We start from the raw sequence: 57,822 nt of genomic DNA on the forward strand, positions 1-57,822 counted from the left end.
CACAAACTCACACACTTATACGCACATACACACACACACACATATACACACACACTCTCTCTCTCAGACACAGACACAGACACATGCAGGCTGTTCAGAAATTTAAATTGTTGCCAAACATTTGCGCACTAAAATATATGCATGCATTGGGTTATATTTATATATGTTTATATTACATGCAATAAATACATTTAACTATTTAAACATTGCAGTTTAAATGTCTCCACACACCTGGGCAAGCACACACCACATGAGGATACGCTTACATGTCTGTGAATAAATAATGTCGTATTTTTTTAAAAAGTACATTCAACTTTAACATTAATAATTTAAATTTTTTTAATAAAAACTTTCAATGGTTTGTGTTTTTACTTTACTTGAGCTTTATTTACTTTTTTTTTTAAGAATTTTTTTGTGGAATAAAAAAAAGAAATTTAATAAATTCATTTGTAGTGTATATGCTAATCTTATTTCTGTGAAAGTCATTTTTAGAAATTTTAAATTTTCTTGTTTATGCTTCTTTTATGTATATATATACATATATATACACACACACACTTTTTCTCTAGAAAACATGAAAATAAAAATAATAAATCTATTTAAAGTTATATAGCATAAATGGCATTATACAAACATGGTAAAGGAAAGTGATCTTATGCTAGCAGTAAAAAATAGTGACAGTCAACGAGTTCGGAAATATTTACACAAGTTTCATAAAAGTGGCAGTAAGTACAATCAAATTAAGGTTTATTAGAAGGCAATGTGCATCATGATTTGAGATTGATAACATTAGAGGCACTGTCTTAAATTGAAGTAATTTCAATTTTCTTTAAGTTTATTTTTAAGTATTTTTAGTATAAATATTTTTTTATTGATTTTTATAAGAAAAATCATTGGACAAGAAGTGTGGTATCAACTGTACAGATTCTGATGGGTAATAAATTTTACTGCTTTTTTCTATATGTTTATGCTAATAATGAGATTAAGTTTTTTTTTGATATTTTAAAATTGCAGATTTACACCACTTCACCATGCAGCTTTACAAGGAAATGTTGATATACTTATGGCTATCATTGAAATGGGAGGAGATCCAAATGGAAAAGATAATAAAGGTTTGAGTATACTATAAATGCTTTAAGAAATTTCAACCTAAGAAACCTTTTCATACCTAAAAAATATTTCAACCAAAACGAAGGTAAAATTTTTTTAAAGTTATACCTTCAGTACTTTAAAGGTATTTCTCAAAAATAAGTGTCAAAACTTTTTATATTTTATCTCAATCTTATTTGTAGTATTTATCAGGGGGGGGGGGGGAGCCAGAAGAAAAAGATAAGGCTCCAGCTCCATGTTATCAGTTTCTTGGAAATAAAGCTGGAGTCACAAGTTCAAAAACCTGGAGCCAGAGTCTTATCTTTTTCTTCTGGCTCCCCACCATTGACATTTTTAATAAAATTAGCTTAATTCAAATTAGTTTCTTAAGTTGTCTTCTTCTTTTTTCTTTTTTTTTAATTTTATGCATGTATATATTATTATTATTATTATTATTATTATTATTATTATTATTATTATTATTATTATTATTATTATTATTATTATTATTATTACTATTATTAATAATAATATTATTATTGTTATTATTATTGTTGTTGTTGTTGTTGTTGTTGTTGTTGTTGTTGTTATTATTATTATTATTATTATTATTATTATTATTATTATTATTATTATTATTATTATTATTGTTATTATTATTATTATTGTTATTATTATTATTATTATTAATATTATTATTATTATTATTATTATTATTATTATTATTATTATTATTATTATTATTATTAATATTATTATTATTATTATTATTATTATTATTATTATTATTATTATTATTATTATTATTATTATTATTATTATTATTATTATTATTATTATTATTATTATTATTATTATTATTATCATTATTATCATTTGTGTAGTATGTAAATGTTTATTACTGCATACTTAAAGAATAAATTATTTGTTTCTATGTTTTAACCATTAAGCTTGGTTTTCTGAATGTTTTTAGGCATGACTCCACTACATATGGCAGCTTGGGCTGGGAAAGATGAAGCAGTAAAATTTCTGCTTGAAAATAAAGCTTTGCCAAATCTTGTTTCTTTTAGTGGAGATACTGCATTGCATCTAGCAGCTCAACATGGCTACTCAGGATGTGTGAGATTTTTTAATATAATTTTTTTCTGAGTTTCTCTTTTTTAATTAGTAATTATTTGTAGTTGAAATTTAAAAGCTATGTTATTGAAAAATCAAAGAGATTTTAGATATTTAGAATTATCAAAAGTTACTTTTATGATTTTATTAGTTCATGCTTTACATGTAATCACCTACTGATAATTGTTTAGGCCAAGCTCCTTCTTGGATTTAATGCAGATGGTACATTCCGTAATAGTTGTTTGGAAACTCCACTTGATCTTGCTTGTCAGTATGGTCATACTCAGGTGTATTTTTTTACCAAAACATATGAAGCATATATTTTGAAACTTTTGACTTGTTTATCAAGTTGATATCTATTCTGATGATGGTCCTTATTTTTAAGTCAAATTTAATTTGAAGACATCAATATTCAGTTGTTTTTTAAAGAATTGTAATTATATTATAATTATGTTAATTTATGTTAACAAATTTTCCATTCTCTTATGAGTTTTTTTTTTTTTTTTTTTTTTTTTGAAATATTAGGTTGTAAAACAGTTATTGACAAATGAAATGATAACATCAGTTCTGCTCTCTCCAACAAACACTTCTAAATCTCCACTTCATCTCTCTGCAAAATCAGGACATGATGATATTGTTTCTTTGCTACTTCTGCATGGAGCTCATGTTGATGAAGTAAGAGCTGAAGGAACTGCTCTGCATTTAGCTGCCCTTTATGGCAAAACAGAAGTTGCTCGCCTATTATTAAAAGTAGGTTTATTGTTATATTTTCTATATCAAAAATTCTATTCAACTTTAGTTTTATTATTATTATTATTGTTATTATTATTATTATTATTATTATTATTATTATTATTATTATTATTATTATTATTATTATTATTATTATTATTATTATTGTTATTATTATTATTATTATTATTATTATTATTATTATTATTATTATTATTATTATTACTATTATTATTATTATTATTATTATTATTATTATTATTATTATTATTATTATTATTATTATTATTATTATTATTATTATTATTATTATTTGATTATCAAAATGAGAAGTTGGAATTGATTAATGGAAAATTAGTTAATGAAAAAATTTTCTAAATTTTTTTTTTAACGTATAAGTAATCTTTGTGATTTGGCTTTCTGTTTTGAGGTAATATATGAATACTTTCTTCAGATATTTGTTTACTTTAGGCAGGTGCAAGTGTCTTTAAGACTAATGAAAAAGGCCTGATGCCATTAGACCTTGTAAATAAATTTACAACTTCCAGGGCAGCTTTAGAAATAAAGCAAATGCTGAGAGGTGATAAAAAGATTTTTTTCTTTTATTAATTTTTCTATTGTATAAAAATAAAAGGAAAAAAAGAGAAAAATGCAGTATTCACTATCCTTGTGTGAAAAGTTAAAATCATACTTCTGTTTTTTGTGATCAAATGTGAACTTTACTAGAGACTTCAATACAATCCATTAATATTGTTTACTATGCAGAAGCTGCTGGTGAACATATAGTCTATGCGCAAGCTGTTTCAGACTACAGTAATCAGTATGATGAAACAAGTATATCTTTTAAATGTGGAGAAACTATTGCAGTTAGTACCTTTTTTAGCATTTTTTTATTTTATTTTTCTTTACAAATAAATTGCAGATAAGTTCTAATTTATCTTTGCATCAAGCCAAAAGGATTCTACTGCATAATGTGCATGATCTAAGCTTTTTTGGTATTCTGTGTCATAATTAATCATGCGTTTATTTTCTTTTACCAGCTCAACAGGATAAAACTTCACAGTTATTTTGTGAAATTTCATCCTGTTGAGCTGTTTCAGGAAATTTTTCACAGTTATTCTGTAAAAATTTCACACTTATTCTGCAAGCTAATACATCAGCTATTTGCAATTAATAATAAAATTTGAAAATAAAACTAGAGTTTGAAGTATTTAACTTCCTTAAATAGTTTTTGTCTAAATCATAATAGAAAACTACATAAGCAAATTTCTTGAGCTGAAAGTCTTTTTACTTATCATCCTAGTAAATATCACAGCATATGTCAGTTGCCCATATTTATTTAATTTACTGAAAGATTTGTGGATTTTGATAAATCTGTACTATTTTTGTTTTTAAATGGTGTAATTGGTGTTTACTTAAGTTATTTTCTATGGCTTTTTAATTAATCTTTAATTAGATTACTTATTATGTAGGTCCTTCAGAGAAATCATGATGGACGTTGGAAAGGTTTTGTTGTTGGGTCAAAGGTTTATTTCTAGATTTTTTATTTAAAAAATTTTAAAATTTGTTTAGACTCTATAAAAAGTATAGTTGCAAAATGTTCTTGAAATATAGGAGGAAACAGTTGGCTTTTTCCCAGCAATGGCTGTTCAAGTTATCTCTCAGAAAGCAGTTTCTGGAAGCTCTCTGTCACCAAGCACACCAAGTAAATGTCTTGTTCCTCTCCATTTTCATCTGGTTTTTATATTTATTTTTTTAAACTGCTTTTAAAATAAGCTTTCCTTATTTTTATTTAGTATTTTTGCTTAACATTGTTTTTATATTTATTTATTTTTTAATTATCTTTTAAATCTTTTGTTTTTATATGTAAATTTTTTTAAAATTATGTTAATAGTGTAAAGGTCATAATATATAAAGCAGCCTCAGGATGATTTTATGAAAAGTTTTGTTAAGTTTTATGCAAAATGATTTATTAAAGCAAGTTTGGCATGTTCTTAATTCTTTAGATTTTTTATTTGGCTCATTCAGCTCATGATTAAACCGTCTTTTGTAAAACATTCTTTTGGGAATTAATTAACATTAAGTTTTGAAAAGGGAAAAAACATTTTGAAGTTCAACACGGTTTATAAATATGAGGCTAAAGAGTTTGTTTTCTGGTAAATATTAAATGAAATTTCAACTTATTTTCAACTTCATAAATATTTTATCATTTTTAATCTTACTTTTTTCCAATTTTTTCTGAACTTCAAAAACAATTTATTTAAAACGTTCTATAATAAGATTATAAGCTTTAATTATTACTAAATTTTGTCTATTACAAGCAATTTATGCTATATTACTTTTAAAAATCTTTTCATTTACTAGTTTACATTTATGTCAAGTAAGTTTTACTTTTTTATATTTTTTTTTCAGGTAAAAGTTCAAGGAATTCAAAAACTGACCCTAGTAATGTTTTTTTTTTTTTAGTTTGCAGCAATATGACTTTATTTTTGATTTTTTTTTAGAATGTAATGATAATGAGTGATTAATATTTTACATTTTTTCTAAATTTTATTTTTTAAAATAAGGTTCTCCTGCTACTCCTACGCAGAAGCCTATTGGAGTTGTTCCTATAGGAAGCTTTGAAGTGCTAACCTTAGCTAATGGTATTTTAGTTTCTCTTCAATAGGAATGAATAATTAAGTACTTTATATTTTATTTCAAGTTGACTTAATAGTCAGGGAATTTTGTTTTTGGTTTAGCAAATCCAGAATGCATTGCTCCTGTAATCAAACAAACTGCCGGTGGAAATGTACTCACTCACATGAACAGCTTTAAAAGCAACAAGTATATGTATGCAGAAAAACCAAATCACCATGATGAATTGCAACAACCTCCTTTATCGCCGAAGTTATACAAAATGAACGCTTCTCCTGAAAAACAGATTTCAACCCCACTGAAAAGAGGTCAGTCATTAAATGCACACTACACATCTTCACGAAATAGTTCTGATGAGAATAAAAAGTTTAGGCCACGAGTATCAAGCACTGGATCACCAAGGCGTGATGGTTTGAAGAAGCAAACTGTAATTATTTTCTTATTTCTGGTCTGTTAGAAATCTAATAACAATTTACAGAAAAACTTTATATGAGTTTCATTTTAGATTGCAGTCAGTGACAAACCCTGTTTTGGTATCATATTTATAAAAAGTTCCTTATATATTATCATATTATGGTTGTTTGTAAAGAGATTTATATTAGGCATTTTATACTTTAGTTTAGTAATTTAAAAAATTTTATTTACTTGCAGCACTTAAGTCCTAAAAGTCATTGTACATCTACTGAGATTCCAGAAAGCACTTCTCCTACTAAGCGTGACCCATCATCTGACACTTATACAGATGTTTGTCACTTAGTTTATGCAGAAAGTCCTAAGCAAGTTGCTAAAAATAGTAAAAACCTATCATCCCCACATCCTTCAATTAACAACGCAAACAAAGAGATCTGCAATGGCAGTACTGCTGCAAGCTCTACACCAAAATCCGCTCATATAAAACATTTTAAAAGTAAAGATCATAACCTTCCTTACAATTATGAAGACATGTCCGGTTGTTTTAATCCCCAATTACAACCTCCAGCACAAGATATGCATTTGAAACAATCTCGTTGTGTTCCTATGAGTGATTATGGTTCAATGTGTACTACCTCATCCAGTTCATTAGAAACAGCTGACCACCAAACTAGTCACCATGACGAGTTGATGGAAAAAATTCAACGTTCCTATAACTCTTCTAATAAGTTTTATGAACAGAACAACCATCACAGCACTGCAAGTAGTAATGAAAAATCACACAACTATGACAATTATGATGGTTATAATAATGAAATTAATAGAACTTCAAATCATCTTGAAGATATGAGTTTTTTTTCACCGCCTCTTCCTTTGCCAAAAAAAAGGGAAAGATCAAATTATGAAAACCATGATGAGGTTTGTCCGACAAGCAGCAATAGTGACAAAGGTATCTTTTTTCTCTTTTTTTTTTTTTTTTTTTCTTTTTCTTTTTCAATTGGTATTTTGGATAATACAATAATTGAAATCTATTTGTTTATTTTCAGAATTTGATTACCCTGAACCAAGTAACAATGTAAGTTGTGTAAAAAATTAAATTGATTAGCAATAAATCTAAAAAAAAAAAAAAGTTAAATATATCTATAAATATATATTGTTCTAAAAGATTTATTGTCCTGTTAGGCAGAGAAGCTGGTGTTGGATTGGTTGAATGAGCTTAAGCTTACTTTTTACTATGAGCATTTCATATCAAATGGTTTTGATATGACCAGCATACAAGCTATAACACCTGAGGTTAGCAGTTTTTTATTTAAAGTGAGAGTATGTTTAATTTTGTAATCAGCTTTTTAATGTTTCTTTTAGTATTTATCTTTTTGTTTTGAATGTTTCTTTTTAAGTGTCTATTTTTTTGTTGCACACATGCACACTTCTTCCATACACGCACACACACACACCTACACACACACTTCTTCCTTATAATTTTCAACCTTTCACCTTACACCTTTCAGTTTCATCTTTGAAGAATTTTTAATCTTCTTCTGAAGGCTCAGAAATTAGATAAGAGAAAACAGTTCCATTTAGTGAGTTTTATAGTCAGTCAGCAAATGTTTGATTAGTTGATTTATATGCAGTTAGCAAATAGTTTTTTTTTAATAATTGATTTAGTGAAATATTTTTCTTCTTGATTCATATTTTAGTCAGTGAAATAATTTTATTAATGATTTCATACCCAATGGTTTGGATAGTTTGTAAGTTAGTAGTCTGATGGAAAGTTAATGAAAAAAGTTAACTAATAATTTTTTTGGGGATATTTTCAGTCCATTGCATATTAAAAAAAATTATTTATATTAAAAAATTTATTTCATATTAAAAAAAAATTTATTTAGGATTTAAATTCCCTTGAAATTATGAAAACTGGTCATCGTAAAAAGTTGTTATCTGAAATAGCAAGACTTCCAGTCAGCAATTTGCTACCAAGTCAAAAACCAGTAAGTTTTTTTTACTGATTGAAGCTTTTAGTAAATCAGTAAGGGTTTTTTGTATGCCATTTTCTGTTAGATACAACATTAATTATAATAAATATTATTAACATACATCCTACATCAGTAATAATTTATAATATTTTGATAATTAATGTAATTTTTGGTTATATTACTTTTAAATATAATTATAGATAAGTATAGTTTGTTTTAAAATCATGCTTTAAAAAAATTTGCAAAATGGCGTTACTTTTTTGATAGGAAAATGTTCGAAAATGGTTATCAAACCTCAACCTATCACAATATGAACCAAATTTTGTGGAAGGTGGATTTGATGATATAGATTTTATCAAAGATCTAGATAAAAGTGATCTTGACATGATTGATATTAAAACAATTGGGCACCAAAAGAAACTTTTAATGGCTGTACAGCGCTTGCATGATTTAGAACTTACAGATATATTAGATAGGGCTGTTGAAGGTATTATATCTGTTAACATATTTTTTAGATTATTTGTATTGCCACAAAAAATTATCTAAAAATTGTCTTTTATGAACATGCTTGTAACTTACTATTAGGGCTACAGATAAATGTTGTAAATATAAGTACAAATATATGTACAAATATATATATATATATATATATATATATATATATATATATATATATATATATATTTAACATTTCATCTGTTATATATGTGAATCATAGTTTACTACTTTAGTGACAATCATACCATCTATTGATAAACACTATTTTTTTGTTTTGATAGCTTTAGCTAATATTTGCTTTTAGCTTAAAAAAGCCTATTATAAGGAAAAGAAAAAATGTGTAAAGTCCATTCTTTTACTATTTTGACTACATATTAATTATTAAAATTATTTTCATAATAATCAAGGAAATTTCACATTGCATAAATCAAAAAAGAGAAAATATTGTTCATATTTGAAGTTTCAGGTTTTTTTTTTTGTTATTGTGTTTACCGTCCTTTATCAAGGTTATATTTTGACATGTTTATGTTAATTTTTTTTTTTTTTTTTTTTTTTTGAAAAAAAAATTTTTAGTGACCTCAAAAGATTTTCATATAAAATCAACAGACATGAAAACATGAATTGCATATTGTTTTATAATCTTAAATACAAGTAATAAACAGTTTTCTTTTCTCTTGTTGATATCAATATTTCTGTTCACTTAAGTTAATTTATAAAACCTCTTCAGTGTTTGTGTAACAGTTCAACAACAGCTTTAAGTGCACTTAAAAACTGTGATAGCTGTTTAATTCTATTTTACTGACACATGTTTGTAATTCATGTGTCAGCACAGTGAATGTTGCTTCTACTTGGCGTGCTTGTAGTTTATCATGTTCTGTAGTTTTATGTTTTAGAATGAGTTCTTATTGCCTTTTAGTATATATTAAAATAGTAGTATTATTAGCATGTATATTGGTATTAAAATCATTAATTTTACTGATATTGTTGCTATTGTTGTAGATTTCTTAGTATAAGTTTTGTAGCTGTAGTAATTCTATTTCTATTTAAAAATAAGTATTAACCTCTTTGTTAAAAAAATTATAAAAACCAATAAAAGTGTATTAATTGAGTTAAAGTTTTGCGGATGCTTAAGAAGATAAAGGCTTATTGACAATTGAGAAGGGTTTCCTGTGTGACAATTTTGCATAAGTTCCTAGTTTGACAATCAAAGTAAGATAATTAAAGTTTTATGTGGGGATAAAACAAGAATAGAGGAATAAAGGAAACAAGGCTGTAGGATAAAACTTAAGATAAAAATTAAGTTTAAATTATTTTTAATGTTAAGTTCTAAATAAAAAATATATTATAATATTTTCTCCAATTTTACAAAAGTTTTTTTTTTTTTTGTTTTTTTTTTGGTTTTTTTTTCTTCTCTATCCAATCTTTTGATCTTTTAAACTCATCAAGTGTGTTTTCCTTTTTTTTTTTAATGTGATTGAGGAATCATGCAGCCAATGAAATCACTTTTGAGTTAGATTCTTGAATTTACTATTATTGCCATGCAGTTTTCTGTTTGTTTACACCATGTTTGTTTGGCTTTTATTAGTAATATTCTTATCATTTGTAATACTTACATCAAACAAACATTTTTTACATTAAAAAAATAATTTTTTAATTTTTTAACTTCTTATTCTTGTTTTAATGCTTTGTTTTTTTTTTCTCTTGTCTTTTTTTTTTAGTGTTTTTGCTTTGTTTACTTTTTGCAGCTTAGGAAAGTTGTTGTGATTTGTTCTCAACATTTATTTCATCAAAAAAAGCACTAAGATTTTGATTATAATTTAATTTTGCAATTGTTTTGTGCAGGATGCTTTTAAAGATTCCTGTGTTGAGGAGATTACTCAGAAATTTCTTAATTATTGTTCTTGTTGATTATGATTTACAATCAATTTATAATGAAATAATTTTTGTCTGATGAATTAATAATCCCATAAGTTCATCAAAGAGACCAAAACAATGAAACATGGCTTAATATTTCTACAGTTTTTTTTTTTTTTTTTTATGCTAAATGTTAAAATGTTAAATGTTTTTTTAATGTTTAATGTTACCTTCAATAAGTATTTATTATTTTACTTTTTGTTCTTTTTAAATAATTTTTTTTTTTTTCTTTTTTTTTTTTTTTTTTTTAGCGAGTCCAATAAATAGAAATTATAGCTTTCATCGTGATCTTTCAAGAGCCACAACTGATCATACCTCAGATTTAGTTTATAATAAAATGTCTCCATCATTGGATGATGATTTGCCTCCACCACCGTCAAGTATACTAATGCATGAGAACAATTCTCCACATAATCCACATATTGCTAAAAAACCTGTTGCTGCTCCTGTTTCTGTAAATGGAAAAGCTCCTATTTTGAAGCCAAAACCATCAGTCAAGTCAGCGAATAGCGACTCTTCAACTAGTTCTTCAGACATAGTCACTAATTTAAGAAAAATTTCGGTTAACTCTCCTCCTGGGGAAGTACAAGGTGACCAAAGTGAACAAGTTATTTCATCAAAGTCTCGAGGTAAAATATAAGTGTAACTTGAGGCATATTATTATGATTGTATCTATAGTTTCATAAATTAGCTGTTGAGTTAGTTAATGAATGAATTTCATTCTAAAATAGTTATTACAATCAGGCATTGAATGCAATAAGCAAGACAAGATTTTAGTTTACAAGATAGTTGTTAGGTAATTCAATAGTATTCATACAGAAAATGTGATGTAAGAAAAAAGATGAAGAGTCTTTAAACAACTGTTTAATTTTTATATATAAAAAAAAAGGTGTATCATTTTCTGTACTCAGTGAAGATCTCCAATAATTGTGAAAATCTCAGTGAAAATCTGCAATAATGAACCCAGCTAAAACCAATCGTTCTTATAGAAATGACATTACAAATTATTATAAAACAAAATTTAAAAAAAGTGTAGTGAAAGGGATTTGTAATTCCTCATTTAATAGAATCCTTGAACAAAAAAAAAAAGAAAATAAAAATGAAAAATAATAATGTTATGACTTTTATAAATTAAGAGTAGTAAAATTAAATGACAAGAAAGTAAAAATGCCCGCCCCCCCCCCCTCATTCTTATTTCAAATTGAAAAAAAATTATTAACTAAAAAAAAAATAGACATTTTAAAAGTTAATTTTAATGTGAAAAATTTGTCATGTTTTTCTCATTTAATCCATTGAATAGTTATTACCTTAGAAACTTCTGTATTATTTCTGCAAGTCTTAAATTTTTAATGTCCTATTAATCTTTTTTAAAATACTCAGTTTTCTCTGGGATTTTTTTTTTGGTTTTTTTTTACTATTTGAATAAAAAGATGGAAAGGATTTTTTTGTCCTTTTGAAGTCCTTCATTTTACACTTTCACTTCATTTTCTTATGGCCTTCCTTTCTTTTTAAGATATTTTTAAACAAATGGATAGGCGTATAAGTACTGGTGAGCAAATGATAAGTCCACCCAATACAATGACAAGAACAAGCTCTGTAAGCAATCCCAATGTGCGAAAGACATCTGACATAACTTCTGCACCTCCTATAATTGCACCAAAACCATCAGTTAAAAAGCCTCCTCCTCCTGCACCTCCTAAAAGATCAAGCAGTGTTAGTGTTCCTTCAAGTATGTTTTTTTTTCTATTTAAATTTGTTTGTTTTCTTTTTTTTATATATATATTTATGTAATTACACTATAACTGTGCTTTATATAGATGATGTACCTGTTTATCATTCATTCGAGCCTGTTCTAGAGAATGTGGTTCCCTCCTCAGAAACATCACCTAAAATGCCCTCTTTTACGCCTGCACCTCCACCTAAAAAACAAGTTTTAGTCCCGGAAGCGTCATATACGATTCCATCTCAGTCAGATTTACCGTCGCCACCCCTTGAGTTGACGTCATCCCCTAGTCATAATCTTGAGGAACCAGGTTCCGTAACTCTCCAAAAGAATGGAGAAAAAGGGTAATTTTTAAATATTTTTAAATTCATTTTCATAACTACATTAAAAAAAGATTTATTAATCTATTTAATTTTTTTTTCTAGTTTTGAAGAAACAGACGATATACTTGCTGATATAATGGCAGATATTGATGACTTTAGCGCTCAGATTGATTCCATGTTTTAAGCGGCGAATAAAATAAAACACGCTTCACACAGTATATGAAATGGCTATCACTCACTAAGCATGTTTAGCCACTGGTTCTTATCTATGAGAAAATTTATTAAACAGCTGCGAATTACATGCTGCTTGAATGAATAAAAGAGCTTTTAAAAACAAATATTTATTTATTGCGTTTTTACTTTCTTTTTGTGGTTTCATGTTAATAGTGAACCGTTTTAGGCTTTTTATTTAACGGAAACATTTTAAAATATTTTGCGCTGTTTCTTCGTTCTAACTAACGCTGTTTTCGTCCTGCATGTATTTAAAACATGCCCAATCTGCGCGCAATTTGTAGTCTTATTCGCTTTTTTATTGTTTTTCTTTTGCTGTAAGTTTGTAAAACTGATTGTATATTATGTGTAAATAGACATATCACTTTGTTGGAGTTTTTAATTACTGCTACACTTATTATTTTGCTTTTACTGATTTTTTTTTAAAATAATAGTCTCAATGCCACAAGAAACTTTCGTGTATTTAGATTTACCGTGGTGTGAACTAAAAAAGTCCTATGCTTTAAGAAAGTCCAAATTTAAGAAATGACAAATTTCATATATACATAAAATTAACATTAAGAGAAATAAAAATAGTTCTTTTAACTAACTAGATATCTAGTTAGTTAAAAGAACTATTTTTAAATAAGATAAAATAATTAAGTTATTTTCCCCAAGCGTTTATTTTATATATACGAAATTTATCATTTCTTAAATTAGGACTTTGTTAAAGCATAGGACTTTGTTAGGTCACACCACGGTACTCAGAAAAAATTAATTATTGCTAATTAGAGTTGTTAATAAGTATAAATAGAAGGAAAATGAAGGAGATTGTTTGGTTGTAAGTTAGTTAAAACTTCATTATTAGTAATTAACAGAAAAACGCCGATGCCTACTTTTAAATTTATACTTATTCCTTTTAATCCCTACATTCCTGTAAGTACCAGAGACAGTCACTAAACTATAAGCGAGAGCTCAGATTCTTATAAATTACGCAGCACCTGGATCTCTTTGAGAACGTTGTTTGTCCTCTAAAATGGGATTCTAAGCACCTCAGTACTTTGTTTAAAACCGCTGATGTTTATAACACTACTATGAGGTTTTACAGTACCTTTGGAGATCGCAGCATGAAAAGTTCTTTTTTAAAAACAAAGAAACAAGAGATATGAATGAGAAATCTCTTCTTGACTAAATATCAAACATCCAAAAATTAGATTTACGTTAGGTTTTCGTAAGTATCGATAGCTAAAAGTTCGGAATTGAAATGAACTCTTGAAATTTTGTAACAAAATAATAAAATGTGATAATTGGTCTATATCAATGATATATACTTACTAGATATCTAACTCGCGCTTCCGCAGTGAAGCAAATTTTTTGCCAGCCTGAAATGACGCAATTATAAATAAAAGCAAAACAAAAATGAAGCATTGTCAGTTTAAATAAAAAGGCTACCGGCATTAAAAGCTTTAAAAACTTGCTTCACTTTTTCTTGAAGAATTTTTGTGAAGTTAGACATCTAGTTAATATATATTATTGGTCTATATTTCTTTGAATTCCAGAATAATAACAGTTTAATTCAACAGGATAGATTTCATAGCAAAATAAAAGATTGTTTACGCATGATTGATTTTTTGCGTGTAAATTTTTTTTTTTCTCAAGTCAATCAAAAAGGCTGTAATAAAACGAGTGATAGAGATATTTAGAAATAACATCATCAGCTTTGATTTTTTTTTTTTTTTTTTTCTTTTTTACTCTTTCTATTTTTTCTTATACTTTTAAACCGTAAAATTCACTAATTTGTTTATTTCTTTTAAATAAATCACGATCGCACACCGTCGTCGTAATTAAATAGCGACCTGAATTTTTTAAAATTGATTTTGTAAACTTAAGAGGAATAGACAATAAGAATTTGTAAAAAGATAAACGACGTGTAAATATTTTCTTTAAAAAGTTACAGCTCTTCTAAAGCAAAAAATAAATTTTTTTAAAGAAGATGCCTAATTGCATTTGTTTAATTTTCAACATTAGCAGTTTATGCACAAAACTGGTTACTAAAGATTTTATTCAGGAAGTTTTCAATGCAGAACATAGAGGCTAAGCTTTGCGTTATTAAACTTCAAAATTAAGAGAGATTACAAATATCATATCATGGAACTTGGCCTATTCAAAGGACTACAAATGCAGTGTCATCTGCAAAAAAAACGCTTTAATCGTTAAAGTCGAAGCAAATGTCACGCGGTTTAAAAAATACGGAAAGCGAGTTTAAATATTTTGTCGACTGTTAAAATAACACTCTGTATGAAAAAAATAGCTGCAAAATTCAGAGGAAGGCTATTCTTACTTTTTGCATGTTTTACAAAAAAAAAAGAGTACACAAAGCATGCAAAGTGAGGGTAAACATTCTTGGAAGCTTATGAATCCTGTTGTAGCTACTATGGATATAAAACCACTCCTTTTGTTGTTGTTGTTGCATAGTACCATAATCAAGGAGTTTTTAACACGTATTATATTTTGGGTATGTTAACATAACCTCAATCGATTAATCGTATTTTATTTGTTTGTGTCCGCGGGGAAATAACAAACGATCTTTAATGGGGTAACTTCGAACGTTTAAAGTTGAGAACACGCGGACGTCAGAACACACGGACGTCAGAACACACGGACGTCAGAACACACGGACATCAGAACACACGGATGTCAGGCGGCCAGATCTTAAGTGTTTCTTACTTTAGTCACATTTAGTTTTAACAGATAAATCGTTAGATATGTAATTTCATTTAATAGAGTTAGTTTAGAAATTCAATGCTTTATTTCCAATTTATACAGTTGCACCTGAAAAGTATATACTTGAAAATATTAAGAGGTCAGAAACCCAAAAAAATTTCATTGTTATTATACAATATGCATTATAAAGTCTGACAGTGGCTTTTTTAAAAGATAGCAATTATTAAGAAAAAATTTAACGAGTCAATCAGTCACTTCAAAGTATCGCGTTTATGTACTTTTGTCAATAACAGTTGTTAAGGTTGTATCCTTTTTAATGACTACGCTTTTATCAAACAATTATTGTTATGGAAACAGCAGATGTTGCTTACTGCATTCCAATGTATTCTAAAACTTTGAAAGCAATTTTTAAAATCTTAACTTATTTGAATGTGGCTATGAAACTAACCAGGTTAGCTATAAAACTGCTCAGTTTATCTATGATTAGTTTGTTGCGTAAATTTACTATCCCTAAATGTGCTATTTCATTTTTCTCTTCTGGTTCACTGAAATTGATTAAATTTAAATTACTCAACTCGACGAATTTGTGCACCAAACAAAAATTTGTTATTTCAAACAAAAAATGTTAATTTGTTTTTTACAGAATATAGTATACACTATCAAGTTGTCATTTATCACTCAGCGATAGAGAATCTATATCAACTCAATGGGTAATGTCTTTAAATTAACCAAGAAAAATTAAACTAAGAAATTAATGATGGTAGCATTAAACTTAAATACTAAAAGCAAAAAAAAAAAAAGCTGGAGGCAGCAAAGAGGAAAAGATGGAAAAGAAGCGGAGTAGGTTCAGTTTTAACATCAAATTTAAAAGGGTTTAAAAAGGTTTCAGAATATTATTAAAAGTTATTTTGATATTTTTACGCTCCCCTTGACTTATTTTTAGATAATTTCAGATTTTTTCCAGGATTTTAAATTTTTCTGTTTTACAGCTTTTATTCTTTAGAGCAAGTTATCTTTTTTCAAATAACAACCATTTTTTAAACTCTTGCGATATCTTTTAAATAAACTTTTAATTTTTGTATATATTTTTCCCCTAAGAACAATGTGGGCAAAGCTAACCTTTTCCTTTTATCTTAATTGCTAGGTTTTGGTCTTTTTGTATTAAACCGTTGATTTGTTAACAATTTAGTGGCGTATTGTTTTCATTCTTAAAAGAGTTTTATTAAGAAAGCTGATTCAAAGAAACTTTATCGCAACCAAATTTGCGTTGCACGGAGATCATTAATGCGAATCTAACAATAAACAGTTGAGTACAATTGCTAGATAAACCGCTGTACTTAAGATAAACGACTTTATTACGTTGATTTACTTACTCCGCTGTCACTCGAAATACTTAAAGCATCGACATTTGGTTTTTCGGTTTTTATAAGTAACGAAAAGTAACCAACCTCTAAATCATTCTTTAAATAAAACTATCTGAAGTTTGTTAGAATAAAACTCTTTATGCGTTTAAAGCAGCAAAGTTTTTAATGTGATAAATTTATGTTTATACATTCATTTGTCATTTAAATCTTTTGATAAAAATAAAATTAATGGTTGTAATCAAATAGGAATTCTGCGCAATGTCTTGAAGGGTTGAAACAAAATAGCATGAAACTTTTTTCTGGAATCTTAGAGCTTTACATGTCTCTCTCTATATAAATTATTTTAAATTTGACTTATTTCAAATGATTTAATTAGAAGTTCGAACATTATTCGTTACTATTCGTTAAAAAAACAAACCTTAAACTAAATGACGTAAAATAAATGATGCTTAACCATAAACTAAATGACGTAAAATAAATTAATGCCTTTATTCGGCATCCGTTAAAAAGTTTGTTATTTACACCGTAGTGATGGCGGCTGGAAATTTATACAGTGTGCAAGAAAGAAAGTTACTATTATAGTTTAAGTTAATGCCCAGGTAAATGTTTGTTAAATATAAATAGTAATTCAAAGAGATTTTTTCATGATTTTTATTGCTAGTAACAAACAAAAATTTTATTATAGGATACATATAAAAATAATTTGTTTACTAAATTTTATAGAAAATTTCTATTAAATACAAGGTACTGAAATTAATCTTAATTAAATTTAATACATATATGCACCTGTTTATCGCTCCACCTGCCTTAGATTTTTTAAGCCTAAATCAAATCTTTGTCATTTTTGAGTTTAACAAGTAACTTAAACTAAAAATAGTTTTTTGTATCATCTAATTCATTATATAACATTATTAATAAACAAGTTCATAAATTTGCTTAACTAGTTAATACTTACCTGGACAATATAAACTGTAGTACACTTAAGAAATTTTCAAAATCTTGCTAACTTAAAAAATAATTACTTAATAAATGTATATACACTTACACAACTATATGTTATTTCATCCCTTTAAATGTGTACATATTTTCTTATTAATTAACACATCCTCCTAAAGCTGAGGCAAAATCTTTTTTTATCTTTCAGAATCACATTAACTTAACATGGCAGTTTATTTTGATTATAAAATCTTGCCATACTATGAGGACAGCCAGTGCAACATAACAACATGGCATAGCAGTTTTTCTCTGCTAGCTGTTGCATACAATAAAGGCTCCATGGGGTATGTGGCACTTTATTTAGATGAGGTTTGTTGTTATTTTATAATTGTGTAATTAAATTTTGTTATAGAAATAAACTATAAAAATCTTTTTGGAAAAAATCCTATATTAAGTTAACATCAATTCATTATCAGAGGCAAACAATAATCAGTTTATCTAAAAAATATAGTATGGTTTGGGATTACTTTGATATGGTCTCAATTTAAATCCATAATAGTTCCTTTGGGTTTTCTCAGTTTAGTTTTCTCAGCTTAGGAGATTGTTAGTTTCTTTAATTATATTTGTTCCTAGAGTTGTCAAATTGCTATAAAATTAGTACTTGAAAATAAGAGAGGTAAATTAATCTGTTTTAAACCATCAAGTGTAAAAACAAGTACAGCAGTCCCAAGTGAATTTCAATAATAAAAGTTCACCAGTTTTTATGATAAGAATTGTCATGAGATTTATTTAAACAAATTATTCATGATTATTTCCAAGTTTTCTTAATGAGTTACTTTTGTGTTTGTTAGATATTAAAAAAATTTATATCTAGACTTTAATTTAATCTATATATATACTCAAAGCTAATCTCCCTAATGATAAAATTCAGTCTTGGTATGGATAAATTTATTCTCATCCCACAATCAAACTCTTGTTATAGGAAGTTTTTAGATTTATTTATGCCAATATCTTTAGGTATAGATATATTTGTATTTAACACTTTTTTTTTAATTTTGATTAAAAGGGAGAACAAGTTGAAAATTCTAAAATTGAAAGAGAATCTGCTGTAAGTAAACTTTCTTGGCACCCAAATCGGAAAATACTGGCAAGTGGTTGGAAAAATGGTTGTCTTCTTTTGTGGAATGAGCATAACAAAGAGTTAAATGAAGCTCCAAAGTTTCATTTGACAGAGATTACTTGCATTTGTTGGAATCGAACTGGATCTAGGCTTATTACATCAGATCAGGTATGTATTTACATAAAGATTTAGTGTGCATTATACTCTTCCTGAATTTGCAAGCCTTATTAGTGCCAGCCAGTATCTTGCAATATGTAAAGTATGAAAATGTTATGTGGTTTAAATCAATTAATGAAGAGGTCATACTTTTTAATTTTTGGAATGAATATGTAATATTTTAAAATTCGATAAAGCACTTGGGAGTTATTGCATCAAAAACTGAAGATGCCTTGTTATTGAATGAAAGTTAATTTTATATAGGCAGGTTTAGTGTGTGTTTGGAAAATTGATCAACGTGGCAAGTTCCAACAGTCTCCTATGTTTAAAAATGAACTGGGATCAGCTGTTGTAAAAGGTGTTTTAAAATCAACAGGTGTTACAGATGTCTCAACGTAAGTTTGGCAATGATGCTTTTATTCCAAATTTTTCATAGCAATATTTACCTTATTAATTATACATGAAAAACAGTGATTAAAATTTCATAAAATGCAGGAGGAATATGTTTATTACTATTCTTTAGTAATAAACATATTCCTCCTGTATTTTTATTTGCTCAAAAGAGCAAATAATAATAATGGAGAATAATTATTTTTAGCTTATTTACATATTTTCTAAAAAGTTGTTATTATCATTAACACAATTTTTTTTCAGAGATATTGCTGCTGCTGCAAGGGCTGCCATTAGTGGCAATAAAAATGCCCTTGATTTGTTTGACATGGACAAAAGTTCAAATTTCACCAATAGTGAAGGAATACAACTGTATATTGCCACAAAAGATGGTACAATTACTTTTTGTTTTTAAAATTGTTATCTTGAAGAATTGCAAACAAATTTTTCTTAACTTAGATTTATATGCATATCATTTTTTATCCTTATTATATTTTAGCTGTCTTTTTTTTAACATAATTAGGTAATGTTTACTTCTTGGATGAAAAAGGCAAATGTAAGCAGTGCTTCAAAGTAGATGCTCCTATACTGTACCTGCTATACTATGAGAATCAAGATATTGTTGTCACGGTTACTGATGCTTTATTCCTTATTCAACATTCATTAAAGCCAGATGGTAGCTATGGAGAGATATCTAAGGTTAAATTTCACATTTATATCTTATATTCTTTTTTAAAAATATTGTCTGGTGATGATGATGGTGATGATGGTGATGATGATGGTGATGGTGATGGGGATGGGGATGGTGATGGTGATGATGATGATGATGGTGATGGTGATGGTGATGGTGATGATGATGATGATGATGATGATGATGATGATGATGATGATGATGATGATGATGATGATGATGATGATGATGAACACAATCATGATCATGATCATCATGATCATCATGATCATGAGATCTTATGATCATGATGATCTCATGATCATGATGATCATGATGATCTCATTATCATCATGATCATGATCTCATGATCATGATGATCATGAGATCATGATCATCATGATCATCATGATCATGAGATCATGATCATCATGATCATGAGATCATGATCATCATGATCATGAGATCATGATCATCATGATCATGAGATCATGATCATCATGATCATGAGATCATGATCATCATGATCATGAGATCATGATCATCATGATCATGAGATCATGATCATCATGATCATGAGATCATGATCATCATGATCATGAGATCATGATCATCATGATCATGAGATCATGATCATCATGATCATGAGATCATGATCATCATGATCATGAGATCATGATCATCATGATCATGAGATCATGATCATCATGATCATGAGATCATGATCATCATGATCATGAGATCATGATCATCATGATCATGAGATCATGATCATCATGATCATGAGATCATGATCATCATGATCATGAGATCATGATCATCATGATCATGAGATCATGATCATCATGATCATCATGATCATCATCATGAGATCATGACCATCATCATGAGATCATCATCATGATCTCAGAAGATTAAGCACAAGTACATTTTCATAGCTCTTAAAGAAATTGAATTTATTTTCTAGGTGAAGATAAGTGGACAAGCTATCAACTTGGTTGTAACATGGGCTGGACCTGGGCTGATTGCCATATCCACCAAAAGTCCCATAGTTCGGTAAAAATTTAGTTGCTATTATTAATATCATTAAGTTTATTATTAGCATTATAAATGCAAATAGCAGGAACAGTTTCTATTAAGTAGTTCACAAGTGGCTTTCAAATCATTGTTGGATAAATATAAAATTTAGTAAGTTTTAAAGTTACTAACTGCTTGTTGTTTTCAACCCTGACTGTTTAAAATTGTTATTAAATCACTTTAGTTTTGAATTTGTTTGGAATTAATGTGTTAGTTGTAAATCAAATTGTTGCACAGACTTTTAGACATTAAAACTGATCAGAATTTTGTGTTGAACCTTGATGTGACACTTGGGTTTAAAGCAAATGAGTGTGTAAACTTCATTGCATACAGCCAAGCTCTAGGTAAACTCAATTTTCTTGTCTCAATGTCAAAATTTCAAAAATAGATTCATCTTTTATTCATATATATGTAATCTTGAATATTATTGTGAAGTAAGCCAAGTAACTTACAGTTCAGTTGATTGGTAGAAAAGTATATTTAGATGAATTATTGTCAGTGCCAACTGATATTTGTGACAATATGTTTGAATTTTAGCGTGTAAAAAGAAAAAAAAATTTATTTAACATAAACAAAATAACTCATAACTTATTTTGTTTATGTTAAAGTATGTTAATAATAAAAGTAATTAACTTACTTCAAAAATCATTTACTTTTTTGTTATTGGTTATTTTGTTATTTTGTTATTTAGTATTGGTTTTATTATTATTCATGCCTTAAAATTTTTTCTTGCTTCTTTAAGAATTCAGACTTTTTTTCAGGTTTTCTGACTGACCAGGAACTCAGGAAAGTTTTAGAAAATTTGAAAAAATCCCTGATCTTTGAATTAGTTTTAAATGAAATTTTTTGAATATAGAATTGGTGTTTTTAATTTTTCAAGGTACACTTGCTGGTGGAACAGACCAAGGCCATGTTGCCCTTTGGAAATATAACTCAATAAAAGCTGATGAGCCGTTATGGATATTACAGCCTCCGTCTGATGTTGTTGGGAATGTTGCTTACCTAGAAGTAAATCAATTAAAATATATTGATTGCATCTGTTCAATCTCCAAACTTATTGTTGTTGACATACTTTTATAATTTTTCTAGTGGGGTGCAAATCTAGGCCTAATAGTTGCAAACTGTGTATCTTCTGTTACAATTTTGAATCAATCCATTATGAGTTATCATTTCAATGAAAATGTGAGTGATTTGATTACATGAGTGTAAAATTTAGATAAAATATAGATTAAGTAAAAAAAGATTTCAATTACAATAAAAAAAACAAAAACCTGGCTAATGAATGTTTAGAAACATTTTCTTTAAATGGGTTTTTACTTAAAGTTGTTTGAATTTAGTATTATTGTTGATTAAGTTTTTAATTTTCTTCATTAATTTTAGACAGCTGTAGTTCAAGTATCACCTTCTCATCTTTTAGTCAAATTTTTTCCATCTTCTCATATTGAAGATTTAAAAACAGATATGCACATAAAAGGTGTGCATTATAATAAGGTAACTTTTTTTATAAAAAATTTTCTTTGAGAAATTTCAGCACAATCTAAATACTTGTTTATTTTCCTAATTATTTTTTCCTTTAATTGTACTTTGAGTTTCTTTTAGTTTCTTTCTTTAAATATAAATGTAAATATAAGTAGTTATTGAGCAAAGTAGATCTTTTGAATTTAAGTTTGAGTTTGCTTTAAGTTCTTCATCTTTATCTAACCAATCACAATCTTCATCAATCCAACATACTTCCACAGTTTCCCATTCATAAATTTTCTACTGAAATTAGGTACTGTTTCTTTCATGCTTCAAGGCTTCTCTTGTGCAAAAAATTTTTCATACTACTCATATACTTGAATAAAAATTTGGGTTTTATTCAAATTTTGCTTTTTTAGAATCATGCTGCAATTTGGAATGGCAAAAAAGTTGCAGTTTATGAGATACATGAAAATAAATCATTTATTAGATCTGCAGGTCCTTTTTTTTAATGTCAGTTTTTGGTTATGGTTTGCTTTATTAATCGTAAACTTTTTTATTGCTTTTATTATCTATGCCTTAAATTTTTTTCTTAAGTAAAAAGTTTTTGTATATGTGCTGTTGTTCATCTATCAAATTGAAATGATGTCTTCATTTCTATCATGTTAGTATGAGTTTCATAATATCTTAATGTAGGTAGCTTTAATTGTGATTCACACAAAGTTGCAGTATATGAGCAAAATGTTTATTTGGTGGATTCACATACAGTATCAATTAGAACCTTTCAGGTAAAAAATAATTTTTCTATAAAATTTTGTTTCCATTTAAATGACCAAACTTTTTTTCAGGTTTTTTATTTTTCTAGGGTACTGTAAAACAAGAACTAACTTTTTTGGAAAAAGAAGGCAATCCACTTGATTTGGATATTTGTGGATCTCATATAGCCATTGCAACAACTAGAGGTGTTCTTAAAGTATATGATTTATCTCGAAGGTAGTTTCCATTTGAATTTCTCATACTTCCACAGTTTTAATATAAAATATAAATGAAACAAATCTTAAGTTATTTTCTTCAAATTTCTTTCTAGAGAGGCTCGCCAAGTCAGTGTTACAAAGTACTTGGAAGATTGTATACCTAACTTTGAAATGATTCGATTAGTCAAGTGTAATTGCAATGCTACCAAGATTGCCATCATGTCTCAAAATGTATTCAAATTAATCTTAATATTAAAAATTTTTTGAACAATTTTTGACAAAGTTTGATACAACAAATTTTGCCCTTAGCTTCCATTGATTTTAAGAGAAATAGCTCTTTTATAGTTCCTGCAATTTTCACAATTTGCAGAAGCTTTAAAAAAGCAATAGTTTTATACCCCTATTTAGTAAAGTAGTTAGTAAAGGTTATTTTCAAAGAAGATTTTTAGTAAAGATTTGGAATGTCTATTTTGTTTCCATACTTATAATGCCAGATCAGTTGCTTATATTTCTAATAAAAAATATCTTTTTCTTTACCAGAGTAACTATATCACAAGTCCTCTATTATATATATGGGAAGTAGAGAGTGATACGGTCCAATCCTTTAATTTTGATACTGGAAAAAGTAATTTTGAGTTAGTTGATGACTTGCTTTGCACACAACAGCAGCTTACAGCTCATATCAAAGGTCTTAATTTATGTATTATGTTTTTATTATTATTTATTTGTTTTATGTTGTTTTATTACTTTAGTTTTTTCAAATAAGACCTCAAATTTTGTATTGTTTCTAATCAGTACTTTTTAAGTTCAGTTAACTGGTTACAGTTGTTTATATTTATTGTATTAAATTTTTAAAGTTAATTTTTATTTCACTTTTTTAAAAAACATTTTTCTCTATTCCACTATTATAAAACAACTAAATGTTACTAACTATAGATTTTTTGTTTAAAAAGGGTACTTAAGTCAAAAGGTGATATAAAAAAGCTGAACATACATACATACATACATACATACATACATACATACATACATACATACATACATACATACATACATACATACATACATACATACATACATACATACATACATACATACATACATACATACATACATACATACATACATACATACATACATACATACATACATACATACATACATACATACATACATGTAAATGACTTAAGTTTGTTATATTCTTTAACAAATACTCTTTTTATTTGAATTTAAACAATAAAAGATCTTGTTTCTTTTATCAGTTCCTTAATTTATACAACCCTAAATGTTCACTTGTCAGAAGAAGAGAGTAAATGGACTGGCATTGTTCATTGTCATCATTATTTTCTGTTGCTATGTTTTTATATTCTTTTTATGCAGTTGTTAATGTTATTTAGGTTTTATTCCTAAGTCAATCTTCTGGGATTCTACAGAACCAAAGCTTTTAGTATGTGAGGCGATAAGAGTAAATACTATCAAACAAGGTGGAACAACTAATGAGAAAGATACAAATACTCATGAAAATGTAATTTTTTTTATTTCTTGTTGGTCTTCAGATCTCTTCAAATATCTCACCTCATCATATCTCACCACATAGGTCTCACCTCATCTTCTCTTATCTTATTTTCTTATCCTCATAGGACTCATAATACTCTAATCCTCATACAACTCACAGTGAATCTATGCTAATTTTTAAGACTAATTTTAAATCATTTTTTTCTTACTTTAGGCTTTATCATTAATTGTTACCATGTTTAGCTGTCCTGATCATGGTTTGGTTGTTCAAGACCATTTTGTTGTTGATCCAAACTATACTGGTACTTCTTTAATTTACTTTTAATTTTGTTCTTAATAACTATTTACAATATTATTTATTTCATTTTTTAAAAAATTAATGCAAATGATTTTTTATTAAAAAAAAAATAATAAATTGATAATTTTATTTGTATTAAATATTAATTAGATAAGTAACTCTATATTTAAATTCTTAATTAGTTGTAAAATTAATGTTATTAAATCTGCTGAATATCTTTTTAATTAATGTGATTTTGCATGAAAATGTCTATTTATTCCTTTTTTTTGCTAGGTTTGTTGGGAATTGATTCTCCATTTTATTACTTCATCCAAGCGGTATGTTTGATATCTATTTCTGAATTAAAATAGGCTAATTTTGCATTAAACCAAGGGAGTAGCTCTAACTTTTAATTTTCAATATGGAGTTAGATTAAGCTTACTAAGTTTTTAGACTTAAAAATAAAAAAAACATTTAGTGAATTTTGCATCATAAAATCCAACATTCAAACTATTTAGCTGGACCCTGGAACCTTTTTTAATGATATAGCCTTACAGGGTCAAGAACATAATTGTTTAAATGATATTTCTTAATGAAAGAAGCATTCAAACATTCATCTTGGTATATTAACTGATTGATAGTTTTGCTACTGCAATATATTGTTTAAAGATGCCACATAAAGAGAAAGCAATTAAAATGAGATTTTTGTTCAAGATTTTTTTTTTTTTTCTCTTCCAATTCTTACATCAGATAGAATGAAATTAAAACAAAATTAAAAAAATAAGTTAACAGCATAAATCACATAGTTTTGAAATCTTTTGCCTAAATGAATTAGTATGAAAATCAGAAAGTTATAAGGCTACAAAACTAACCTCAAAACTTTCTGAACACTCATTAGTTAAATAGTTTTAACTGTCAAATGATAAATATTTAGCAAAGCATTTTTTTAATAACTTTTTATACATCTCCCTTTTTTAGTTTTTTATTTTAATCAAAACTTGCAATTTAATTCTTAACATTGAAATGTTGTGTAAATGAAATGATCATTTTTATATTCCTTACAAAAATTAACAACTAATTTCATGTTTAAAAAGACATCCAAACTCTTAATCTTGCAATTCCCAATTTGCAGTTTACTGGCATTTTACTAACTCTGCAAAAGTGTATATTATTGTGACTTAAAATATTGCTCCACTTCTTATTTTCTGAACTGCAAAATATTGTTTTTAAGGATATTCGAGTTTTATGAATTCTATGAAGTTTTATGAATTCTATGAATTATATGTAGTGTTAGAATTGCAGATAAAAACTGTTCCATCTTGTTTCTTTTTTATTTCTTTTTTTTTTTTTTTTTTTTAATAAATTAGAACATTTTTAGGAAAATTTAAAAATTTTGGGCATGTAAAAATAGATTGAACCATTGACATCCAGATTTTATAAAAAAAATTTTCACAGGGCCAGCATAGAGAACAATGTGTGGCTAGAAAAACAATGCGTGACTTTACAGAATTGGAGAATGGTGACCAGGTAACCAAAACAGCCATGATGAACTTTAGTTATTTGTCTGCAATTGGTAACATGGATGAAGCTTTTAAAGCAATTAAGTCAATTAAAAGGTAAATTATTTATTTTCTTTTGATTTGATTAAATGTACTATATATGAGACAATCTATTGGGTACTTGAATACGTTTCCACCATTTTCTAATCAAGGTTGTAGTTAAATTGATAATACTTTTACTGATAGTACTATAAATAAACTTTGATAATTTAGTTTTATTTTTGATAAATTCTTACATACTTTCAGATAATCTTTCAACAAATGTTTGTTTTGTTACATTAAATGTCAACTTATGTGCCAACAATTCAACACAAGAAATTTTATTACACTACATTTTGTTACATATTATGTGTTGCTGAAACCTGTAGTGTATTCATGGATATTCATAGTAACAACCCTTAATCAAAAAGAGGTTTTATTAAATGGTTCCAACTATTCAAAAACATCATATTTGATGTCAAATACACAAAATTCAAAGATGAAGAATTGAAATCATTAGCAAGCAATAAAAATCAATGTGACTAATTCAGTAATTTGGAAATTAGCTTCCACATCATATGAAGGAATTACACATTCAAAGGTGGTTATCAATTGGGGAATTATTGCTTAAAAGACATGAAAGAAAGTCATATTTGCTCAAAATATTAGCTGGAAATGAAAAATGTGTTCATTACAATAACCCTAAAAGAGAGAGATCATGGTATAAACCTAGACAGAGGAATATTTACAAGTATAAGGTCATGTTGGGCATATGATTGGATCAAAAAGGTGTAGTGTATTATAAGTTAATTAATTGCCATGAAATTACAACTGGTATTGTTATTAAGAAGAATTAGTCAATCCAAGTATTAAAAGAAAGATGTCCTGAATAAGATTGTTCAACATGATAGTGCTACACATTTTCTAAAGTGGTTAAAGAACAGTCAAGTAGAATGTGATACCATACCTGCCATTTCCTCAGAAAGACCATGCTGCAACAATTGAAAAAAAACAAATAACCATTCATTTTGTTTGTTACAGCATGGTCTTTCTGATGAACACTTCAATTCTTATAAAACATAACAAAATGGGTCGATTGATAAAACCAATTTCTTCCTAGGGGAATCCATTTTCTTCCTAGGGGAATCCATTTGTTACCTGAAAGACAGGAAAAGTTTAAAGCTAAATGAAAACACTTTTAATAAAAATTAGCCTTTCTTTAAACAGACATCTTTTATTTTATATAAAAAAGAAACTTACTCAAGTACCTAATATAAGGCAGAGGATTTCTTTAATTTAAAAGATTTTTTTAAATTAGTAGAAATCAAAAGTATTGAATAATCTCTTTTTTTTTTGCTAAATTTCACTTGTTAAATGTTTATAAATTATATAGTTTAGATTTCACATCTTTAGAAGTTTACACTCTCCCTTTCACAGAATATATGCAGATTAGGCATGATATAGAAGCCCGGTAAAATATATTTTTAGATAAGCTTTAGAACAGATACATAGGTTAACGTTTAAAGAAATGTAATAATGAGTTATTTAACAGTTTAGATTTTTAGATGGTATGTATAGTAAATGTAAAGTGTAATGCTACTTGTTCCATAGAGGGTAAAAGTTTAGTATATTTTTGTTCTTAATCCCGAAAAAAAACATTACCTATTGCAATATTTCCAGTTTTATTAATTAATCCAGTTTTATTAAACAAATCAATCTAAAGATAGTAAGAGTTCTACTGCTAATCATTCTCACTGTGAAAATGTGAAAATGACCTTACATTTGAAAATGTGTCTGTTCAATACTTTATCAATTTCATAGAATGATAGCATTTGAATAAACATTCAAAAATATCAGATAGGTATGTAATAGATCTTTAAGAATTAAGAAAAACTAATTGAATTTCTAGCAGAAATTCAATTAGTTTTTCTTAATTCTGAAAAACTAATTTCTAGCAGAAATTCTGTTTCCACTTCTTGATGTTTATGTTGGTAGCTCAACTAAAATATTGCTTCACGCATCAAAAAGTATTTTTATATGTAAAAACTTAAATTTATTTTTTGATTTAAAAGAATCTATGATTTTGAAGAATCAATGGTATTTTTTTTGTTTTACTAAAAAATTTTATCAAGCTTTTGTTTTTTCATTGTGTATGTATGTATGTATGTATGTATGTATGTATGTATGTATGTATGTATGTATGTATGTATGTATGTATGTATGTATGTATGTATGTATGTATGTATGTATGGACAATATTTTCTTGGTTCACTTTTTTTTTTTCTCTTTGTTATGATTATTCATGTTAGAAATGAAATTCTTTTTAGCGCCTCTGTTTGGGAGAACATGGCTCGAATGTGTGTTAAGACAAAGCGTCTGGATGTTGCAATTGTCTGCTTAGGTAATATGGGCAATGCAGCTGCAGTAAAAGCAATTCGTGATGCTCAGTTGTCAGAATTAGAAATTGATGCCCATGTTGCTATGCTTGCCATACAAGTAGGAATGCATGTAAGATAATTTATTTTAATCTCGTAAAAGATTTACAAGAAAGTTTTTAACTTGTTTTAATACATAGATTACATTACATTACATACATACATATATACCTATGTATATGATATTGCTTGAATTTTTTCATAAGGATGAAGCAGAGCAGTTGTATAAAAGTTGTAATCGCTATGATCTCCTCAACCTATTCTATCAGGCTTCAAATAATTGGACTGAGGTTAGTTTAAGTTATTGAACAAGTAAAAAAAGAACTTCCTGCTTTTAGCTCTATCAATTCTGCTTATGTATTTTTGATATATTAGGCTATCAAATGTGCTGAAATGCATGACAGAATTCATTTGAGAACCACCTACTACTGTTTTGGACAATACCTTGAAGATCTTGGTGATGAAAAAGAAGCCATTGAAAAGTATGTTTAAGTTGTACCTGCACACATATAAAGTATATTAGTATATACCTAACAAACTTGTTGAATTTAGTTATGAGAAGTCTGGAACTTTTCGCTTTGAAGTACCTAGAATGATGATGGATGATCCAGACAAACTTCAAGCATACATTCACAAGGGAAAAGATAGGTACAAACTAAATATTCATAATTAAACCACCTGATACTCTTGTTGTTATAACTGTTGTAAGGATCTTTAATTGTTTTAATATAATATAATATACAATATAATATAATATAAAATTTGCTGTACAAACTATTTAAGTTTGGTGAGTCAAAACTACGTAGAGTTTTGACTGTAACAGCCATTAAATGTAAAATTTCATAATTAAAATAAAAGTTCGTAAATAGAGTTTGTTCTTATTTAGTATGTATTCTTTTAAATATTATTCTAGGATTGTTAGAGATTTTGTAATAATAATAATAATAACTTGTAGCAGTATAATAATATTTTGTGGTGGTTTAAACGCAATATTATATATATTGTGGTGTAATATATTGTGGTGGTCTTTAAACAGTTTTAAAGTAATATTGTACTACTTAGATTATTAACAAAACTTGCGCAAATGATTAAATGTTTCAAATTCAAAATTTAAAATAGAAATTCTTTTTTTAAGGGAGTTATTGAAATGGTGGGCTCAATACCTTGAGAGTTTGGGTGACATGGAAGATGCATTGCATTTTTACAAGCAATCTGAAGACTATCTTTCTATGGTGCGTATAAATTGTTTTTGCTCCAATATGAAAGAAGCAGAACAGATTTGTCAAGAGACAGGAGACAAGGCAGCATGTTATCATCTTGCACGCCAGTTTGAGATAGCTGGAGATGTGAAAAAATCAATACATTATTTTTCTCGCGCACAATGTTACTCTAATGCCATTCGTTTAGCAAAGGTAATGGTTGATTAGTTAAAGTAGCAGAGTATGCAAACAAAACATTTTTTCTGACTTAAATAAATTACCTGACACAACACATTTATAAACCACATGCTGTCTAAGATGATAAAAACAAGTTTATTTATCATCATTGTCACCTATATAAATCAGAGCAATCTTTAATAGGAAAATGAGCTGGATCAAGAGTTGATGAATTTAGCTTTGCTTAGTACTCAAGAGGACATGCTCAGTTGTGCAAAGTATCCTCTAGTTTTTTTTTTTTTTTTTTTTTTTATCATTTTAAGGTATTAGAAAAAATTTTTGTTTTCTTTTGTGCATTTTTATTAAAACATTAATATTGTTACAAGTTATTTGTTCCACAGTTATTTGTAGTACTTTGTTTATAGGCACAAAAATTGAATAAATTGTTGAACACCCGATATGGTTTTCTTTTTAAGATATTTTGAAGAAAAGGGAGGAATGGAAGATAAAGCAATTGGATTGTTCCACAGAGTAGATTTTTTTCCTATCTCTATATCTTTTTTTTCTAGATCTCTTTTTATCTTTTTTCTATCTCTTTATTATTTCTGTAAAGAGTTAGAGACAAAGAAAAAAATTGTGCTTGAAACTTAAGAAACTTTGGATTTAGGGTGGTAGTGTTTCAAAAGCAATTGATCTTGCATTCAGCTCTCAACAGTTTGGTGCCCTCCACTTGATATCAGAAGATCTTGATGAAAATGCGGATCCTGAAGTGTTACACAAATGCACCGAGTTCTTCATAGAGCATGATCAGTTTGATAAAGCAGTTAATCTTCTTATTGCTTCGCACAAGGTATGAAGGTAGTTTTATTGCTTTTTTTAAACCTTTAGAAACTTGCTTAAAGTTGTTTTGCGTAACTTTTATGTCTTGTTTAGTATGAAGAAGCTCTACGCATGTGCCTCGATCATCACATACAAATAACTGAAGAAATTGCCGAAAAAATGTCTCTTCCTAAAGAGCATCCTGACGCAAAATACCGTTTATTCTTACTTGAAAAAATAGGAGAATGTGCTTATAAGCAAGGTTCTTACCATCTTGCGACCAAAAAGTTTACGCAAGCTGGAAACAAGATGAAGGTGATTTCTTTTCGTTTTTACCGCACCTTACTCATTTATTTCTTGATTTTCATTACGAGACTATTACGAAGAGTTTAGCTATATTCGTGTTTTTGTTGCTAGACTAATGCGAAAAATTTAGTTTTAATTGTGTTTTCTTTAACAGGCAATGAAGGCGTTGTTAAAATCTGGAGATACAGAAAAAATTGTGTTCTTCGCTGGTGTATCGAGACAAAAAGAAATTTATGTAATGGCTGCTAACTACTTGCAGTCTTTGGATTGGCAGAATGATCCAGAAATTTTAAAGAATGTCATAAGCTTTTATACTAAAGGGCGCGCTCTTGAATCGTTGTCAACATTTTACGAATCATGCGCTCAGGTTTATTTCTAATGGTTTGAACTTCTTTTCCATCCCCCTCCCCTCCCCCTGTTTTTAAAGTGTTAAAATGAGTCTGAATATTTTTCTATTTTTACTTTCTTAATATTGATTTGTGTGGAAGCCTGTAAAAAGCATCATTAAGCTTCTTTTTTTCTTTAGGTTGAAATAGATGAGTTTGAAAATTATGAGAAAGCCTTTGGTGCGCTGACAGAGTCCTACAAGTGTCTTTCAAAGGCAAAAGTTAAAAATGTAACTACTCAGGAAGAGAAACTTGCGTTAATCAAAACCAAATTATCTCTCATGAAAAAGTATATTCACGCACGAAAGTAAGTTTCCTTGAGTTTGGAAAAAAGTCTCGTATTTTAATATATTTCTTTTATCTGTAAATACAACGCACCGTAACTAAAAGTTGCCGTATTATTTTAGAGAATACAGCAGCACACCAGAAGAAAGCGTCAGCACTTGCGAGTTGCTTTTAGAAGATCCGGATGTAGCTGTAGCAATCCGATTAAAACACATTTACTCTTTTTTAATCGAACATTTTGTAAATGTTCGTAACTACAAAAAGGTACGCAAAAGTATTTTTTGTGGAAATTACTAGAAACTTTTGTTGTCGTCCTCTTGTTCGCCTCATTGTTGTCATTTTTTTTAATGATGTTTTTTTTTTAAATTTTTTAACTTAATTACAGAGCAAATTAATTATTCTAAATTTATCGTCTAAATTTATTGTCTTAACTCAATTTTCCATCAGGCCTATCTTGTTATGGAAGATGTACGAAAACGCTCTCCGACGCTAAAGCTCGACCAATTTATTCGCAAAGCATACATTCAAAAAGTTTATACAGAGCTCGGAATATCTTTGTCATCAGCGAATGAGAGCTTAGAAGTTGAAAAGGAGCACGAAGAAGTAATCGATGAGGAAGATGGCTACATTTAGGAGAAGCTGTAAAGAATATTTGTTTCGTCCAGCTGTCCAAGATATGAGAATTTTTCTTTTCTCATAGGGAAACAGGAGAAGTTGACGAATTTCGTAATCGAACTTTCGAAATTTTTTCTAAATTTATTTTATTGTTTGTAAATTTTAATTGTTTGTAAATTTATGTAAATAGAAAATGGCGCGTAGAGAAGATTTTAACTGAAGAACTAAAGTGATTTTTAACAGATGTTTACAGATGACGTTTTAAACTCTTTTCTGGCTTTGATCCTATCAAAATCCTGCTAAGAGTTGCTCTCAGAGCAATCTGCAGAGTTTATTGACCAAATGCCATTAAAATCTTTAAGATTACTTCCTCTCGAACTTCTCTAACACGATCTTTTTTCACTATTAAGATAAAATCTTAATTATAAACGCGTCTAAACGTATTGCATTAATTAAATGTAAAGATGTGCGTTTGTTCAATGTTCATAGGCGATAAGGTAATTTTAATATAATGAGGAAAAACCAGAATTTAGTGAGATATTCTATTTGCCCTGGATAACTGGTAAACCTCAAACTATTAAGGTCTGTTTTTTACGGCGCACAGCGACTCAGGATGATCAAAAAACGACAAAAACTCAATAAAATTTGATAAAAGTTGTAAATAAACATATCATATGTGAAAATGATAGTTTTTTGGGTCAAAGTTTTCAAACTTGTTAAAGAATACTTTGGGTCAAAGTATTCAAACTTGTTATTTTTTACGCGCACCTTTGATGCGTATAATGCGTGCATACGCGTTCACGCGCTCCTAAGGTTTGGCTTCACGCGTAAAAAATAATTTTGATTAAAATTTTAGAACTTTTAAGCCAATACACAACACTTTGGTTCATTACTCTACTTGATATTTGCTTCTAGCACAATTGCTATCATTTATTTCAGCTGCTACAATTGGTATTAATTTACCATCTATATAAACACAGGTTTAGCAATAAAAATGGTAGCAGCTGAAATCGTAGGAAAAAAAATTTTTTAGGGCATTATTCAACTTTTTCCACAGAAAAATTGTGCAAGGGGGGGATAAATATGTGTGCAAGGGCTTGGTTTTTGATCATTTAAAACCTGTTTATCACTGAGGTCATTATTCAGTTTTAAATCAAGAGCTTGCTTTACACTCATAGTTAAAAGAAGAGGTTTTTTCCAAAGCGTCTTTAACTTTTTTTTGATCTCTAAAACATTTGACTTTTTTTAAAATGTGTACTTCTTGCAGAGACTAAAAATAGAGCAGGATGTTCAACACCTAATTCTTTTATTTTTTCTCTTTTGCTTCGCTCTCCAAGGACCACCCACTGTTTATGGGGTTTCCCAGAACCAAAATGGCTTCTTTCAATGGTCATAAGATTTTCTTGAAGCCATTGATATTCTTTTTCTATAAGTGAATTATAATACCTTTCTTATTGTTTTAGTTTTTTCTTCACTTTTGAAATAAATGTAGCTAAAGCAACCTTTACTATATTTATGTTCTCTTTGCTTATTTCTTCAGTTTTATTTGATTTCGTTAAGTAATCCTTCCATAATCCTAATATATCCACTCCTAATTCATGTACTTTCGGGATAAGATCTACTCTCTTTTTATTGCTATTGTGTTTAAGAATCACAAAGTTAATAGAATCATTAATATATATAGTAGAAACATTTTGAGTACTTTACATAATTTTCACTTTACACTGTTTAACATTTTGTGTTGTTATATCTTTGACAATTATCAAACTAAGTTTTCTAAGTTTCAAACTAATGTGTAAGTAAATGTTACTTGTATATTACAGGGAATACAGAAGTTGTTAAGTAAAGCTATTTCAAATATGTAGTACTTATCGAATAATAAATCATTATTCAAAATTAACAATAAACATTTTAACAAACTTTTAAGAAGCATATGATGACAAAACTATGTTACTTGAAACAATATTTGATATACTAAAACAAGTTATACAAGTAAAAAACTCAAATTCAAGAAATATAAATGTCAATGAGTCCATAAAAACTTTGTTTTCCCCCATTTTCATTTGTTTTGATATAATAAACTACTGATAAAAAATGGCGGAAAACAAGGTTTTTATGGATTCACTGACATTTGTATTTCTTGAATAACTCCCTTTACGGCCGATGACCGCAGTAATCTTTTTATATTCTACAAGTAAAAGTGTTAGTTAGCTAAAAAAAAATATTTATCTTCTTGGAACTCGGTGGAACATTTTTTTAGCTGATATTTAAAACAAAGAAGTATGCATTTATTCTATATTGTTTTAGAAAATTCTTCTAATTTGAACAAAAAAAAATCAGATTGCAATTTTTTTTTTCAACACAACATTTTTTTTGAAATATATAAAGTTAAAAGATTATCTTAAAAGTAAATATAGACTTTTAATTAAATTAAAAAGTCTCCATTTTGATAAATAAAAATCTCTCATTTTTCAGATTCCTTTGAAAATACATTAAGATTTTTAACTTCTTTTAAACATAAAAAATGAAATATAAGTTTTATGAAAAAACTGTTTTTACTTTTTGAATAAATAACAATTGTAATTTATTATAATTAAAAAAAGGGCGCTATATTTACAAAAAAGTTGTGAGGGGTTTATTGCCATTTTTTGTTGTTTTGAGTCACTGTGAGGCGCACTCTTAGCAACAAGTGATAAATTGAAAATTTTTTAGCAAAAAAACACTAAGTGCAGTTTATGCAAAGGATGTTTGTATCGATGAGTACTCCTTTATGCAAAAGCCTCTATAACAAATATATTCAATTATATCATGTTATTTTACTTTTTATGCACACTATCATAGTTATAATAATGTTAATAGTTCAATAGAATCTAAACTAATTGTTTTTCAAATGTTTTTATACATTTAAATTGCGGAATTTCAAATATTAAGTGTTAGAATAAAAACTATAATCTCCAACTACGTACGGACCCTACGTACAGCCCACAAAATTAGCAATTTTTGAGCTCCCATTAAAGTCTCAATATATTTTAATCACGTGTTTTTTACCCATATATTATGGTCACCAAATCCTTATGACGAAGCTAATTTAAACAAATTTAAAAAGTGTATCTGCAACAAATCATATGACAACGAAGAAAAAAAAGTTAAACTCAGCAATTAAATAATTCATTTGTTGAATAATCGCTTTGAAGAAATTTGAAGTTTAACAAGATAAGAAAAATAAATACTGATTCGTTTTTAGATATCGTCAACTTGTAATCCAATAAACTTTTAATGCCACATAAAATAACTTTAATGATCATCATACCACAAATTAGAATAGCATTTGTACAAAATAATACAAATATGTCGAATTTGTCTTTATTTTAAATAAAACGGATTTTAGAAAAAACTAAAGCTGAAGTTCGTCTCGTCTTTATGTAGAAAAGGATTTATTTTGATTATGCAGCATCGTGGGTTGAATTGTTGCTTGCATTCTTGCTTGCATTATTCAATTACGGCATGTTTTAAGAATTTGTCAAAAAAAAAAAATTAAAATGTCAGTTTTAGCTAAGCTAAGGAGCGGCTTCAAGTAATCTTCTTCCTCATTACAAACAGCTGCTTTCTTTTTTTTGTTTTGCCTTGTTTTTTTGTTGTTGTTGTTGTTGTTGCTTTCGAGTACTGACGCATCACTTTGGCTCATAAAATATCGTTCGTCTCCACCTTAATGACTTAATGAATTATGTAATACATTTCGCGAATTTATTATGATTAAAGAGCATAAAACTATTGCTTATAAGAAAAAATTCAAATGAAACTTTTTGGCACGGCACCCTGGTATCGTTCTTCACTAACTAATATTTGATTACATTTAATCTTGGTTAAATATGATGTCTTTATTGATGTCTTTATAAGGCAATTGAACGTTCATTTTAAAACTTTAATACAAAGATAATCTCTGACCATGGAACTGAGATCGCTCAAAGAATTATATTTAAGTGGTCATGGTTGGCTGTTCGACTATGTAATCTAATAAATGGATCCATCGGAGCGATAAGAAGCTTATTCGTTGTATTTCATAATTCCAACCTCGGAGAATATAATGGCTACCAAAACATTACGGATTGCTAAGGTAAATAATTTTTTTTTTTTTTTGGTTCTTGATTGACTTTTTCTTTACTTTATCTGTTTGCTATTCATTTACTCTGTTCATTTTTTATCTTCTATTTGTTATTTTTTTAAAAAAAGCTCATGTTTAAGGTAACTATATCATGACGTAACATAAAACAAAAAAATCTTCTGTTTATAGTTAGACGAGTATCGTCGAGATGCAGAGAACACTCGAGAAGCACTCGAAGAAGCTGAAGAGCTCATTGCAAAGCAGAAGAGAGAGTTAAATGATCTGCGAAACAGCGAAAGCTCTCTTCAAGCAGAAGTTGAGCGTTTGCAGAAGCAAAAACGTAGGTATGAAGCTTAGTCCGATTCTTTTATGGGAAACTTTGTTTCAAACTTGATTAGAGCAAAAAAGAGCCATTGACCCAATTAAAATCTAATTTTCTTTCTAATTGTTTCTAAATTATTTTCGGGTGCAAATTTGTTATCAATTGCTCTGAATATTGTTTTGTTGATATAATTTAATTACTCCAAATTAGTTTTCGATAACTGTTTGATGAATACGCATCAAAGAATTGAAATCGTACGCGATTCTATACGTTATACCGATTCTATGCACTCTTAAGACGCAAGTTTCAACCTTAATTGCGGACAATGAATGTTTTATTGCGGACAATGAATGTTAACGTCAATAATAATAAATAAGCGCGCAATAAAATACTTTAAAAGACAATCAGATTACAACTCAAATCTCATAATCGATAATGTTAGTAAAAGAAATATTACCATGGTGATATCTGCTCATTCCGTGTACGCACCCGAATTATTTTCGCTCAAATTGCTGTTTAATCAAAACAACATTTAAAATAAACCGAAAACAACGTTCAAACTGAAAACATGGCCAGAGGTATTTTCACTTTTATTTTCAGCGAAGTCCATTATTTTGGAACTTTTAGTAAACGTACAATCTTTTTAATAATGTCAACAACGTTTAGACTTTTCTGCTAATAAAGGGATTGGAACTGATCCTATTCGTTACTGGGATTGCAAATTTTTAAACTTCAATAAAACAAAATTTTTTCCCCAGATTTTTCCTTTTTACTTCTCTATTTTTTGCTCATAGGCTATGATATTTTCTGAAAAATATGAAAAAAAATGAAGGATTGAAAGCTAAAATGGCCTAACCCTCAAGTTTTCCCAAGTACTTTCTGTGTGGCTTGCTCACTCTTCTACTCCAAAACTATAATATTTATGGGAGAAAATTGTTTATTAATGTAAAAAAACTTATTTATACATGTAATCGTCTGATTTATTGTTTCAATTACAGTTTCTTTTGGTGTTTTCTTAGAATCAAATCCCACAGGCTTAAACTAGTCTGATTGCGCTGGTTAACAAAATTTTAACTTTATTTGTCACAAATGTTTAAGCTTGAGTGTAGTAGAGCCACAAAACAGTAATATATCAATTAATAAAAATTAACACATCCTTGTGAAATGGTTTCTTTGCGACATTAAAACATATTTTTTCGTAAAAAGTACAAAAACCAAATACAATTAGAGAAATTATTGTCTAATGTACAATAAAGAGTTATGAGCTTTGTGAATATTTGGCCCTTCTTAATCTCCAAAATAATCTGCTAGGAAGCTTGAAATCTATTTCCCTTAATAGGGCTTCTCCATAAGGGAAATGCCCTAATGGAACCACTCGCCTTGTTCATCACCCATAGCGCCCATATTTGCCGGAAAGAAATCCAGATGAGAGTCCAGCATTTGAGTTTTTAAAAATATATTACATCCGAAAGCTTTATATGATAGTATACGTTCATTTGTTAAGTATTTGTAATTTTCTGCTTTACAATTTCCTAGAAAATTTCGGACAACATTCAAAAAAGATTTCCAGGCAAGTTTTTCTTGATCATTCAGTTTTTCTTCAAAGCTTTTATTCTTTATCAGTTTCTGTATTTGTAGACCTACAAATATTCGCTCTTTAATTTTTGCCTCGCTGAGTTTGGGGAATTTCTCATTCAGATACAAAAATCCACTGCCATTTTTAGGCATAGTTTTTACAAAAATTTTTTATTAGGCTGAGCTTGATGCGTAACGGTGACAAAAGTATCCCATCAGGGTTCACTGAAGGTTCATTTTTATGGTCTGGAGTAAATGATTCACGCTTGAGCCACACTTTCTTAATAGAGTGATTTTTTCTTAGTTTTGACTTGGCTGTAATGCTTTTTTCTTGAGTCGAACAAAAATAAGAATCACTTACGTAATCTTTTGGTTTCCGTCCAAATCATTGGTAAAGCAAATGGCAAATATCTTGATTCTTGTTTATCCAAACCAAATTGGAGTCTCACCCAAGTTACACAACATTTACGTGGAATCCAGGATTTATCTTGATGCCCTACAGGATTCAAAATAGTCTAATTAGCTTTGTTCAATCAATGGTGTGACATTTCGATGCTGAGATGTAAAAGTAAACTCTCCACATACACAACAAATACTATTGGGTTTGATAGAACACGTTCTCAGCACGTTTACGTTCTCTGCACATTTACGGTTTAACAAGTGTAAATAAAATGAAAGTTAGTTGAATGCTATAGTTATACAGTCGCCTAAATGAAGTTATTCAAACAAAGATACGCATATGAGATCAGAAATGAAGTTATTCAAACAAAGATACGCATATGAGATCAGAAATGAATATGCAATTGTCACAAAAAAAACTCCATGTTGTTGAAACAAAATTATTATATATTTTTTATGAGGGTGCACCAACACAAGCAAAAATCATCACAAAGCTCGTGTGGTAAAATAGTTACCAATTGGTTCTCAGTCCTCATATCATGGGTTCAAGTTAGTAGCTAGTATTAGATAATGAGACTATTTTTATTTATCGAGTTATGATCTATTTGTTTGTAAGACAGATTATTCAATCGCTTATCATTGACGAAGTTTGTGAATCTGGCTATGAAATGAAGTTTTCATTTCTTTGAAGGTAAGCGTCATTACAATTCTCTGCAAAAAAAGAAAAAAAAAAAAAAAAAAAAAATAGTAATAATTTTCAAAGCATATTACTTTATGAAGCCATCGTCTTGTTGCAATATAAAGGCAGCGTTAGTCATACTTCTCCTAAAGCAGTCTTACTTGAAGTTAAATTACTTAAGTAGTTTACTTCTCCTAAGTTTAACTAGTTTGATACGGAATGGGGATAAATTTTTAAAGTTCGATTTATTTCTAATGACTGATTATAAGTTTGTATTTTGTTTATTACAAATTCTTTGTTAACAGAAAAACAAAACAACCTCCCATTACAACGTTTTTAGTTGCAATTAGCTTTTAATTAACAGCATTGTCTAATTGAGAAATTTTCAGCTTGCAAACTCAAAGGTAGACTACTTTCTTTCAAACAGAAACGAACTTTTAAACATGTTACTCTTTTGAAACATGTAATTCTTATCAAAAAAAATGTGATTCATTCAAGTGAATTTTAATTTTATAACAGAACAAGTGACTGTATGAAAAAATTTAATAAATTTTTTTTAAGTTATCTTGAAATTTTCATTTTATATGAAACGCAAACTAAAAACCACACTTTACGGGGGGTTAACCTAATTTCATGAAAGGAAGTCAGCAGTTTTAATACCCGATAGCTCGAACACCCGAAACAAAGACCGATCGGGTTAACGGGCAAAGATAGTAAAGGAACCAAAGCGGGTACCCGTTCGTGAATTGAATTTTTTGGTACCCGAAAACCCATAAAACCTGTCGTGCACCTCCTTTCTCACTTCCTTGAGTATGGGAACGCTTCCGTGTTTGGCGGCCATCTAAGACGACAAATGGAATAAAAGTCAGGCAAAATAACTAAAATTATTTTTGAACAAAACTTTGAATACTTCTCATCGTCTCTTGATTCTTTGCAACTTTAAAGCAATTCTTAAATGCAATTAGCACCTTGTTTAAAATTTACAAACACTAAACAAAGAAATTAAATTAACTAGCAATGCATTATCTGGTTTTTCAGCTTCGTGTTCATCTGGATGAACTGGCGGATCATCTGGATATAAAGGTTTTGGAATGTCTTTTTGAAGTTCACTTCCTTCTTCTTCTTTTTTAGTATCAACATCGCTTAGACTTTGAAATGACTGAGCACTTGACTGGGTAGCAAACATTTTCGAATTGTTTTGCTCTTTTACGCACGATTTTAATTTTAAAATTACAGCCTTTCTCACATAATTTCATGAAACGGAAAAAGAAATAATTTTGAAAACACACAATGATTCTTTACAATAGCTTTTGCTGGTTTTGGCTTACCCTGGATTTTTTCGTAACAGCCAATTAGAGTCGAGCATTTCAAATAAAGGGTGTGATACAGTAACTTTGCCAATCAAATTGCTCGAGTAGCATGAAGCAATAAATTTAACTGCTAAAAAGCAAAAGATTATTATGATTATTGAGAATATATTTCTCTCTTGGTAAATTTTTAGAAATATCAATTATTTTTTAACTAAATGGACCTTTTTCACAGAATACCCGACAACAGTACCGTTTTTTAACGGGTAGTCGGGTTTGGTACCGATAGGATCAATAATTTCGGGAAATTAAATTTCGGTTACCGCTGGTAATCGAAATTTAATTTCTCGAAAGATTGAGTCAGGTTAGGTATGAAAAGTTTCAATTATCCGATCTTATCGGCGTTATCGGGTATTACCCTTTGGGGTAATCAGGTCGTTAAAAGATTTTTTGGCTCTTATCGGTGCCGAAACGCTTTTGGAGCGACATTTGTTCAGTTCCTATTGAAATTCGGACATTCCCAAGTTAGTTTAACAATTTTCTGATTTCAACTGCAGATAAAAGCCTTACTTTGATTTTGAGACCCAAAATCTTATACGATTCTTAATCAGCATTAAATTCTCCATTCAAAAGTCGGGTAGGGCCGAATAACTAAGCTTTAAACTCCCTTCTCTCAACTGAAATTATAGAATTTAAAGTTTTTAACTTTGTCATAACTCTTGAGCTTAGCTTGATCTGTTGTCATACATTTTTGTGTTACTCAGATTTGTGTTGCATTTATAAAAACTGCTATTGTTAAATGTAGCTAACCTTTAAGTTAATTTTTAAGGTTACAAAGTGACGTCGACCAACTTAATGCAATTTTTGACCAAGAGAAAACCGAGATTTCAGATCTTGAAAGTAAACTAAAAAAGCAAACTAAGGTATGAATAATCCTCTATTTATCATTTTGAGTTATGAAAGACTATCTTTTAAAATAAAATTGGATTCTATTTTAATTTCTGCCAAAGCAAAGTCATTAAATTATGGAATTTGGAACATTTTGTAGAAACAGCATTTTTTTTTCTTTTAATAGTACTTTGTTTTGCTTCATAAATTTGACTTAAAGATTTAAAAATGACTTTGCTTTGATAAAAAATGAAAATTGATACAAATTTTAATCAATAAAGACTGTTCTCTTTTTTCCTTTCATAATCTGAAATTACAAAAAAGGGAACAAAACTGAAATACTGTTTGAAACTGTTGTAAAATTGTTGCAAATTGTTGTAAGTTGTTGTAGTATTGTTGTTAGTAAATTTTTTCACATATATTTTAAAGTTTTAAATGTTTTTAAATAAATTCACTTTAAGCAATGTACTTATTCAGGCCAAAAAAATTTAAGTTAATATTTACAAATATTTTTAAATTAATATTCCATTTCTTGCATTAATTTTCTGATTTTAATTTTCAACTGAATTTTATTAACTAAATATTATTAACTAAATATTATAACTCTCTAATATAAATATTTATCTTAGAGAGTTATGTGAGACAAAAGGCCACTACTACATGAAAAGTACTATAACCGTACATCCACCTTCCCATTTATATTTAATAAGTTACTGAATTCTTTTGAGAATTATCCTGTATAAAGTCTCAAAAGAATTCAGTAATTTATCAAATACAACCTGGAATATACATGTGCAGTCATAGTGCCAGGCAGATTTAAGTTGATTTAGAGTTTTAAAAGTAACTACACATAGTTAACGTCTGATAACTTAAAAAGAAATGAGAAGAGATTAATGTAAAGTTGTTTGAGAATGATTTAACAAATGTAAAAATGTTTTTTGTAGATGTTGTTTGACTTATGCTCTCTATGCAGGATTAACTTTATGACTATTTTTATTTGCACATATTTGCATATATGTTTTTATTGTTAAAAAGGCAGTAGCAGAAGAAAGGAAATATTCTACACAACTTGAAGAAGAGAAACAAGATTTTCAGAAAAAATATGATGCAATAGAACTAAAAGTATGACCATTTATATTTTTAAAAAATACTTTTTTTTAAAAAAAAATTTGATCTTTGGATAAGTATGAAAATTATTATTATTTTTATTTCTATATTCATGTAAACAATCAATGCAATTTTTATTGATAAAGTTCTTTTTTAATTACTTTCTTATAGTTAGAAGCAGTTTTAGCTGATAAAAGAGCATATGAAAAGCAAGTAGCAGATTTGGAGCTATCTAAAAAGGTTTTGCAGGGTAGTATTGAAACTTTGACAAATAGTCGAGACAATGCTCGTAATTTGCATGCTGCTTCAGAAAAAGAAAAAAGTTCTTTGCAGACTCAACTCAACGAGTCAAGAAATCTTGTTTCTGAGTTGGAAGATGAAATTCATAAACTGGAGGCAAATCTTGCAGCAGTTACTGGTAAAGAAACTTTTTTAAAAAATATTTTATGAATTAAGCCTCAAAGTTTTTTCTAAAAAAAACTAAAATCCTAGAAATATGTTAAAAAAAATCTAATAGCAATATGAACATAAGATATCAGTAACCAGGAAACAGTTCCAAAAACTATTCCTTAGGTATCCATGTCAGTTACTTCAGTATCAATAAAAGTGGATAAAAAGGCACCCCTGGGTTGAAATGGATAAAATGAGTAACTGAGTAACTTTTCAATTAAAACCAAATCTGAGCTAGGCAGAGTTTCTTTCTGTAATTGCATGATAAAAGAATGTGAAAAAAAATTCAAGGTTGGCAGTTTTGTTGATGATGCATTAATGAATGCACCTAACCATTATAATGATTTATATTAATTTTTTTTATAGTAAATTAAACAATTAAAATAAAGTTATAGTAAATTAAATTTAATAGATAAAGTTTTTTGTGATAAGTAAAGTGATTTTACATAAAAATTTTTAATTTAGCAAAAATTAAAGTTCAATAAATAAAAATCAGGTTTGTTATTCATATTTTGAGTCATTAGTAGTATCCTTTTTTTATTATTGATATGTTGTTGAATTTTTTTTCCAGAGGCATCAAGGGTTAGTAAAGAACAGTATACCCGTGATGTGGCAGCCAGAGATGAAAAATTGGAAGCAGCCAAGAGCAGTCTTTCTAAATTGGTATATTAATTCTACATATATTATGTAAAATATGTAGATTATATATGTGTAGGTAATTAAATATACTCAGCATATTATATAAATATATTTAGATAAAAAAGATAAATTTCTAGTTTACTTAATTAAGTAGAAACTTGCATGTTGCAATTTCTTATCTGCCAATAACATAAAATTAATATATATAAAAATTATATTAAGTTTAAATAAATTGATTTATAATTTTATTTGTAAGCTTTTAAAACTGTAATAAAGATAAAAGTGTTGACCAAACTAAAAAAAATTGCAATTAAATTGTTTTAGGAGAGAGATTCAAAATTATCCTTAGAGGAAGAAAAGAAACGTTCTGAACAGTTGGCAACTGCCAAAAAGAATTTGGAAAGCAGAGTTGCCATTCTGTCTGCAGAATGTGATGAAGCTAACAACAGGGGAGAAGAACAACAAAAATTAATTCGAAAACTCCAAGTAAATCAATTCATAGTTTAAACATAGTTTAATTTGGTTCTTTTTTCATTGTTGTAATCTTTTTTTTTTTTTTAATATATTTTAATCTATTCAAAATAATTATTCCTAAACAGTTACTTGGTATAACCTTGTTACTTAGTTATTTGGTTACTTGGCAGTATTTTTTATTTTGTTAATCTTTTTCTTTTCTTAATTTTATCAAATTAACAGGGTCAATTAAGCCAGTTAAAAGAAGTACAAGCTGAACTAGCTGAGATGAACGAAGTGAAAAACAATTTGCTCAAAAAATCATTAGAAAATGAAAAGCGGATGAAGAGTGCTGAAGCAGAGAACACTGTGTTGGTTGAACAAGTTCAGTCTCTTGAAAGGCTGAAGAGAGTTGTAAGTGTTTTAATTTTTTATCCTTTGTTGTACATTAAATGGTCAAACTTACAATGGTCAAACTTACATGTAAGATGTTATTCTCATAACTTATGTTATTCATAAGTAAATTTTCAGAGCAACAAAATGTTGTGAATAGTTTGTAAAATTAAACAATCAGTTGATCAATCTCATTCCAACTAAATTATTAGTTTAATGCTTGAAATGTTCCTACATAAAGTTGTACATACTTCAGTTCAAGTTTTTTCCTAATACAAACTGTAATCATGGTCACAAAGTGATGCTTTAAAGTGTTTCTACCATTTTGTAATGACTACACTAAATAAAATTATTTTGTTGTTAATAATCAGTTTCTGAAATTAAATATACTTTTTAAATTTTGCCTTAGAAAAGAAAAAAGATTTTATAGAACTTATTTCTAAAACTGATTTCTGTTCATCAGTAATCATATGTAAATAGGAGCACAAAAAGGTTGTTAAGTTCTGTTATCTTCTATTATCTTCTGTGATCTTTCTTTTACTATCTTCGTCAGGTTGAAGAGGAGGTGAAAGAAGTTAGAAGTGAATTGATTGCATTAAAAAATCAGCATCAAACTGCTATTGCTGCAGAGAGAAAGAATTTTGAAGCTAAGTTAGCAGAGTTACAGGAAGAACTGTCAGAAGAAAAAGCAATTGCAAATGATAATGAGCAATATGTAAGAATTTTTAAAACTTGTATGTTTATCTTTTATCAGAATGTTATGAAAAAACATAAAAACTGTATTATGGGCTCTCTGCAAAATAAGAAGGAGGTAATTTTCTTTTGGACATGACTGGTATTCATATTTTTTGAAGACTGAAATCTTAGTATCAGAAATCCAACAAGGTCATCAAGAAGTTTTAATTATACAAATGTTATTATTATTATTCATGAATATTTATAGAGTAATCTTATCAGTAGAAATAACTGCTTTCTATAAATGTCCTGTTAAAATACAATAATAGATTAAATAATAGTTTAAAATCAAGATAAAAACAATTAGTTAAAAACTTAGAATATGTTTAGACAAGATAAACAATAAAAGGAAAATTCTAACAAACCCAAAATAAATAAAAATATTAAAAATCAAATAGAATAGTGTTTAAAAAAAAAAAGAAGAAAAAATCACTTAAAAACTAAGGGTAAAATAAAAGAATCACTTTTTAAAATTTTTTCCTGTTTTTTTATTATCTATACATTTGTGGGTAAATAGTTAAAAAACTTTGCTCCCTTGCAGTAAAAACTGTTTTGAGAATATTTAAGTCTTATTTTGGTTTAATTTGATATTGATTTATTATTTTGTGTGGTCTTTTGTGAAAAATAGTTATAGAATTTTTATTGCATAAATTGTCAGTTAAACAATTTATCGCATAAATTATCAGTTAAACAATCATGAACAAGAATTCATGCTCTTTTTTCTTTATCATTTTAATTATTAACTTTGGCTTGATATTTTTTCCATTTAAATTCCATTGCTTAATGATTTGAAATGTTCTGCTTTCTGAGGGTTTGACCTTTTGAATCTAAGTTCATTTAAAATGAAGTTTGAGGTAGCGCAGTATGTTGTATTGGTTTATGCAATTTATATTTTGCGTTTTGTAAAACAAGTCAAGATCTTTAAGCAAATTTTTTAGTTGTTCCAAAAACTATACTTTCAGTTTTTCTTTTTTTTTTTTAGTTAAAAAATTGTTGATCTCAAAATAATAAGCTATGAAAATTAAATCTTCAATTAACTTTTTTTATAATTTTTTATATAATCATCTTCAGCAATCTAAATGAAGCTCTTGTCAGCAACATTTACTTATAAATAGAATGGATTTCAGGATTAGTTGAGAATAACAAAAGAATTAAAGATAAATCCTTGAGGTACACCACAAGTTATTGACCATTCATCTGGCAAATTGCCATTGATCTCTATGGTTAAATAAATAGTAAAGAAACATTGCTTAAGGTTAAGTAAATAGTAAATAGTCAAGTTTGTTTGCTCTTTATCTGCAAGCATAAAGTTTATCTATGATTTTTTTGTGATCAGACAGGTAGATTAAAATAGAGTAAAAAGATTCAGACAAAATCAAAAAAGACAGATCTGAATACTTTATTTTGATCAACTTGTTTTTTTATATGAATCCATAAGTACGGCTGCAGCTAATTCAGACAATCTTCTTTTAAGAAAAACAAACTGGGCATAGTATAATAGAATAATTTGTTCAAAATATACCTTCAGTTGGAAATCCACTGATCACTATAATATTTTTGACAATATAGGTAGGATAGATGTTGGTTGTTGTTTGGATCATTTGATTGTTTTGATTCGTGTATTGGGATATCAGCAGGCATTTAACCTGTTTTCATAGATACATTTGTAATCTGGTTAAATGCCTAGCTAAAATAGAGGTGTTGTCTTTTAAAAAACCTGGTGAAGTTCTTTCCAACCCACTAATTTTATTACACTTTAGACATTTAAGCTTTTTTTCTATATCTATTCTTAAGATATGTTTTAAAAAAATCCTTTGGTTTGATTTTATAAAAGTTTATGATGAATGTTTTTAAGTAATGTTAGTAAGTATAAAATTGCTTTTGCAAGTTTTCTAACAGTTGATGAAAAAAAGCTACAAAAATGGTTCGAGTCAATTAAATTCTCCTGAAATGGTTTTTTTATGGAATGGTAAAATATTTTTTGCCATTCCATAAGAAAAGGGTAGTAAATAGTAACAAAAGGTCTTTAAAATAATTTCTAAACATAAACACTCAATGTTTAAGCTTACTCCATGTCTTTGCATCTCCTGTAACATTTTTATTTATGCAACAGATTTCACTCCCTCCAACTCCTGATGTTCAATTTTTCTTAAAAGTTGCATTTTGGTAAAGAATAAATATTGTCATTATCAATTTTCCTTGATAAACTGAAGTTATGAAGTGTTATAATTTTGAGTGCCATAACATCTATAGTATTGATGAGACATGTAACTGTACAAAAACCTGAAAATTGAGTTGCAGATAAAGCTGTGAAAAAATCAGCACCAATCTTGTAAGGGAAGATATTATGAGAGCAAGGTACATTGATTACAGCTATGTTTGTGTTTCCCTAGGTAAACTTTAGGAACGCTTCATTTCTTATGGTTCTTCAGGAAGGATTTTTCATGTCTTCTGGATGGATTGACATGGAAAATCCTTAAGCCTTGACAAACTTCTTTTGTTACATCGATGCATCATTTAGTAAAAGCATGTAAAATCTACAATTAAAATTTGTATTTATTTGGCTAGATAATCGTGTTTCCTATTTACCGATTGATTTATGCAATAGTGTAATTTGTGGCCACCATAATTGTAGACAAGCACTACCTTAGCCAGTAACACTAAAAAATATAATAAAGGATTTAATTAGTCAGTGAACCATTTCTATTTGATAGAGAAACTTTTAATGATGATGAGCCTTTGGCTTCATGTGATTTCATGTGGCTTCAACTGATTTGAATTGATTGTATTTAAAAAATCAAGCATAAGTATTGTTTGATGCTCTTTTTATGATTACGAAAATGCTTTAAATGATTCAACCCCCCTGGCCTTTTTAAAAATTTACTTTATCCTCCTGTATCAATTCGAGTTTTTTTATCTGATCTTTTTTAAACATCAGATCAAGAAGTTAACTAAAGATCTAGAAACTGCAAATAGCAAGCTCTCAGAGCAAAAAGAGTTGATCAGGAATAATGAAGCAGCCAAAAGTCGTCTCGAAAAGCTAAACAAAGATTTAGAAGCAAGCAAAGAAATGCTGGATTCAACTTATCGCGAAAAGGTTTGAATATTCTTTCGTCACCTAAAATAAAAAAAAAAAATTAAGAGCGTTGAAATAATTAACAGCGATTTATTACTTTAATGTTTTGGGTTTTGTACTGCAATGTTTTTTAATATGTATGAAATAAACCGTTATAAATATCTTCTTTCATTGATTTTTCATTTTGCTTCCGTCACTACAGTTACGGGAGAATGCTGTTACGTTAGAGCAAAGATTGATTAAGTTAGAGCTGGCTTTAGAGAGTGAAGTCAAGGAGAGAGAGAGTCTGGTCAAGCAGCTTAAAAAAGCAGAAAAAACCCTTGGAGATGTTGAGGCAGACTTGTTGGAAACAAAAGATGGAGAGGAAGCTGCTAAAAACCAGGTTTTTCTGCTTTGATAATTGAAATTTTTCTTTTCATCTTATTTTGCCTAAACTTTGCCTTTCGAATTATTTTAATCGCTTGTTGCTCTGTTTGTTTTAGTTAGAAAAAGTTTTAAAGAAATACGAAAATTTGAGACGAGAAAATGAAGAGCAAGCTGATACTATTACTCGTCTCACACACGCTAAGTCTTCTTTGCAAAGTGAAGTCGATGAAAAGGAAGAACAACTGGACCAATTTAGAAGAGACTTAACTCGAAAGGACGCGTATGTAACTCGAAATGTTTAAAATATTAAATTTTTTTTTTTTTATTTTGAGAAAAATAAAAAAATAAAAAAAACTTTAAACTCAATCGCATAGAACTTTTCCTCCTCAATGACCATCAAATTCTCAATGATCATCAAATCCAATATTGGATTACTTTAATTTTATTGGATGTTTATCTTTCTAATAATCTAAATTAAACTTTTGTGAAAGTTTTGTGAAGAATGTTCTTCATTTCACTAGTTTGAGGGGTTTTGTTAGAAAAGTTGCAAAAACTGGTTGATAAAAAGTTGCAGCTCGTCAAGGCAACAGTTTGTTGGAAATAAAAAGTTAAAAAAAAAATCACGTTTGATGTATTGCTTAACATGAAAATAAAAAATTTATTTAAAAATTATTTTTTAAAGAAACCCTGATTTTATGCTGGCTGATAGTAACGTATGTTCTTGCTTTTAATTACGTCATTGCGATTAACACATCTTGCATTAATAATTTATGGAAGACGTAAATGTGTGAAAAGGCATTTCAGTGTGTAAAGGACTTGTGATTACAATATCTTTCATTATTTTCTGAAATTTAGGTTCGGATCAAAGGCTTCGTCGCGCTCTCGAAGTCGAATGGAGCGAGTTGACGATGTGGATTATGATCTAGAAGAGTAGTGAATTTATTGTTTTGACCAACCGCATTGTAGATAGTTAGGAAAATCGAACGGACGATAAAGAAAAACGAATTTCAGGGATAATTTAAGACTTCAAATAAACCGAATCTTTTTTTTTTCTTTCTAAATTGTATTTGTTTATAAAAATGTAAAAAAATAAAATATGTAAAAAAAAAAAAAAACCTGCATTTTTTATGAAAAAATTTCAAATTTAATTCATGAAAAGTGTTGTTTTTTTTATGGCTCTTGCTTCGCATTTAAAACAAAGAGCACTAAACCAAGTCACGTGATATGGAATATAAATCCAGGTTGAGTTTGTGAACAGTAAAAAAAAAATAAATAAAAAATTAGTTTTGAATATTCGTGATGAAGAGGCTAAAAGTTCAGATAAAATCATAATACTTGTTTTGGTGTAAGAAATTCTTTTTTAAAAAATCCAAGACATGATCTAGCTTTAATCCAACAACAACAAAGTAGATGAAGGGCTAAGTTAATAATGTACTTTTTAAAAAAAAAAAAAAAAGATTTAAATTGGATGAATGATTCTTTCGAACGGTTTTAAATGTGGGAATGGACTGGTAAACCACTCATGCAATCTATAAAAAGTTATGCTCATTTACTGTTACTGTTTGAGTGACCAACTGAGAGCGATCTATGTCTACTACTTAAACTTTATCATTAGATTCTATTTGGTACTATTCAAGAGCTTTTTGCACGCTCTTGAATAGTACCAAATACTTATGTTTTTTTTTAAAAAAAAAAAACAGAGTTGTGTTTTTAATAATTTCAAAGTTTAAAAAAAATATTAAACTAAATATTATCGCAAAACAAAAACTCAAGAACTAGCTTGTGGAGAAATGCACAAATGATTTTCAATTAGCTCTAGTTTGAATATTATGCATTTTTATCAGTGTTGACTGGTTAGTGGATAGCAATTTTTTTTAAAATCATTTTTGTTATTAGGTTTTTTTATTATTTTGGTTAATTAGTTGAATATTACTTATTTATACTAAACTCGTGCACAATTTGCATTTCTTCAGATTGTGTATGCGTTATCTATAAATTGAATGTGCAATCTACTGGCAGGTCAATATTCAACTAATTATCTCCATGCAACTTTGTCATTATTTTTTATCAAGATAATTAGTCAAAAAAAATCTGAACCATTCAAAATTACCTCTTCTGCGTCAATAATGCTGTTTGGTCATATTGCGATTGAAGAGCTGATTTATTATTAGAGAAGACATATTGGTCGTTGGAGGAAAACTTTGCAAAATCTAATCTTGATCATAACAAGCAAACAATTATAGAAAATATAGGATGTGCGTGACCTTTTTAGTGAACTTTATCTTCTGCGATTGAAACAAGAAAAAGCAAATTGCAAGATTAAGAAAGGATAAAATAGGATGTGCGTGACCTTTTTAGTGAACTTTATCTTCTGCGATTGAAACAAGAAAAAGCAAGTCGCAAGACTAAGAAAGGATAAAAATAAAGGTTTCCAAATAAGAGTATTGTAATGTAAAATATTGCGGATATTTTAAAAATTCCAACATTTCAAAATCATTGCCAAATTTATATCATTACCTAAAACCAAGACGGTTTTAATGAAAAATTTTTAGTATTTATAAATATTGGTGTATCGCTTCTCAAGTATCTAACGAGAATGCAAAGCAAACGCAATTCATATAATCTAATTAAAGTCATTTAATTTATCGCCCTCTCTTTGTAAATTGATGGGATTTCTTATCAATTTCGAAGATTTTGTGCACAAAAAAAAATCATTAATTATTGATGTCATTAATTATGCACATAATTAATAGGCATAGTATCAAAAAAATGCTTTAAAACTTGATTTTCTTATTTTAATAATTTCTAAGCAAAAATGTTCGTTTTTGTAAAGTAAAAATTAATCTTTTATCAGGGGGAAGAGAAAAGATTTAAAATAAGCGTCGGCATTATTTTTCCTTCTTAATGCAAAAATACGATGGTGGAGGTGATAGCTTGCTAAAACCTTTTAACTGGATCAACGCTCTTAAACAGGTAAACTCTATTCAGATGTCATTATTGTAAATTTTTTTGTTTGGGTTGTTACGGTTGATAAACCAAAAAAGGTGTTAGCAATTTATAAACCAGAAATTCGTGCGAAGAGTTTGAAACCCACATACAAATTCATTATTTAAATTTATTACTGAAATTCAGATTTTAAGTGTACAAAAATTTATCAGGATAATTTAGAAAACTTTGCTGGACGCAAAATGGGGGTGGGGGGTGGGGGGTGGGGTGGGGAGAATGTTGAAAAGTGTGACATGGGTGTGGGGGGAGGGGGAACTTGTAAACTTGTTAACAGTAAACTTTTTTTCCGCTATCAATTTTAAATACCTAAATAAAAATGGTTTTTAAATTTTTTTAAGAAGAGTTTCATTTAATCCTCAGTTGACGTAACTCAGGAATCATCAGAAATCTCACTGCTTCTAGAAAAGAATATTGTGAAAGGAACCGTTCTAATGGTAGTATAGGAAATTTCATATTGTTATGTTTAGAACTGATTGTGTTTAGTTGATTCTTAGGGTCCTAATAATGTCAAAACGAAATGATGAGCGGCTAACAACATTTTTTTTGTAGGTATAATTGACATTTTGTAATGTTAAGCTCCAGCAAATAAAATTTCGTTAAAACAAAGCATTTTTAATCTGAATTTCATTGAAGATTCACAAGCCAATTACTTAAGATTATTACGCAACAATTTATGAACAGCGTGTCCATTTCGGAATTCTGCTTAGAACTGATATAAAAATCTTGCTAAAAATTTAATAGAGATTTGCCAAAACGTTAAATTAACAATTGAAGTATGCAATGAACTTATTTTGAATAGTTTCTCAGTTTCGGAATTTATAATCCCTTTAATAAAGTTATTGCAGATTATAAATAATCGAGTTAAAAATGATTCGATTAAGAAGTGGAGAAGTTATAAATATGCGACTATATATAAACTCGCATTCAAAAGTCTCTTTAGTAGCAAACAAAAGTTGAATCTCCTTTATGAATGTCAACTGTTTATCTCTCAATTTTCTCTTCTCTATGTTAACTTCCTTGTCTCGCTTATCTACATTGTAACACTAGAAAAAGATGTAATAACTAAATTTAAAAACTTGAGAATTAAAAATTTGAATTGTTGACGAGACATTTCGCAGAACTCTTATAAATATCATTTTCTGACTTAAATTATCGACGACACAATAATTTGTTTTATATCTACCAAAAGGATGCAATATATTTGTTAACTAATTTTATTATCTTTATATTTGTGTGTGTGTATGTGTGTGTGTGTGTGTCTCTCTCTCTCTCTCTCTCTCTCTCTCTCTCTCTCTCTCTTTATATATATATATATATATATATATATATATATATATATATATATATATATATATATATCGTGAGGTTAGAATTATTTTGTTCTATCTCCAAGTTTAAACGTTGGGAGAAAGTTTTTGATTTTTTCTAAAAGTAAAAATTGTTTAGAGCTTTAGCTTTTATTTTTAAAGAAATAATAACTTATTCTTTAAATAAATTTATATTTAAAGAAACTATTTAGAAAAAAATTTATAAAATAATGCGTATTTCAAAAGTTATTATTACTAACTAAAATTAATAACTCATTTTCTCCCAACTTTCAAAATTGGAGATAGAACAAAATAATTCTAACCTCGCGATATATATATATATATATATATATATATATATATATTTATATATATATATATATATATATATATATATATATATATAAAGAGAGAGAGAGAGAGAGAGAAAGAAAGAAAGAGTAAGAATGAAAGAAAGAAAGAAAGAATACATCAGTAATAGTACCATTTGTTATCCACAGGGTCAGTTTCAATCCCTTCTAATTTTTAAATGGTGTAATCAAGTTTCAAATTAAAATTTAAAAAAATCTTCATCGTCGTAAAAAATCTTCATCGGCCTATATTACGATGAGTGGTTTGCGTTCAACAAGTAATCTTGGGTGTGTAATTCTATTCATACAAAAATTAGAACTAATTGCGTACGGAAATCGGACAACTAAACACCAACTGTTAATGGATGAGAAAATCTATCAGTCTGCAGACTTTAGAAAGCAACTAATGTAAGCAGATAAATTGGTTTGTGAACAAAATGGGTTCATTGACAGAAAATTAAAAATAGGTTAAAGATGTCATTTCGTAAAAAAATTGCCCTGTATGCTGTCGATGTATGCTGACGCTGTATGCTGTCGATATACATTGTTGCAGCAATTTAATATTCAGCATTTGTACAATAATGTCCTTAAAACAATTATTAAAATTTTCTAGAACTATCATAAAGCAATGGGTAGTTTCAAAGGATAACTTTATTGAGCTGTCGAGCGAGAAATCATTTTAAAAGTAGCCTTTCAAGCTAAATATACATCTCTTGTATGTGAAGAGTTGCAACTCTCGCTATTCCCATTGTTTTGTAAGCTTTGTAAGATCTCTTGTATGCTGCAACTCTTGTTATTTCCATTGTTTTGTAAGCGTTATGTTTCTGAGCGAAATCAAATACATTTCAAGTTCACAATAGAGAAAAAGAAATTAAAAAAAAAAATAGAATTAACGAGTTTATAGGGAAAGATTTAACGAATTTTAACAAAAAAAACTTCGGTTGATTTTCTAAATTTGTTCCTGAATTCCAATTTTAGCTAAGAAAAAATTATGATGTAATAACGATAATTTTATATTGGTAGATTAATGATGATAACTATATGTAGAAGATTTACTATGATAAAATGACGAGCTCATTCATAGTTTGATGTTTTAATTGCTAAAATAATGATGCATCGATAATCACTAAAAGTATCATAATATACCAATCAAGATTATTATGTAGTAATCTAGTTACACTAAGGCATAAGTTACACTGATTATAATCGCGCTAATACGGAATGCGGATATTGGACAAGTAATCAATAACAAACAAGGTCATCACAGTGCCTACAAGGTTATAATAACCATAATAACAGCAAATAAAATGTTTAGATAAAATTTCACATGCTCATGATGAAACGTGATCATGAAAATATTGAATGAGCAAGAGTCATAACACTCAGTCGGAATTCAACGTCCCTAATCTTTAGAACGCCATCTATCTAAGCTCTTGCTGGCTTGCAAATGCGGTAAAATTTAATTCGCTATTATAACCGTAAAGCAGGTCAGCGCAAAATCTAAAAGCTGCTTAGCTAAATGCGCAACTGCTGATAGTCGCAGATAGAATGGGTTTTTGTTTCATATTCAGTTTTGCTTAATTTGTTACTCAGATATTTGAAGCAACCACAACATTTTTAGATCATGTATACGCTAATATTCACACTAAACTACGATTTAAACGTAAATTAGTACTTTAAAAGAGAAATACGGCTTTGTAAATGACGAATTGACCTGCGGCATCTGAGAAGGTAAAATATCAACATATTTGCTTCTTTTTTTAACATTTATTTAGCGGGCTGGAAATCGTAAGTGAGGAGGTTAAGTTTTATATAAATAATTTGAAAAATAAATGAAAAGACAAACGAGTGAAAAAAATATTAAAAATTATTAGTATTATTTCTTATTTTAATTTATAATTGCTTTCATTTATAGTTATCTTTTTTTTTAGTTATTTTGGAACCTTTTATGATATTTTATTTACAATATTTTAAAACTTTTTTGTATTTGTTTTTTGTTTTTTTTGTTTTTTTTTTTGTCGTAAGTATTAATTTCTTCATTCTTCATTCTTTTTTAGGAATGTTTGACTTAAAAATTATTTTTAAAATTTAAAGAATTCTTCTATTTTTTGCACGCCTCACATGTCCACGCGCTGCTTTTTGTTTCATTTCCTGTGTTGACTGAGTACCTATCAGATTTTTATCTACATTCATTGAGAGCATCAATTGTTTTCTTTTTAACCTTTATTTCAATAGCTATTTTCTTTGAATAAAAATTTTCTTATTATCGGTAGTTCGTTTGATATTTATCGGCGATTTCGGTGAACCGTAAAATTAAAAATTAAAGGCTATTGCAAAATTGAATACGTGAGGTGAAAGATAAAAATGATACTGAAGAAAATGATGATGATGACAGTGGTTTGGGGAATGATTTTGATCATAAAGATTATTACGATGATTAAATTGGTAATCATGATGATAATTATGTCTGAGGATTACAATTTTTAAAAAACTCTTTAAATGCTTCGCGAAAAGTTAAGTCAACTACACCGATACTAAAGAACAAGAACAAAAGTTGAGAAGAATTTCTCATTTTCATCAGCCATTTTTTATTAACAGTAATAATACTTAATTCTAGTAATTTAATGACAATTTTTATTAATAGTTATTCAATGAAAATGAGATATTCTATATCCGTCGGCATTTGCTTTTCATAGTCGCCCATACTTTAAAAACGTGATTAATAAGCGCGTCTTTCAAGCACAGTGGATCTTCATTAATTTCTACAAAAAACCAGCGGCTGTTTTCATAGACTACAAAGAGGCTAGATTCAGTCTAATTATATTAAATATATTAACTATATTAATTATGCGCGTTCTTAAAACTAATTATAAAGTTTTTCAATATTATTCATCATCGTCGTCATCATCGGTCGTCAATGTAAGAGTCATCATTGTCGTTTCCTAATTTTTTTGAATCCTTTTTTTTAATTTAAAATATCTATCTAAATGAATGATAATGTTTGTAATATTTAAACAAACGCTAATTATTAAAATCTGAAAGGCGAGCGAAGATTTTTTTGCATCGCACTTTTAACGGTGTTCATTTACAAATTAAAAAGTTCTATTATTGCTCTGTTTTGAATTTCTTTCTTATTGTTTAATTAATATAAAGCTTGTTTTAACTCAGGGTATCTAATTCAAGGAATTAGGCAAACCCTTTAGTTGCAACCTATAACAAAGAGTGATGTGGAAGTCACCAGCAGTGTATGCATTGTGAACATTTTTCTTAAGTTCTCAGCTAAAACAAGATCTTCGATGCTTAAGATGATCTTATATACCAATACAAAACAATAATCGTATACAAATTAGATATTTGCGAGCAAAGAATTGTAAAAGATTTCGACTTAAATATGAAAAATGAAGCTTTGTTATTCTTTAGCTTAGTTCTAATCTCATCTTTAGAACAAATTTTAAAAATCTTGTTTTGCAGGTAAATTTTGATGCATCAGCAACTTTTATAAACGATTTCTAATTTCAAATGACGTAAGATTTAAGATTTTTGATTGATTTTATTTTTTAAAATAAAATTTTTTTAATACCTTTAGTATTTTGAATACATAAATATGATTAACAATATTTC

General features: G+C 28.1%; 3 protein-coding genes and 1 long non-coding RNA gene across 7 annotated transcripts in view; all 4 read left to right on the forward strand.

Annotated features, from left to right (window-relative positions):
• The first annotated feature begins 536 nt into the window (after window positions 1–536).
• On the forward strand, window positions 537–13,011 carry LOC145193559 (uncharacterized). Of its 3 annotated transcripts, none has more exons than XM_090072995.1 (22): window positions 537–725; window positions 886–934; window positions 1,015–1,112; window positions 2,063–2,208; window positions 2,397–2,492; window positions 2,731–2,955; window positions 3,409–3,517; window positions 3,664–3,803; window positions 4,410–4,463; window positions 4,552–4,642; window positions 5,350–5,382; window positions 5,505–5,582; window positions 5,679–6,001; window positions 6,226–6,934; window positions 7,032–7,060; window positions 7,168–7,278; window positions 7,872–7,973; window positions 8,226–8,445; window positions 10,622–10,999; window positions 11,884–12,099; window positions 12,188–12,437; window positions 12,519–13,011. In XM_090072995.1, the coding sequence occupies exons 1-22, from the start codon at window positions 635–637 to the stop codon at window positions 12,598–12,600; spliced, it is 3,630 nt and encodes a 1,209-aa protein (XP_089929121.1). In that variant the 5' UTR covers window positions 537–634; the 3' UTR covers window positions 12,601–13,011. The 3 variants fall into 3 exon arrangements, with proteins under 3 accessions (XP_089929121.1, XP_089929122.1, XP_089929124.1); XM_090072996.1 differs by having other exon boundaries at window positions 3,703–3,803; XM_090072998.1 differs by lacking the exons at window positions 537–725; window positions 886–934; window positions 1,015–1,112; ... (5 more) ...; window positions 4,410–4,463; window positions 4,552–4,642 and adding an exon at window positions 5,009–5,093.
• Window positions 13,012–17,217: 4,206 nt separating this feature from the next.
• On the forward strand, window positions 17,218–33,304 carry LOC145192900 (intraflagellar transport protein 140 homolog). 2 transcript variants are annotated; one of them, XM_090072867.1, is made up of 34 exons: window positions 17,218–17,313; window positions 17,859–18,019; window positions 18,717–18,938; window positions 19,191–19,321; window positions 19,581–19,708; window positions 19,840–20,015; window positions 20,954–21,042; window positions 21,301–21,407; window positions 21,944–22,071; window positions 22,153–22,245; window positions 22,444–22,554; window positions 22,941–23,019; window positions 23,218–23,309; window positions 23,387–23,514; window positions 23,609–23,726; window positions 24,036–24,183; window positions 24,893–25,020; window positions 25,225–25,312; window positions 25,582–25,625; window positions 26,743–26,903; window positions 28,219–28,296; window positions 29,153–29,333; window positions 29,467–29,550; window positions 29,636–29,742; window positions 29,813–29,908; window positions 30,396–30,672; window positions 30,841–30,914; window positions 31,113–31,167; window positions 31,304–31,486; window positions 31,570–31,770; window positions 31,916–32,128; window positions 32,288–32,454; window positions 32,555–32,696; window positions 32,880–33,268. In XM_090072867.1, the coding sequence occupies exons 2-34, from the start codon at window positions 17,876–17,878 to the stop codon at window positions 33,063–33,065; spliced, it is 4,359 nt and encodes a 1,452-aa protein (XP_089928993.1). In that variant the 5' UTR covers window positions 17,218–17,313; window positions 17,859–17,875; the 3' UTR covers window positions 33,066–33,268. The 2 variants fall into 2 exon arrangements, with proteins under 2 accessions (XP_089928993.1, XP_089928992.1); XM_090072866.1 differs by lacking the exon at window positions 28,219–28,296 and having other exon boundaries at window positions 32,880–33,304.
• Window positions 33,305–36,569: 3,265 nt separating this feature from the next.
• Window positions 36,570–50,696, forward strand: LOC145193069 (uncharacterized). Its single transcript, XM_090072747.1, has 13 exons — window positions 36,570–37,161; window positions 37,339–37,493; window positions 42,261–42,354; window positions 43,355–43,441; window positions 43,598–43,844; window positions 44,448–44,539; window positions 44,840–45,001; window positions 45,212–45,382; window positions 45,915–46,076; window positions 49,035–49,193; window positions 49,375–49,554; window positions 49,655–49,818; window positions 50,394–50,696. Exons 1-13 carry the CDS (start codon window positions 37,132–37,134, stop codon window positions 50,470–50,472), a joined length of 1,782 nt encoding a protein of 593 aa, XP_089928873.1. The 5' UTR covers window positions 36,570–37,131; the 3' UTR covers window positions 50,473–50,696.
• A 460-nt stretch (window positions 50,697–51,156) lies between these two features.
• LOC149878216 (uncharacterized) overlaps window positions 51,157–57,822 on the forward strand; it is a 7,246-nt gene continuing 580 nt past the window's right edge. The window contains exons 1-4 of the long non-coding RNA XR_016447627.1: window positions 51,157–51,391; window positions 52,393–52,511; window positions 55,823–55,932; window positions 57,370–57,822. The exon at window positions 57,370–57,822 is cut by the window's right edge and continues 580 nt beyond it. This is a non-coding gene — a long non-coding RNA (uncharacterized LOC149878216). The remainder of the gene's footprint in view (window positions 51,392–52,392; window positions 52,512–55,822; window positions 55,933–57,369) is intronic.

The sequence above is a fragment of the Hydra viridissima genome, unplaced genomic scaffold (assembly GCF_058129835.1).
Source record: "Hydra viridissima isolate aposymbiotic clone 2 unplaced genomic scaffold, HvirCarnegie_v1 scaffold_15, whole genome shotgun sequence".
Classification (NCBI taxonomy): domain Eukaryota; kingdom Metazoa; phylum Cnidaria; class Hydrozoa; order Anthoathecata; family Hydridae; genus Hydra; species Hydra viridissima.

Excerpts from the sequence above, each read along its gene's own strand:
- LOC145193069 (XM_090072747.1), top strand. The coding sequence starts at position 37,132 with ATGGCTACCAAAACATTACGGATTGCTAAG. Across the intron at positions 46,077-49,034 it reads CAAATGATAATGAGCAATAT|ATCAAGAAGTTAACTAAAGA; the intron begins GTAAGAATTTTT and ends TTTAAACATCAG. Across the intron at positions 49,819-50,393 it reads GACTTAACTCGAAAGGACGC|GTTCGGATCAAAGGCTTCGT; the intron begins GTATGTAACTCG and ends TCTGAAATTTAG.
- LOC145193559 (XM_090072995.1), top strand. The coding sequence starts at position 635 with ATGGTAAAGGAAAGTGATCTTATGCTAGCAGTAAAAAATAGTGACAGT. Across the intron at positions 3,518-3,663 it reads AATAAAGCAAATGCTGAGAG|AGACTTCAATACAATCCATT; the intron begins GTGATAAAAAGA and ends GAACTTTACTAG. Across the intron at positions 8,446-10,621 it reads ATTAGATAGGGCTGTTGAAG|CGAGTCCAATAAATAGAAAT; the intron begins GTATTATATCTG and ends TTTTTTTTTTAG.
- LOC145192900 (XM_090072867.1), top strand. The coding sequence starts at position 17,876 with ATGGCAGTTTATTTTGATTATAAAATCTTGCCATACTATGAGGACAGC. Across the intron at positions 32,455-32,554 it reads AAGTATATTCACGCACGAAA|AGAATACAGCAGCACACCAG; the intron begins GTAAGTTTCCTT and ends GTATTATTTTAG. Across the intron at positions 32,697-32,879 it reads ATGTTCGTAACTACAAAAAG|GCCTATCTTGTTATGGAAGA; the intron begins GTACGCAAAAGT and ends ATTTTCCATCAG.